We start from the raw sequence: 72,089 nt of genomic DNA on the forward strand, positions 1-72,089 counted from the left end.
CTACTGGCCTCATGCTTTCTCAACGGAAGTATATTTTTTATTTGCTCAGAAAGATGAACATGCTTAACTGTAAGCCAGTCAGCAGCCCTATGTCCTCGTCCACAAAGTTATCTGCCTTTGACCCCACTCCTATAACTGATTCTACGTTATAACATAGTGTAGTGGGCAGTCTGCAATACTTACTCTTCACCGAGCCAAACCTTACTTTCTCTGTCATTCGTGTTTGTCAATACATGCATTCTCAATGTTTATCTCATTGGCATCGTGTTAAGCACATTTTACACTATTTAAAGCATACCCTTCATTATAGCTTACTTCTGCAACCTTCTACCACTTCATCTCTAGCTGCCTACACTGATGCCGACTGAGCAGGGTGTCAAGATGACAAAAAGTCAACTAGCGGTTATTGTGTCTTTTATGGAATCAACTTAGTGTCATGGAGCTCAAAGAAGCAATCTACTATAGCCAGATCAAGTACAGAGGCAGAGTACAAGGCTCTTGCTTATGCAAATTGTGAGTTACTGTGGTTACAATCTCTCTTATCTAAATTGGGCATTTTCTTATCCACACCTCCAACTCTTTATTGTGATAATTTTGGAGCAACTTACCTATCTATGAATCCAGTGATGCATTCTCGCACCAAACATGTCAATGTTGACTATCATTTTGTACGCGATCGAATTCAGACCAAAGCTCTTCAGCTGATATTTTCACAAAATCATTATCAACTTCCAGATTTGCCTCTCTCCGATCGAGCCTACCATTCTTTCAGGCCTGTTTGGCTCGCAGGGACCTATCAGCAATACTCAACCACATGCTGAAGAATAATTTTCTGTTAAAAGAATATTTTCTGTTTTTCTCCCCTTCTGTTATTTTGTTACGAAAGAATAATTTTTGCTCCCTGCTCTCTGTATATATACTGTGCTGTGCAGTGGCTGTAAATCACAGGAGAAATTTACAACAGTTCTTTGATTCATTTTCAGTCTCTGTTTTATTTGTTTTCTCTATTTCTATCAAGCATTGATTGGCATGGTGGAGCTTTTGGCACGTTCTCTAAATGCCCCAATAGTGCGAACTGTACCATATCTTTCAGGAGAGGGAATATATATGGTACGTACCTGTATATTTGGGCAGAGATGGTTCAACTCCAACTGCATGGCTGAGACCAAGAAGAAGAAGAAGAAGAAGAAACTGCAGATCTTGGGCAGAGCAAATATTTCCTTTCCGCCACGTGTCCAAAGACCAAAAGAGAGGATCAAAAAGGACATTCGGGGGATTAACGGTGGATGGGTTGAGTAAAAATTACAGCGAGAGATGAAGATCGACCATCTGATCTCTCTTTAAAAATTGCTAAAGGTGGGGGCATGTAGAAAGCTTTTGCAGAGTAGTACTGTTAAAGGTGGGATAATGGAATTAAAAAAAAAAAAGAAATTGTTGCATGAGGGCAGTTTATCGTTGTGTCCGAAAAGAAGAACTTGTTCTCTTTAATAATAATACAAATAACAGGTCTTTATTTTGAGTGCTTGTAGATTATGAATCTCAAATTAATTAAGCTTATGTTTAAGAGCATAAATTTTTACTTTATATTTAAAATTGAATGAAATTTAAATATATTTTTGTGCAGTTCATGTTATTTTTTATTTAAATTTACACATTTAAATTTATGATTCAAATTTCATACTCCCAACTCTACCTCTAATGCACTAATGAACTAATTTTTTTAAGACAGCCAATTCCAAGCCTAGGTAGAGAAGGGTTGCGTTAGATAGTTGGCAGTCAACGTAAAACTTGTCAGATCATTATGATATGAATCCTTACTAACTACTCACTAAGGTGTCCCCTACAAGTAACGATCACTTAAAAGTAGCAAAAAGTGATGAGGGCAAGCTAGGTCATTGCTTTATTGCCAAAAATCTTCTGTAAGTTTGATTTGAGTGCTGATTGCTCTATAGGTTTGCTCTCCTAAGTGTTGTGTTTGATTGATTCGATTTTATTTGAGATCAAAACCTTAAGTATTCTTATGGGACTTTATTAGTAAGTCTTTCCTAAGAAGACTTAGTTTGATCTTCTGAGTATTGCATATTCATTACAACATCTTGAAAAGCTCGTATTTGATTTTGATTGCAAAATCTTTTCCAAATCACTTTCAAATATCTAGTGTGTTTCATCTTGAAAAATATTTGAAAATATATTTGTTTATGTGGCGAAAATCGTTGTTGCAATATTCATTGAATTATATCATCTATTGAACACAAAGATTGAATCTCTTTTTGCAAACCAAACCTATACATTACTTGAGTTTTATATGATTGAGAAAATTTGTTGGTTGAAATATATGAAGTCTGACTGATATCTTTGTTTGAGCATTTAGATTGAATACATCTTGTGATACAAAGATTATATTGGTTTGCACTCTCACGCACTGATTACATCGATTGCAAATATATTTGAGAGTTGATATATTAAACCACATTAAACTTACTTATTATATCATTTGGTCGCGTATGTGATTGCACGTCATTGGGTACATATCTGCTTTACGTGAAAGCATAACCAATGTACTAATTTCATTGTTGTGATATTACTGAGTGTTTCCAGGCGTGGCCTAAGAGGGTGGTATTCCATCCCGGTAAAGATTGGTTGTAAAGGCTGAGGTCAGCTCTGTGTTAATTGACCTGATTTGTTTAAGTGCCGCTCCACCTGTTTAAGTGAACAAGTATAGTGGTAATCCTTGTATTTGTTAGCCAAGCCGGGGACGTAGGCAATTTTCCGAACCTCGATAACATTTCTGCTTGTCACTCTCCTTTACTACTTTCTGGTGCATGTGTTGTTAATTAAATTGATCTATTTAATTTCTGGTATATATTTACATTACTTGCACTAGATTGACCATAGGGTTGTGAATATACTACTACTAGGATACTTACCTAGGGCATAAATTTTAAAAATACCAATTCACCCCCCCTCTTGGGATCACGGTAAAGCTAACAATTGGTATCAGAGCCACATAGCATAGGCTAGTAGTTATTTTCCAAAAGATCTCTTATGGCTCATAACTCCATGACTCCTTTCCTTGAGGGACCATCTTCCACACGACCTCCGATTTTTAATGGTATTAATTACACCTTCTAGAAACAGAGGATGTACATCTACCTTCAAAATACTGATTAGAAGGTGTGGAGGATTGTCTCTAAGGGAAATTATGTTCCCATGAAAACAGAGGGTACAACTAGAGTTCCTAAAACTGAGGATGAAGATGATGGTGATGACATGAAAGATGTTAGTTTATATGCCACAACTATGAATATTTTGTACTGTAGTCTTGATGTAAATAAATTTAACAGAATTATGGCATGCTCTACTGCAAAAGAAATCTGGGATAAGTTAGAGGTCACATATAAGGGTACTAGGGATGTGAAAGATAGTAGGATACATATGTTGACTAGTGAGTATGAGGCCTTTAGGATGAACGTAGGTGAGTCCATTCAGAGCATGTACACTAGATTCACACACATCATAAATTCACTGCATGCATTAGAAAAGACCTATCCCACATATGAGATGATTATAAAGATCCTTAGAGGCTTGCCTCCTGTTTGGAAAGCCAAGACTACGATCATTACTAAGGGTAGAGACCTTAAGGCCATGACTCTAGATGAATTGATAGGTTCCCTGATCACCTATGAATTAGCTATAAATAAGAGAGTAAATGAACAGAATAAGGCAACGAAAGTGACTACATTGAAAACATCCACTAACACATCTAGTGAATGCAGTGGACCTGACACTAATGATGATATGGCTATGCTTACTAGAAAATTTAGCAAATTCTTCAGAAAGAACAGAAAGTCATACAAAAAATATAGGGAGTCTACATATGAGAAGGGAGAATCTAGCAAAAGAAAAGAAAATTCAAATGCTTCCACGTGTTACAATTGCAACAAAGTTGGGCACATCAAGTCGGACTGCCCACTACTGAAAAAGGAGGCTAAAAAAAAGAAGAAAGTCATGAAAGCAAGCACCTCATGAGACAAATTAAGTAGCAGTGACTCAGAATCAGACCACAGCGACTCAGAGGTCTCTAATCTGTGCTTGACGGCACACGGTGATGAGGTATTATCTTCCTGTTCATTATCTTCATATTATTCATCTAATAATTGTGATTCTGATTGCATGCCTATGTTTAGAGAATTACAATTTAAGTATATTCGTGTGTCTAAACTGTTGAGCAAAACGACCAAAGAAAATGATGATTTGAAAAGGAAATGTGAAAATTGGTCAAAATTGTTTGGTATTGCAAAAACCTCTCATGCTTCTATTTTGAAACAAAAAGATGTAACTATTGCTGAACTTGAGAGGAAATTGGAGCTAGCTCCAAAATCATTTTTAAATTCACTGAGGGCAAATGTAATTTTGAAAAACTACTTGGTGCCCAAAGGAATTCCTTAAGTAAAGAGGGTCTAGGTTTTAATGGTGTTAAAAATGTTAGATGACGTAATCTTTACTTAGGACATTTCACAAGTGAGTAAAAATCTCATGTCCCTCCTAAAGATCCTAAGGGTAGAATAAAATGTTTTAAATGTAAACTAATTGGTCATATTCAATTTGATTGTCCACTTAGGAATAAGCATGCTAAAATTAGGAAAGTATGGGTAGTTAAGGGTGATCCAGCTACTAACCCCAGCGAACCCAACAAAATTTATGGACCAGCATCAGTCACTTAGTTTATCTCGCAGGTATGCCTAAAATCATCCTCCTCCAAGGACAGGTGGTACCTGGATAGTGGGTGCTCACGACACATGACCGGTGACAAGGGAAAATTCGCATCAATCATTCCCAAGGATGGAGGATATGTGACATTCGGCGACAATGCAAAAGGACGCATCATCGGAGTAGGTAAGGTTGGTAAGGACTCTTCTCTTCCTATTGATGATATTTTATTGGTTGATGGACTAAAGCATAATTTACTAAGCATAAGTCAATTATGTGATAAAGGATATAAGGTATCTTTTAAAAAATGATAAATGCATAGTAGAAAATAAATTAGATCACAAAGTGCCTTTTATTACCGATCGCCATGAAAATGTTTATACTACTTCTCTTGATAACTTAGCTTCACAACTAATAACTTACTTTTCTGCTATCAATGAAGCTAGTTGGTTATGGCATAGGCACTTAGGACACGCTAGCATGGACTTGTTGTCTAAACTTGTTCAAAAAGAATTAGTAAAAGGCTTGCCTAAAATGTTATTTCTAAAAAATAATTTTTTTGATGCATGTCAAATAGGTAAGCAAACAAAATCGAGCTTTAAAAAAAAAAAAGAAATTTATATATACCATTAGACCACTTGAGATGCTTCATTTTGAATTTTTTTGGTCCTAATTCTGTGCAAAGTTTTGGTGGTAAATCATATGCTTTTGTAATTTATGATGACTCTTCTTGGTTCAAATGGAGTATTTCTTGCACACAAAAATGAGTCATGTGAATAGTTTACCAAGATTTATGGGAAAATTCAAAATGAAAAGGGATATAAGATAACTCATATAAGAAATGATAGAGGCACAGAATTTAAAAATGAGGGCATAGAAAATTATTGTGACTTAGAAGGCATATCACATAACTTTTCTGCACCTAGGACTCCTCAACAAAACGATGTGGTAGAAAGAAAGAATAGGTCATTACAAGAAATGGGTAGAACTATGCTGAATGAACATAACTTATCTAAATACTTTTGGGCTGAGGCCATAAATACTGTATATTAAGTCATGAAAAAGGTGTTGATTAGACTGTCAATTAATAAAACCCTTTATGAATTGTGGAACAACCATAAACCTAATATTTCCTATTTTCATATATTTGGTTGTAAATGTTTCGTGCTTAGGGATAATGAACACCTAGGGAAATTTGACTCTAAATCTGATGAAGGTACTTTCCTAGGTTATGCACTTAATAGTAAAGCATATAGGGTTTTCAATAAAAGAACATTGATTGTCATTGAATCTATTCATGTTGTGTTTGATAAATCAAATCCATTTTCTAAGAAAGATGATGAAGATGATATTAATATTAGAAAATGCTTAGAAAAATTATTTATTAAAAACAATACAAGTGAAAATTTAGAAGTAAATGATAAATCATCTGAAGATAATGAAAATGAAATTCAGGAGTTGCCTAGAGATTGGAAATTTATTAGAAACCATCCTATAGATCAAATTATAGGTGAATCATCCCGTGGTATAGCCACAAGATCCTCCTTGAAAAACCTAGTGAGTCATTCTGTTTTCTTGTCCCAAGAAGAACCTAAAAATGTTTTAAAAGTCATAAAAGATAAGACTTGGGTGACGTCCATGTAAGAAGAACTTAATCAATTTGAAAGAAGTGGAGTGTGGACCCTAGTTCCTAGGCCTAGTAATCATGCCATTATTGGAACTAAATGGGTATATAGAAATAAGAAAGATGAGAATGGGATAGTTACTAGAAATAAGGCTAGACTAGTTGCCCAACGTTATAATTAGTAGGAAGGGATTGACTTTGATGAAATATATGTTCATGTTGCTAGATTAGAAGCCATTCGTATGCTACTTGCTTATGCCGCTTTTAAAAATTTTAAATTATTTCAAATGGATGTTAAAAGTGCTTTTTTAAATGGCTATATAAATGAAGAAGTATACATAGAACAACCACCCGGTTTTGAAAATCACAAATGTCTAGATCATGTTTACCGGTTGTCTAAGGCCTTGTATGGATTGAAACAAGCTCCTAGAGCTTGGTATGAGAGGTTTAGTGGTTTTCTACTAGAAAATGGGTTACTCATGGCAAAATTGACACTACACTCTTCATCAAATCTAAAAATGACGATATGCTCCTTATTCAAATTTATGTGGACGACATCATTTTTGGAGCAACTAATGATGAGTTGTGTAATGAGTTTCCCAAGTGCATGCAAAGTGAATTTGAAATGAGCATGATGGGTGAACTTAGTTTCTTTTTAGGGCTACAAATTAAGCAAGCTAAATGTGGAACTTTCATATGTCAATCTAAATATATTAGGGACTTGCTAAATAAATTTAATATGGAAGAATGTAAAATTCTTGGTACATCTATGAACTCTTCCATTAAGCTTGATAAAGATGAGTACAGAATCCCTATTGACGTGAAATTGTATCGTGGCATAATTGGGAGTCTCCTATATCGCACTACTGGTAGGCCTGATATTATGTTAAGTGTGTGTATGTGTGCTAGGTTTTAGGCTGCTCCTAAGGATCTCATCTAAAAGCAGTTAAACAAATCCTTAGGTATCTAGTTGAGACTATACAGTTAGGCTTATGGTACCCCAAGCATACCGCCTTTGAGATTGTGAGTTATACTGATGTTGACTTTGCCAGTAGTAAGGTTGATAGAAAGAGTACTAGCGGCACTTGTCACTATTTAGGACAATCTCTTGTTTCTTGGTTTTCCAAGAAACAGAATTCAGCTACCTTATCCACAGCCGAAGCAGAATATATTGTGACTGGAAGTTGTTGTCTTCAAACTCTTCATATGAAATAACAACTTATGGATTTTGGATTGCATTATGATACAATACCGATTAAATATGATAATACTAGTGCAATCAACATCTCTAAAAATCCTATCTCACATTCACGAACTAAACACATTGAGATTAGACATCACTTCCTTCGTGATCATGTGCAGAAAGGGGATGTTGCACTTGAGTTTGTATGCACCAATGAGCAGTGGGCAGACATATTTACTAAACCTTTTTCCTGAAGATAGGTTCATACAAATCAGACATGAGTTAGGTCTAATGCACAGTAGAGAGGCTTCTTAGATGTTTCATAGTTGGCATAAATTTAGGGGAAGCTTTCAAGTAAAATTTACAAGTCTAACTACAATATTTAATGATTAATATTTCCTATTGGTTTAGACTTAGTAAAAATTGATCATTGCTTGTTATTTGTAATCCATACTTTTAAAATCTACAGTATGAGAATGATGGATTTTATGTTTTATTACTTTTATCATACTAGAACTGTTTGAGTAGTTGTGGATTGCTAGGATTTATAAACTCAAACAGGTCATTGTTTATACAAGATATGTTTTGGAAAGTCCTATTTTCAAACGGCACTCTGCTGAAATTTTTCAAAAATCTTCCAAAACTTATAATGTATAAATGATGTTTACCTATTACCTAGAGCTCTTATTTTTTTATGGCCTTTTTTGCTGTTGCCAAAAGAGGGAGATGAAGAGGGCAAAAATGATTGTGTTACAAATTAAGTTTTCTTTAATGCATATTGATACGGGGATCCTTCTTACGCTATACCCATATTTTTGCTTGATGTATTTGTCATCATCAAAAAGTGGGAGAATGTTAACCTTATAGGTCATGCCCGGTTTTGATAATGATAAATACCTATTATATTCAATGCACGTTTGAGGTTATGTGCAGGTATTCTAATTGGCAAATCATAATGATAGCACAAAGAGAGATTGAAGTTGAAGACCCAACACATTTGTTGTATTTTATTTCATTTTTATTCAAAGGGTCTATAATAGTAAATAAGGCTTGGTTTGTAATAATCACACACATCACCTGCATGATCTGATAAGTAAGCTCAAACCAAAAAGAACTTAGAAATGACCCTAGAACACTCACTCATGCATACATATGTTTGGACATTTGATTAGGGTGAATGAATGCTTAAAATAGGACAGAAATACACCAAGTATGCATGTTCGGTCGACCGAACTCCCATGTACACAAAGCTCCCAATCGACCGAACTGGTGTTGGGTCAACAAGTTGATCATAACTCGGTCGACCGAACTCTTATAGTTCATTTGAACCCGGTAGACCGAACTCCCCAGGAATCAATATTTTGACCACCTGGTCAACCAAGCCCATATTACATTACAACGCCCTGGTTGACCGAATTCCCACGTGTGGGAACTCAATGGTTTGGTCGATCGACAAAGGCAGTTCAAAATCTTCTCAGTCGACCAAACCTCGTAAAAAGGGAAAATCGCCCTTGGACTTACAATTCCAGTCAACCGAACTTGCCTCGGTCGACCGGTGCTCTTAGGTTGCCCCAAAAATTTACCACGGTTAACATTTTTTTTAACGGGATTTAATTAATTAAATATTATTAAAACTTTTATAATAATTCCATTTGTGTCCTTAACGGTTATAATCAGGGGGAATTCTATATATACCCTTCATTTGGAATGATTAGCAAAAAGATTAGCAAACCTGATTAGAAAATTCTCTCTCAATTCCAAAATTCATACTACTCATTTCTAAGCTCCATACACTCATTTTTACTTTGTCTTATTGCCAAAAATCCTTTGTAAGTTTGATTTGAGTGTTGATTGCTCTATAGGTTTGCTCTCCTAAGTGTTGTGCTTGATTGATTCGATTTTAGTTGAGAGTAAAACCTTAAGTATTCTTAGGGGGCTTTATTAATAAGTCTTTCCTAAGAAGACTTCTTTTGATTTTCTAAGTATTGCATATTCATTGCAACATCTTGAGAAGCTCGTATTTGATTTTGGTTGCAAAATTTTTTCCAAATCACTTTCAAATATCTAGTGTGTTTCATCTTGAAAAATATTTGAAAATATATTTTTTTATGTGACGAAAATCTTTGTTGCAATATTCATTGAGTTATATCATCTATTAAACACAAAGATTGAATCTCTTTTTGCAAACCAAACCTATACATTACTTAAGTTTTATATGATTGAGAAAATCTGTTGGTTGAAATATATGAAGTCTGACTGATATCTTTGTTTGAGCATTTAGATTGAATACATCTTGTGAAACAAAGATTATATTGGTTTGCACTCTCACGCACTGATTACATCGATTGCAAATATATTTGAGAGTAGATATATTAAACCACATTGAGCTTACTTATTATATCATTTGGTGGTGTATGTGATTGCACGTCATTGGGTACATATCTGCTTTATGTGAAAGCATAATCACTATACCAATTTCATTGTTGTGATATTACTGAGTGTTTCCAAGCGTGGCATGAGGGGGTGGTAATCTAACATGGTAAGGATTGGTTGTAAAGGTTGAGGCCAGTCCTGTGCTAATTGACCTGATTTGTTTAGGTGTCGCTCCACCCGTTTAAGTGAGCAAGTATAGTAGTAATCCTTGTGCTTGTTAGCCAAGGCGGGAACGTAGGCAATTTGCCAAACATCGATAACATTTCTGCGTGTCACTTTCCTTTACTGCTTTCTGGTGCATGTGTTGTTAATTAAATTGTTCTATTAAATTTTTGGTACAGATTTACATTGCTTGCACTAGATTAACCATAGGGTTGTGAATATACTACTATTAAGATACTTACCTAGGGCATAAATTTTAAAAATACCAATTCAGCCCCCCTCCCCCTTTCTCTTGGGATCACGGTAAAGCTAACAGGTATATATCTAGGATATGAGGTTCTATGGTGTATGTTATTTGCAGATGATACTGTCTTGATTGATGAAACTAGAGGTGGAGTAGAATTTAAGTTAGAATTATGGAGAGAAGTTTTAGAATCTAGAGGCTTTAAGATAAACAGGAATAAAACAGAATATGCAAAATGTAATTTCAACAATAATAGTAGGAATATTAGAGACAAAATTAAACTTGATAATGAAGAAATCAATACCACTAGTAGATTTCGATACCTTCGATCTATTATGCATGTTGAAATGTTGAAAGAGAAATTAAGGAAGATGTAATACATAGAATTAAAACAAAATGGGTAAAATGAAGAAGTGTTTCAATTGTGTTTTATAATCATAAAATACCCTTAAAATTAAAAAGGAAGTTTTATAAAACATCTTAAGACCAGTCATGTTATATGGATCAAAATGCTTGGCAACTAAGAAACAACATATCCAAAAATTAAAAGTTGTCGAGATGAAAACGTTTAGATGAATGAATGGTGTAATGTTAAAAAATAAATTAAAAAATGAGCATATTCGTGGTAAGTTAAGCATAACTCTTATAAAAAATAAGGGAGGGACGACTCAAATAATTTGGACACTTACGATGTAGGCCATATAATGCGCCAATGAAAAAGAATGAATTAGTTACTATGAGGGATAATAGGGGTAAGGGTAATCGTAAAATAACTTGAAATTAGATAGTAAAGATTTAGTAGCCCTAAATTAATCAAAAAAAAATTATCCATGATCACATAAATTGACCAAATATAATTCATGTAATCGATCCCATCTGGTGAGACTTAAGACTTGACTTTGTTTTTTGTTGTTTAAATTTTATACTCATATACAAAGAGCTTCTAACTAATAAATTTATGCATTAATTGAATATCTCAAGTTAACTTCCACTTCTTCTTTTTTTCTTCAATATAAATGAAGGGACACAACTTCCCATTCTTTTTTCTTTCTTTTTTTTTTTTTTTTTTCTAAATAGGACTCGAGAACAAATTTACCAACTAGCACAACAATCGTAGTCATAAGTGTCTACTTAAATACAAATCACAACTTTAAAAAAAAAAACAAAACAAAACAAAAAACAAAAAACAAATGAACCAAGACCTCAAAATAAATTGACTTGCCCTAAAGCTATCTCTTACAATTAAACTATTATCCACAAACCCTAATTCACAAATAACTCAATTATGTAGACATGGTCATTTTATCAATTCATTCTTATAATGCAATGAATTTTTTCTTCTTCTTTTTGTTTAGTTCCGTTCCAATTATCAAAATATAACAAGGCAGATAGGTATGATGGTATGAAATAAATGCTTCACATTAATTCAACCTAGAACTATCACATTGCTCGCAAAATAGAATGTTTAAAAATCATATATCTATATTGTTATTCTATAGAAAATGACCATGCGAAAATTAGTATTGTTCCTGTAACGCCCTGACCCTCTACGTGGGCTTGGAGTGCTACTAATCCATTCATTTACCTGATAATCTACATTCTAATATCATGTACGCAGCAGCGGAAAACATAATTATAATCTTCCAACAAATATAATACCAGAGTTTTCTACTCCTATCTGTACACCATAATAAACCATGCATTCACCTTTGTTCACATATATACATATCTCCAAAACATAACTTACACTTCCAGTATTCACAATCATTCATAAAATTTAGAAGACTTAAAACATAAAACATAAAATATTTATATTCCCAAAAACATCATTAAAATGTTTATACCCTTTTTCTCAAAAATGCTATAACAGCTCGAGCTCTCTAAGCTCGATCTCATAGTGGTCCTGAAAAAGATAAGTTTATATTCGGGTGAGACACATCTCAGTAAGGGAAGAAACAATATATTAAAACAGCGTATGACTAACATGATGTCCATAAATATCATTATAATAATATTTGCAAAACGTTATCATAAACACTGAAATCACTCTTTGAACCTAATCAAATACATGCAAAATATTTAACCCCACGAGATTACCTAAGGATAGGAGTGATTATCCGCCCATACAAGTAGCATCCCTCTGCTCTGATACATTTGACAACCCAAGGGTCGCTATTGAAACATACCAGGGCACTCACCTTACTCAATAAGCACTCAAGTATTAGATTAATCTCGTACTCACACAATTCGAATAAAGGTTTACTAATAAAGGCCCTAAGTATAGGAAAATCTACCCACCTATACAAGTAGGTTCCCTCTGCCCTGGTGTGTAATTCAACTACTGCTACATCTGATACAACTAGCGCACTCACCTTTCTCAGCAAGCACTCGAATGAAGAATATACCCTGCCCAATCGTAACATATTCTACTAACATAAATACTGATAGTATCATAATACATTATTTTGTCTGTCTTTATTCAACCACTTACATCTGTTCATGTTCATAGCTTTAACATTGCAACATTTCACTTTAAGTGACTTTTTCCCATTTACATCATTCACATTTCACATTCATTCCATTGTCATTTCATTGCCTTTTCATTTCATTTTCATTTCATTCATCCATACTACAGCTGCTCTTTAGCCGTCATCAGTTAATCCATATAGAAATGCGCTAAAATCTGCTAATACAACTCCTTTTAGCTGTCATTAGTTAGTCCACATAAAAATGCGCTAGAATCTGCTAACACGACTCTTTTCAACTGTCTTATATTTATATGGTTGCATTAACATACACAAGCAGCATAATTCATATCATATTTCATTCTCAATGCATTACTTTCTTAGCCTGCATTTCATACATTTAACATATATTTGTGCAGAACTTACATTTACTCATGTCACACAATTTAGCAATAAAATTCATACATATTCCTTATAAAATAAGTCAACTCACATTTAGCGTTTGAATACTGAAAATATAATTTCCATTTCTTACATAATTTTTCAAAATATACATTTCACTTTCATCAGTCCATTTTCACATATACATAGCTAAATAAGTGGTTTTAAGCTCAGAAAACATAATTTACATGATTGGTGTTTTAAAACCTATACCAAAACATGTATATAAGTATAACATAATTAATTATCTTTTATTTCATAAAACTTGATTTAATAAATAATTTCTCCTTACCTAGTTTCTTAAATTACGTCAACAAGGACCCCAAAAAATACCTACAACGCTCACCCGGACCCTAAATCAAAAATCTTAATTCCATTAAATCAATCCTAAATAAAATATTATTTTAACATTTCTTAGGCTCATAAATTTTAAATAAATAATTATACTCTCAAATATAACCAATTTAACTAACTTTCCAAATAATACTCTCACTTTGAAGTGGGACCTAAAAAACACCAATTGAAAATTAACTCTTACCAAAATGACGACGATCGCAACCAAGGTACCTTAGTGGTGCCTGATCATTGATTTAACGACAAATTTAAGGAGAAATTAAGGATTTAGAGAAAATATACATTTCCCCGGAAGTGGTACTTACGTCACTCCCACAATAAATCTGTTCTAATATAAGTATCGATAGCGAAACTAGGAACCCAACGATACCTTCTATTTTCCGATCGGCCGAATATCTGCTGAAAAATTGGAGGTGAGAGAGAGAGGGAGACGGAGGAATGAGAGAGACGTGAAGATAGTGGTTGCTGCTGAGCTTCTGTTTCTAATTGAAATAGATTCCTATTTCAATCCATAACTTACAGGTTAAGCTTTCTTTATTTATTTATTTTTTTCCCTTTACTTTTACATAACACCAAATTATATACTTATATATATATAACCACCATTTCACTTAACTTAATTAATTCAAGTTAATAATATTTAATTAATTAATTAATTATTAATAAATAATCTTAATTTAATTTAATTCCTTTTTTACTATTCCCTTTATTTGTTTATTTAATACATTAATTCAATAATATTTAACTAATTAATTAATTAATAATTTTAACTAATTAATAATATTTTTTTATATTTAATAACTCTTTTTTTTTCCCCGAATTATTACTATTTTGACGTACATAGAACCAAATAAAAATAAGCATTCTCAATAAGTTTTAGAAATAATTATCCTTTATCTGTCTTATATAATTTCACGACAGTTAAAACAACTTTTTTTGTCATTTGCTTCAATATGACACCTCTTTCATAAACTATCAAATCTCTATATAATGGCTCTTCAAATCTTTCCGCGCACACACATACCCCTGCACACGCAATGCTCCACGACTTCTTAACTACTTGTACAAAGTGTATATTTTGACGTCAAAATACACGAACCCTTGACCAAGTAAATATTTATGGCCATTCCAGCTTCATGCTTCCCTCCAGTCTTCTCCATCCTACAGAAATAATTAAGGGTGGATTTTGCATAGAAATATTTACAAATTCATTGCAAGAAAAGAGAATGCAGCTGGCTTTTTTTAACTGCTAAACAGGAGTGTTTGATTTTAAGATAATCACAGTTTACCTATCAATACAACAAAACTGAGGCGGCTTTCCCATAGCTTAAAATGAGCTTTAGGTACCTTCCTCTGCATGTGTGAGATGCATTCCACCTGGGTTCCTCAATTAGCTGCCCACCGGATGATGAGGAAAGAATGATAGCAACTCCTTCAAAATACAAATCTTTACATTGTAAATATGAGCTTCAAGTGTTGAGGGGACTCCGCTGTCCGCAAGTAACAAAAGTATTACCAAAGACCAATGTACAATTTTCGTCTGCAGCATTTCGAGTAATGTCCTTTCTGCATCCAGCAGCTTGCATAAAAATTCTTTCTATGTGAATCAACACCTGGCAATAAGATCAATAAATCTTTAAATCTTTAAAATTTGTACGAGTTAGAATCCATTTGGGAACACGTTAATTGGTTTTACTTTTCATATTTGAAAATTTGTCATGATTCTGTACTTGAAAACATGTTTTGCACCTTTTGGGAACTGAAGAAACACATGTTTCTAAACATCTTTCGTATCAACTTTTTAAAAAGTGAATGAAAATTGTAACCAGCCAAATATGTTTCCAAACACACCCTTAAAGTTTGAATCTCACGTTCTCTAACTCTGTTTAAGCGTTCAAATGTCAACAAGTTCTATGCTCCAATACATAACAGAGTAACAATTAATCTGGCATTAGGATAACTTTAATAAAGGAAAATTATCCAACTGTTCCATGCTCCAATTAATGAAAAAAAAAAAAAAAGACGACTAAAATAAAAAAAAGCAATCAACTTTTAGATCGATCTACAAATCAAATTTCAAAATCCAAACTCAAGTTCAGTAAAGAATTAAATTTACAAAACTAAAGTGGTGTTTGATTTGCAATTACATAATAAGTCAACAATCATATGACAATAATGATATTATGTTTTTTATTATACAATAGCATTTTATTATACTCATATATTTATTATATTATAATTTATTTTTTAAAATGCATTATTATTTTTATTACATATTAATAATACTATTAATACTATTATTATCATCATTATATATTTATTTATATATTTATTGATATATTCACAGATAATATATATTATAAATTTATGCTGTAGTGGGATTATATATTCTACTATAATATGTGTAAAAAATTTATCAGATTGTTTATGCATGTGTATATACATACGTAAACACAGGTTTGCTTGCTTGTATATGCAAGTGTATGGATATGTTGTACATATGCATGCATAGATGTATTTATGTTACAAGCATGAGTGTAAATGCATGCATGTTTGAGTTATGTGTATATATATGTGTCTGTCTGTCTGTCAGTGTGCGCACATTTATGCTACGGTGAGGAGAAAATTGAATAACTTGTCACATAATACTGACCAGAATCAACATTCAATTTCAAGCTGGAAGGTTATAATCAAAACATGGAAATCAGAATGGAATTCTCACAAGCCAAGTATTAGTGAGTCCTGCTGATTTCCTATTACCAAAAACCAAAGTTGATTTGGAAAAGATAACATAACGACAACCCATCACTGACGTCAAAATATAAATGAGATCAATGAACCCAAACAGGATATAAAGTGGCTTACATGTCAACTCTTGCAAGCTCCTTTACAATTACCAATAATAAATAAAACCTTCTCCTCCAGCTTCTTGATGGTCTGCAAGAATTGAATTAAGGAATAGTCATTAAATGACAAGCCTCATAAACTGCCTGTCAATAGCTGAAATTTTAACATTACTTACCAAGCTAGAGATCTTTGCCCATCTTTGAGCAGAGGCAGCAGCATTTTTTAGGTGCAAACAAGGTGAAAGATCATAACTCAAGAAATAGGTTGAATTTTCTGTTGCTTCTGCTACCCACAAATGATTTGTTTGGTCCTTCGCTCTCTTGATGAGATTACAAAAGCCAACCTGCAAAAATTTTTTAGTTTAATTTTTACGTCTAATTTTACTTTTCTTTTAGCGAAAGGAGGTGGATGTTGATATTCGCATACAGAATTATAATTTAATAGATTATGCTCATAGACAATTACAAGCACATTCCATGGAGCCTTTTATCAAAATAGTCATGAAATCCACCAAGCCTATGAAGAAAACCAACTTCCAATTGATATACAAGCAGGTCCCTCATTAATAACATTTTTGGTGGAAAGAAAATTTACTAAATATAAGCAAATGTTCTATAAGCATTCTAATTTAGAGAGCCTTTTTTCTTGATGCCAGACAATAGGGGGACACAATCGATGAGAGAAAAATGAGGAGAAAGAGTAAAAGATAGGTTCATAGGAGAAAGGAGCTGTTCGTCACTGGGGAGAGGAAAACAAAAGAAAATCCTGATGAATTCCAATTGTAAAGCCGCCTCCATCGCCTACAACTATCAAGTACATATACAGTAATTGCACAATAAAACCCTAATACCTAAACATATAGAAGAGAGTTTTCAACAACTTTAACACAAGAATCCTAACATCCTAATTCTGCGCCAAAATAAGCGCGTTGAATACAGCCGAAATTGCAGTGACTGCCATCCATCATATTCACCCAGTTGAATAGAACTTGACTCAGGACAGTGTCACTACAAATACCAATCTAACAGCTTGTAACACTCTCACAAACATCGTCCTCAGCAACCCATGTAGCATCTGAAGCACGGCAGCCTCTCCACTGAACTGAATATCACCGAAAAGAAAAACATCAAGGAGAATACACAAATTTATCATCCAGAATAGCCTCAATTGTATTACGTGGTAAGAAATGTGAGCAGCCTGATGGAATGCAAATCATGCATAAGCACTGGAAGAAAAGGGAGGAGGCTCAAAGGTGCCTTGATGAAGGTGTCAAGTCCTCCACATTGAAAATATGACTAATTTTTACATGAGCAGGCAAATCAAGCAAACATTCATTAGGTTCAAGTTTCCTAAAGTGGAAAATGGACCAATGACATGGGCATGGAGCTTATTGCAGGAGCTTATAGGGGATCGTTCCCACTCTAATGCAGGTAATGACACTATCACCCACACCAAATCCCCAAGTATATGATTCATATTACTCACTGCAAGTCTACACCTGAACTGGATGCAAGTATGCAACCTGTGTATGACGAACAAAAGACCACACAGGCTAAGGAATACAAACATCATATGATAAAGGAACAAGATGAATCGGTGCTCACTTTTTGAAGCCAAAGACACAAAAAGACTCTTATCTATGAATCTATTCATTGAATTGTTATAAGCAAAGTACTCCAGATTGCCCTATTTTTGTCCCATGACACATCTAAAAAGATCACCCAAACAATCTAGTTTAGATAATAAACTGAAGAAAACACCAAATTAGTGCCACATATCCTAGGTGCCTTCCAAAAGTAACTATGTCCCTATGAACTTTCACAAGCCATATAATTTGACATCCTTGAAGGACAACTTAACTACATGTTATGCATTGGAGGTCTTCCTATAAAGGATAAAATGTGCCCTTTTTTTTAGCAAAAGAAGAATGTATTAATAGATTAAGAATTTACAACCAAGAGAATAAGAGACGTCTCCTTAGCAAAGTCTGGGGGAAAACTCAACATAAAATAAAAAAATAAAAAAAATCTTCCAGAGCCAGCTATCCAACAAATAACTCCAATCGTGCTGAATGTCCGCAAATCTCACCCTCCCCCCCCCCCCCCCCCCCCCCTCTCTTCAAACTCCCACAACCCACACACCAAAGAGAAGCAAAATAATGAACTTTCTCTCAATCCAGCAAATATGACTTCTTTCCCGAAAGGATACGCGCATTGTGCTCCATCCACAACCCCCAAAATACTGCAAAAAAAAAAAAAAGCACATTTCCAGACCACTGCCCTTTCCTTTTTCATACCAAAACCGACAAAGAAACTTCCAAAAATTCCTTAACTGCATCTAGACATACCCAGCATTCACCGAAAAAACCAAGTAACTTATTCCATACACTCAAAAAGATGCAGATTCTGAACAGTTAAAAAAAATATACAAACATGTCTGGAGGGAAAACCTTCAAAGGTCTCCCAATATGCAACAGGTTATTGGTATTAATTCTATCTACTGCAACCAACCACATGAAAGCCTTGATATTAGAGGGGGCTTGGCCTTCCAACTGGATTTATGGAGAGAAAAAGAAGAATTAAAGCTATTCATAAATTCACAAAAAGATTTGCAAGACTAAACCCCCGAAGGATCCAAAGACCAAGATCAACTATTGTCCTCCAAAGAAACCCGATTGTTATTCAACAAGACTAGCTAAGAAGATAACTCTACCATCTCCCCGTCATTCAACAACTAACGAAAGTGAAAATCACCAAGGTAAAGGATTACTTGGATCAACAACAAAATAAGAAACAGAGCCGTCCTGCCCTATGCTCAATAGAAAGATGCAAGGAGAAGAGGTGGGCAAAACTAGATTCCCCAACCAAAGATCTCTCTAGAAAGGGACCCTACCGGACAAGAATTTTAGTATGGGAAATGAAAAGGGGATAAATCAGAGAGAGAGAGAGCTTTCCACAGACTTTCCAAATAACATCTAGATCCCAAATTAGTAAACCTCGCATTCTCATCTAATCCATACTTAACTTTTTACAACTCTATGGCACAAGGAAGAATTCTCTAATGGGAACCGCCAAATCCATTTAGCTAAGAGAATAGTGTTTTCAGATACCAAATTCCCAAGACCCAAACGACCCTCCATTTTTTAGAACCAATCAAGTACACAAAGATGGAATCGTTTGCTCAAATTGTTTCAGAGTCCCAAGAACAAAATCCGTACCCAAGTCTCTCAAAAGGCATGTGTGGTAAAGGAAAAGAGGTGTTTACAAACAAGTAAAATTGTTTTAAAACCAGTGTTTTATTTCCTAAATTTAGCTAGCAAAAAAGTATGACATTCAAAAGCCATCCAAATTACATCCATCTTCAAAAAAAACAAATGGAACCTTTCCTGAACTAAACTAAGACAATGGTCTTACCTCTACTAAATCACTAGCACACAATTCCCAAATTAGAAAACCTTAAGAGAAGTGTAGTGAATGCATAAGCTAGTGTCCTTGAGCAAATAACCCTCATGGATAAGAAAGTCTATGAGTCCTCTACAATTACACTCCCTAGCATCCTCGAAAAAAAAAGGAAAAATAGAATACTCCCTTCAACAATCGCTTGAATACATATGACCTCAGCACTCGATGATATGAAGATCAACTACAACCAACTAAATTCATTGACTTCTCAACACAAAAACAACGTTTGACAACAAAAGCGTACTCATTAAGGAATTCCACTCAACATACTCAGCACTCAGCTTTTTCCAAGCAAAACATTGCAAAAGGTGGTTAGAAAATAATACAAACTCCTAGAGTAAAAGATAATATCTCCAAAGGTGGAGGAATCTTACCCCAGCATGAAATTCTTTGTCATATGTATTGTATTTTTTACAGTTCTCACTGGAAAATGCTATAGGATGTCCCCCCTAGCTCAAAATTTCACCTATACCTACCTTAAGAGGCATTGCAAGCAACCTCAGACTTTGCTTAAGTCTAGATGCTTAAGTACATATCCTGTTTTGTTTAATACCTCCAAAAACTTTAGCAAAGTGGGTTCATAAAGCTCCCCCTTTCTTAAGACAGTCGATGATGGGAGCCATAACAGTGTCGATACCCCTAATGAATCACCTATAAAAGTAGCTGCAAACCTAAAAAATGAGCTCAAACCATTCCCCAAAGGTTCTTGTTCTATCAAGATCAACAACTATACCTTGCACAAAAGCCATGAAACCAAAAAAGAGCAGACCAGGCAGGAGAAAACTACACATCTTGATATTCGCATACAACATAGCTTCTCTTAGAATGACAAAAACTAAACGTACCAAATGCTCACCAGTCCTATAGACTGGTATATCATCAAAATAGACCATAAGGAGTTCCCATATGAACGGATGCAAGCCATAAGTAATAACCCTCATAACAGTGTCAGAAGCATTAGCGAACCCAAAGGGAATGACTAACCACTCAAATAAACCAACCTTGGTCTTAAACACAATGTTCCCCTAATCACTTAATCTAATTCTAGAGTATCAACTAGAGCCAGCTAACATGTCATGCATGTGCTCAAGTCTATGCACTAATAAACTATACTTGATGGAAATCTTAAAACTCTACTATCTATGTACATCCTCCAAAATTCAACTTTTTCGGAGTCAAATGGGCTGGCACAGCACAAGGGCTAAGGCTAGCCTCACAAAACCCTTACCTAAAAGGTCTCCTACCTACCTATTCTATTCAACAAGCTCTTGTGGGTTCAATTGACAGTGGGAAAAAAAAATTAGGCAACTGGGATCTCTCATAAGCAGCTAAATATCTCTAATAGTCATAGGTCGCAACTAACAAGGCCACTCATCTATTTAATCAACAAATCTCCTACAGCATGAGACAAATCGCAAGCAGAATTACCAACCTCCAAAGTGGTCTTCTTCACAACAACTATCCATACTCACTCTTCAGACTCCCTTTTCAAATATCTTATGGTCTAGGAGATGGATTCCATTAGCTAACGAGGACCTTAGGGGCTGAATTCTTGTTCCAAAACTCCTCAGGTGTGGCTCGGTGGGGTTAAGAATTAATCTCTCTCCCTTGTACCAAAACACATTAACCTTGCATTTGGGAGCATCAATTTCAGGCCTTGGATTAGGATTTGTGTGGATTTGGACAGAATGTTGTAGATAATTGTATTGTTTTCTTCCAAATCCACAATCCAAACCCAAGGCCTGAAATCCATGCTTACAAATTCCACCTTAAAGTGTTTTTCCTGCTAAGGTTTGTAACATCAAACTAAATACAAAAATGAGTATCTCGTCTGCATCCTCAGGAATTCTATAGTGCAAAAACTCTTTGTCCGCAGACATGGAAGGGGACTAAAGTATCATTGGCTCTCTCTCATGTCAATGGGAAAATTTTAAGAACTTGATTTTTGAAGTTTTTACCTTCCCAAATATTCCTTTTTCAACTTATATGAATTCTATTTTACATGTTTAAACATTTATATCAGTTTTTATCAGTTGCATTTCACAGGTTTAATGATTCAATTCACTTCATGCGTGTTACACTCACCAATTTCATTATCTGGTCTTTCCACAGCATCTCTATTATACATATTGATTCAATAGTTTTAAGCTATTTATCATCTTCTTTTTTTTTTCAGTTTCAAAGTTATTCTCCAAGAAGTCTGCATTAATATAAAGAAATTTACTTTGTATTGAAATGTATTAGTAATTTATTTTCCATGAATATTTATGGAATCAAAATGTTAAACTAATGAAACGTGATCGCTTTATGAAAGGTCAGGGTTGCTCAAGAAAGTCAAATAAGGGTTATTATGCAGTTGTTCTGGCAATGTAAACTAACATTATTACATGCCCTAATATACTCACAACAGATCCTGCAAGATTATGGTTGATTGGTGCAAATGAATCATTGTCTACACAAGGTGAGCAAAAACTTATGGCAAGCAAAGAGCTTGAAAATTCTTCTTGCTGCAACTCAGACACAGAGCCATCTGTCACAAACACCCACTGCTTCTTTTGATGAACGACTGTATAAACCTCTCCCACGTATACAACCAAAGCAGCAATATCAAACTCACTGAAATGGACCCAAACGATTAACATGAATTAGTACACAAATTTCCTTATGAACTCAAGCTAAAAGCATTAGTGAAGGGTGAGTGAAAGGTTCACCTGGACAGTGGAACTCCACCCAAACTTGATAATAAGACAGATTGGCGAGGATTGAAAAATGGCCTACAAGAGACAACTAAGCTTGATTCTGTTTTATTGATAAAAATGGAAAGAAAAAGGAAACTTACCAAAAATTTTTAATTGTGGAGGGAGATAAAGGCTGCCATCTGCTGGTAGATCCTCTAGCTTGTAAGTAAAGGGTATCTGAATCAGAGTTTAGAGGTACAAGCCCTGCAACAGCATATGCTTGCCCCTCGACCAGCTCAAATTTCTGTCATTGTGATATGTAAATCAACTTTTTGTTTGAACAAAAGCTTCAAAAGAATTTTGAATAGGGATAACATTGTCATTTCATCATATAGGCACATATACAGATTGTTCAAATGAACAAGCAGACTAGAATAATGAAAGGGTCAATAGCAGTTCAAAACACTCACCTGCTTATCTGTCGGGTTCCAGATCGTAATCAAACCATCCCTCTGGTAGCCGTTTCCCTTATTACTTTTACTAGTTAAACCAACCACTCTCACCCTCATAAATGGTGTGATTTCTCTCATACTTAGGCCAGCATCTTCAAGTGCTTTCTCAATTGATTTCTGCATCTCTAACTGCCTGATTCCCTAAAGAACATCTGCATAGTCAACAATCTATCTGGATTGAAACACATTTATCTAGGCAATGCAATCTGAAACCAACCTCTATTTTTGATTGATAGGTAGCAAAGGAAGTTAGTTGTTCTGAGCTCATTTCAGCCATCAAAACTTCAGGTTCAGCAGCTACTTCAAGAATCTTTGAAATTTTTGCACCTTCTTCACTATCACTGTCATGATTACAGTGGGAATCCTTCATGCCCTTTTCGGACTCAGAAATAATGCCTTCTATAATAGTAGAGCACCTGCAGCCAAGCAAGAAAACAAGCACTAAAGGAAAACTTTTGATTGAAATGTTTTATATAAATGAGCTTTTAAGAAAATGATCATTGATGCTATCATTAGAGTCACATTAGAGTCTAAAGAGTTTATGATAAGTAGGAATAAGACAGAATATATGAAATGTAATTTCAGTAATGTAAGGAGTAGCAATGAAAAGAAGATTAAACTTGATAATCAAAAGATTAATAGCACTAATAGATTTAGATATCTTGGATCTATTATGCAAGTTAAAGGGGAAATTGAAGAAAATGTAGTACATAGAATTCAAACAAGTTGGGTAAAATGGAGGAGTGTGGAAGGATTTAATTGTCCTTAGTCTAATAAAGGAAAACACTCTCGATCAGGTGAACTTGCGGAAAAGGATTCATGTAGCCAACCCTACCTATTGGGACTTACGGTTTGTTGTTTTTGTTGTATCATTGATGCTATCATGATAAAAACTTTTAGCAAACTATATTTGAATGAACACAATAGGGGGCTATTCTATCAGTAACCTAATTACAACAATTTTTCCTTCTAAAAAGCTAACCAGTTTTGAACTTGGATAAACCAAATTAAAAAAGAAGTTAGTTTTAATGTGCTGTTATTACAGCACCCACATAAAAATGTATGGGTTTATTATTCAGTAATGGCTGCCACATACCAAACTTTCCTTGTTGTCATTGCTGTTCTCTACACTATAATTTATATCTGAAGCAACAAAGATAACAAGAATCTGTACACCAAAATTTCCACAAACTATATCAAATATTTCCCAATCAACCTATAAGATATCTAAGAGTCGAGACAGGTTACATTTTACTAGATGGGGGTATTTTTGTCATGCAAAATATTATAATAAAATGCACAATTAGTGTGAGATTGTGGCATCGCATCAGAGCAGGTTATAATTTGCAATCAGTGTTCATAGTTCCCATTCATCGTCACTGTTTCATCTCAACCATTGACGTTAGTGTTTTTCGCGGATTTTCACGTCACCATTCATCACCAGTACTACTGTTTACTGTTGCTTCTTCCTTCTCTTATCTGTCTACCCTAATCAATTATTGGATCAACATTGTCTTTTTCATTAGAGAATCCTTTAGTGCTCCCTTGTTTCTTGATGGCTTTCTTTTAAGACAGTGAAAGGTGTATTTGATTGAGAAAGCGAAGTTACAATCTAAGGGGACAAGAGGTCCACCTGAAAAAATAAAAACAGAAACAAAACAAAAAATAATAATGAAAATTTAAAAATAATAATAATAATAATAATAATAAATAACGGAATGTTACTCCTAACCAAGAAAAACTCTTTTCAATCCTTTTTTGTCTTAATTCACTAAGTACTTTAAATTTGCAAGCTCTCTTTAACCCTTCTTTGTTTCATACTTACTCCCATCAAAGCGCACTTCGATTCCATCAAAATCACACATTTTTAAATCCAATTTATGAATTATATCTTGGGCTTCTACGTCATTCCTAGAAATCACCTCCACTATGTAGGTAAAATTCCATCACTGTACTACAATTTATTATCCAACCCATTGTTCTCAAATATAGGAACCCTCACAAATCCATTCCATGGGGAAGGATGAACATATGATAGGTCCCCGAGAACATCACAGGAATCAGAAACATATCCATATTGCTGTTAGGTTTCCCTCCTATGTGAAGGATAGCCCGCATTGGTCCACTTGAATATCTTGGTCCACTTGGATATCTTGGCCAATGCCCAAGTGGAATCCATGCCTAAGTGGAAGAATAAGACTTTTGTGGTTTGGAATAGTCCACTTAGGTGTCATGAAATGACTAATAAATAATTAATTGTGATTTTCTTGGAGGATGATTGATCATCTTTGAGAAATTAAAGGCAGCAAATTAAGGAGAGTTATGGCTGAGAGTTACTGCATTTTTCGTGCCTATTGATCATCTTTGGAGAAATTAAAGGCAGTAAATTAAGGAGAGTTATATGGCTGAAAGTTACTGCATTTTTCTTGCATTATTGTGACAGCCAAGAAGGGAGAAAGATAAGAGAAAAATAAGAGAAGAGAACTTGATGAAATTTGGGGTTAGAGCTGTCTGTGTAGTCAAATTGGTTGCTACGATTTAAAGGTGATTTTTTCCGTCGGATCGAGCTGAATTTTTTACACCATGTTTGTGACTTGTCTTTCTTCAATATAGTCAGTTTGATCGTCATTTGGAGATCATTTGCATTGGTTTTTGTGGCTGAACAGCAGTCTCTGTTTTTGGTGAGACCTCTCCATTTTTATTATAGTTTGATTCCACCTTTTGTTGGTGATGACTCATGTTAATTTGTTTACCAAGAATTTCTTGTTCTTGATGAATTCAGTTGATGTATGCCTCTAGTTTTAACTGGAGAAGACATATTGTGACCTACTATTTGACATAGTAGAAGATTGGAAGTGGACTTCACTCCCTTGGTTTTTCCCTTCACAATGAAAGGTTTTCCACATAAATTTAGTGCTCCCTTTGTGATTGTGTGGTTGGTTTGTATTTTTTTGGCTGCTGATTATTTTAGATTATTGGCTAATTAATTATTTTACTGAGTGTTAATTGGACTGGAGGAAGGTTTGTCTTGGGATTTTGTGCTTTGGCTATCGCCTCCATATCTCCCTTCCCCATCAGTCATATCAAAGCTTTGACGGTGTATAATCATGGAGGTGAACACTAGCAGAATGATTAGTTTAAACAGAAGTAATTATCATATTTGGAAAGGAAAAATGAAGGATCTACTTTATTGCCAAAATTATCAAGCTTCTATTCTTGGTGAGTCAGCCAAACCTAGTGATAAAACTGATGATGATTGGAACTTGCTAAATAGACATGTGGTTACATTTGGCAATGGGTTGATGATAATGTCCATAACCATGTGGCTAATGAAATTGATGCACATTCACTTTGTGCAAAGTTGGATGAGCCTAATGCTAGAAAAATAGGGGAAATAATTTGTATATGATAAAAAAGCTTATGAATTTGAAGTACAAGGATGGTACTCGTATTACTGATCATTTGAATGAAATACAAGGAATCATAAATCGATTGGCCTCTATGAAAATTTCCCTTGATGATGAGGTGCAAGATTTACGGCTTCTTGGTTCTTTACCAAATAGTTAGGACACTGAGGGTATCTATCACAAACTCAGCCCCTGAAGGAGTTGTCTATGAGTTTGGCGAAAAGTAGTATACTAAATGAAGATAGAAGAAGAAAAACTACAGGTTCTTCATCCTTTCAACTAGAAGCTCTTATCATAGAAAACAGAGGGAGAAGCAAAAGCAGAGGTCCTAGATACTGTAATAAAATTAGATGCAAGTCCCTATCAAGGAAAGATATTGAATGTTTTGCTTGTGGTAAAAGAGGACATATAAAGAAGTATTGTTGGAAGTGGACGAAGGAACAAGTAAAAGAAAAAAAAAATGATAAGACGGATGAAGATAAGGACATGGTTGCTACTAGATCTGATGGTTTTGTTATTGTTAATGATAATTGTCATATTTCTAGGGAATAAATTAGGAAATTCTATTTTTTAAAATCTGAAATTACTATTAGTTTCTAGTAGTTTCAGTTTCCTGTTTTCTAGCCTAGAGATATGCTGATTTGATTTGCTGATTTTGTGGCCTTCCTAATTTGGTGGCCTTCCTCTACTATTTATCTTGTAATCGTCTCTTGAAATTCAATAAGAATGGTTATTCTTCTTCTAAAAAATCCTTCATGGTATCAGAGCCCCGTGCTCTTTTCTTTTGATGATGTTGTATAAGTAGGCGATGACCGGCACCCAAAGAAATCCCACCGGTTCTTCCAGTACTTCCGAAACCATTCCACCCAATCCTCCCAAGTATGCATCTGCTGATTACTATTCCCAGAATTCAGCCTTTCATCTCACCGTTACAAAACTCAATGGGTATAAGAAACCATGGTGCGAGCATTGCAAAAAACCGTGGCATACGAAGGAGACGTGTTGGAAGCTTCATGGAAAACCAGCAAATTGGAAGCCAAAATCCAAAAGTGACAATCATGCCTACCAAGCCACTACTGAAGAGACTCAAGAGCCTTCTACAAACTCAGATGCAGTCCTTTTTACCAAGAAGCAATTAGAGCACCTATACAAATTGTTTCAATCTCCAAAACTGTCCTTAACTCCGTTTTGTTCTTCGGTACAGAAGGGTAACATCTTAAAGCAGTTTATCGGATTCTTAGATACTTGAAAAGTACACCAGGCAAGGGTTTACTCTTCCAGAAAACCACACAACAGAATATAGAGGCATACACTGATGCAGATTGGGTAGGCTCAGTTATTGACAAGAAATCCACGTCAGGATATTGTACTTATGCCTAGGGAAATATGGTCACATGGCGAAGCAAGAAACCAGAATGTGGTTGCAAGGAGCAGTGCCAAGGCAGAATATAGGGCTATGGCTAACGGAGTTTGTGAGATGCTATGGCTGAAGAGAATTCTCGAAGAGCTGCGAATGCCGGTGAACATGATGACAAAGCTGCCATAAGTATTGCTCAAAATCCAGTACAACATGACCACACGAAGCATGTAGAGATTGACAGACATTTCATTAAAGAGAAGATTGATAGTGGAGCTGCTTGCATGCCTTTTGTTCCTACTACTCAACAAATAGCCGATATCTTCACCAAAGGACTTTTCAAACCTAGTTTTGAGCTCTTTGTAAGCAAGTTGGGCATGATAGATTACTACGCTCCAACTTGAGGTGGGGTTTCAAATTTCGAGGGAATAAATTAGGAAATTCTATTTTTTAAAATCTGAAATTACTATTTAAGTTTCTTGTAGTTTCAGTTTCCTGTTTTCTAGCCTAGAGATCTGCTGATTTGATTTGCTGATTTTGTGGTGATTTGATTTGCTGATTTTGTAGCCTTCCTAATTTGGTGGCCTTCCTCTACTATTTATCTTGTAATCGTGTCTCTTGAAATTTATAAGAATGGTCATTCTTCTTCTAAAAAATTCTTCAATAATATTGAAATTAATTTTGTATTTCTTCTTATCATACAAACCTGGTGATTTTGGTGTTGTGAAGATGAGGAATGATGGTTTATCCATAGTTGTTGGCATAAGAGATGTATGCTTGCAAACTAACAATGGCAACATGTTAATTCTTAGCGATGTGAGGCATATTCAGACATTAGACTGAATTTAGTCACTATAGGAAAGCTTGATGGTGAGGGATACTATAACACCTTTAGTGATGGATAGCAGAAGCTCACTAAAAGTTCTATGGTTATTGCTAGAAGGAAAAAGTGTTCTACACTTTACTTGATGCAGGCAAAGCTCTCCAAGAGCATGGTTAATACATTAGAGAATGATTCAATTTTGAAGTTGTGGCACAAGAGACTTGGGTACACGAGTTAGAAGGGGGCTTGAATTTCTAGCCGAAAAAAAAACACTTCTTCAAAAAATGAAAGGTACGTCTCTAAAGTCTTGTGAACATTGTTTATTTGGGGAGCAAAACAAGTTTCCTTTAAAAGTGCTTTTTCATTTAGAAAATTTAATGTTTTAGATTTGGTGCATTCAGATTTTTGTGGTCCTATAAAACTAGAACACTAGGTGGTGCATTGTACTTTGTTACTTTTATTACTTTTATTGATGATCATTCCAAGAAAGTATGGGTGTACACCTTGAAAGCCAAAGACCAAGTGTTTGTACGTAAGCAATTTCAAGCTAGTGTCAAAAAAGAGACACCAAAAAATTGAAGTGCATCCTATCAGATAACAATGGTGAATATTTTGGGCCATTTGATGAGTATTGCAAATCTCAAGGCATTCGACATCAGAAAACTCCTCCAAAAACTTCTCATTTGAATAGTTGGGCAGAAAGGATGAATAGGGCTTGGGCAGAGAGAGTGAGATACATGTCATCGCATGCTAATTTGCCCAAAATTTTTTGGGGTAAGGCACTGAGTATAGCAAATCCATTTGATAAATCTCTTTCCATGCATTCTTTTACGATATGACATACCAAAAAGAGTTTGGAGTGAGAAAGATGTTTCCTTCAGTCACTTGAAAGTGTTTGATGCAAAAATGAAGCCATGTATCTTTCTAGGATATGGGCTTGACATTTTTGGGTATAGGTTATATGATTTATTTAAGAATAAATTGATCAGAAGCAAGGGTGTTTGTTTGTTGAAAACCAGACCATTGAAGACATTGAAAAGGTTGTTGACAAATTGTGGTGACTTGGTTGATTTAGATCCCAATTCCTCCTAGTACGAGTTTAGATTAGGTTGGTGATGTTGCATATGATGATCGAGGTAATCCATGTGATGTGGATCCACTTGCAGCCAATGATGAGGTAATTGAACCAGATGACCGCCAACCCTCAAGCAAGTATTCCCCACATGAATACATCTTGCTCACTATTGAAGGAGAACCAAAGTGTTACAATGAGACTATAACACATGAGCAAAAAGAAGAGAGGTTGAAGGAAATGCAAGAAGAGTTGAAATCTCTATATGAAAATCATACATTTGAGTTGATAAAGTTGCCCAAGGGCAAAAGAGCTTTAAAGAATAAATGGGTACACAAATTGAAGATTTATGTACAAGGTTGTGAAAAGTTTCAACCAAAAACATGGAATTAACTTCAATGATATTTTTTCTCCACTTGTAAAGATGTCATCCATCAAAATGATGCTTGATTTAGCAGCTAGTATGGATTTGGAGATAGAGCAGATGGATGTGAAGACTGTTTTTCTCCATGGTGACTTGAAAGAAGAGTTCTATATGGAGCAACTAGAGGGTTTTCAAGTGAAAGGAAAGGAAAATCTAGTTTGTAGGTTAAAGAGTTTGTATGGCTTGAAGCAAGCACTAAAGCAATGGTGTAGGAAGTTTGAATTAGTCAAGGAGCAGCATGGTCATAGGAAAACTACTTCTAACCATTGTTTTTTATTAGAAGATATTCTAATGTGATTTTCTTCTTTTATTGCTCTATGTTGATGATATGCTAGTTGTTGTCGTGATATATCTAAGATTGACAAATTTTAAAGAATGATTTAAGTCTTTTTCCATGAACAACTTGGTGCCAGCAAAGAAAATCCTTGGCATCAAAATCACTCGTCACAGGAAAAACAAGAACGTGTGGTTATGACAGGAAAAGTACATTGAGAAAGTACTCAGAAGATTCAACATGAATAGAGCTAAGACGGTTTGCTCTCCTCTTGCTAATCACATCAAAATGAGTTCTAAGCAATATCCATCCACTAAGAAAAACAGGGAAGAGATGAGAAGAGTTCCATATGCTTTTGCAGTTGGAAGTTTGATGCATACAATGTTTTGTACACGGCCAAACATAGCTTATGCAATTGGTATTGTTAGTAGATTTCTCTCCAATCCTGGTAAAAGCATTGGAATGTTGTGAAAATAATTCTCAAGTATCTCCTAGGTACCTCCTTATGTGTTTGCTTTAGGAATGGAAACCATTATTGGTTGTTATACAGATGCAAACATGGCTTGAGATGTTGATACTAGAAAGTCTACATCAGGGTACTTGATTACTTTCACCAAGGGGAGCCATGGCTTGATAGTCAAAGTTAAAAATATGTGTTGCCCTTTCTACTACTGAAGCAAAATTATTTGCAGCTATTGAAGCTTGCAAAGAAGTGTTGTTGATGAAAAGATTTCTATAGGAGCTCAAATTCAAGCAAGAAGGTATGTTTTGCATTGTGATAGTTAGAGTACAATTCATCTTTGCAAGAACCACACTTTTCATTCACGATCTAAACATATTGATGCGAAATACCATCTGATTAAAGATGCATTGGATTTTAATTTATTAGAAATTGAAAAGACTCACACCAATGACAATGGTTTAGACATGATGACAAAATCCCTATCAAGGTAAAAAACGTAAAACTTGTTGCATGATTGCCAGTATAATGAATTCCTCCACATCGTCAGGAGGAAGAGATTTGTTGGGTTTCCCTCCTATGTGGAGGATGGCCTGTATGTGTGATTGGTCCACTTGGATGTCTTGATTAATGTCCAAGTGGAATCCATACCTAAGTTGAAGAAGATTTGTATGGTTTGGAATAGCCCACTTAGGTGTCATGAAATGATTGATCATTAAATAATTAATTGTGATTTGCTTGTGATCCATCTTGGGAGACATTAAAGGCAGCAAATTAAAGAGAATTATGGCAGAGAGTTACTGCATTCTTCGTGCAACATTGTGACAACCAAGAAGGGAGAAAGATGAGAGGAAAAGAAGAGAAGAAAACTTCATGAAAGTTGGGGTTAGAGATGTCTACACAGTCAGATTTATCGTTATGATCAGATGGTGATTTATCATCCGATCAAGCTGAATTTTTTATATCATGTTCATGACTTGTCTTTCTTCAATCTGGTTGGTTGATCGTCATTTGGAGGTCATTTGCATTGATTTTCATGGCTTGGACAGCAGCCTCAATTTTTAGTGAGACCTCTCCATTTTTCTTAAAGTTTGATTCCACCTTTTGTTGGTGATAACTCATGTTGATTTTTGTGCCAGGAATTTATTGTTCTTGATGAATTTAGTTGATGTATGCCTCTAGTTTTAATTGTAGAAGACCTACTGTAACCTACTAGTTGACATGATGAAAGATTGGAAGCTAACTTCGATCTCGTGATTTTTCCCTTCACACCAAAGAGCTTTCCACGTAAATTTAGTGTTCACTTTGTGATTGTGTGATTGTTTTGTATTTTTTGGTCTGCTAATTATTTCAGATTATTGAGTAATTAATTCTTTTACCTAGTGTTAATTGGACTAGGGGAAGGTTTGTCTTGGGATTTTGTGCACACATGATCATCACCTCCATATCTCCCCTTCCCAAACAATTGCTCCTAAATCTCATCCAACAGCAAAGCACCATCACAGTCAAACTCACTAACGTCATCACTATCGTTATCTAAAATATCTCCCCATTTCTTAGTTTCCTTTCCTTTGCTAACTCCATCACTTGCTATATCCTTAATTTTAGCAAGTGTATCTTCCACAATGCTCAACTCTCCTTCAAAATATCTCCTTATAATCATTGGCCTTATCTCACTAGAATGCTCTCTCTTTTCTTCATATAATTTCCTCATTTCCGCACCCATCATAGCAACCTCCCAACAAGCATACACCTTAAGACCCCTAGATTTTTCATAATTACATCCTGAAACACTTGATTTCCTACACAAACTAGCTTCTCCTTTTTTATCAAATCGTGGCGACACTAGCCTCCTCTAATGCCTCTACAAAAGCAGAATCAATAGCGAATTTGACACTTATATTATTATCATCATTTCACAAACTGCTTTCAAAACCAAATTAAAATCATCCTAATCATCCTTTGAATGTTGATCCATTCTACTTATTTTGGAGAGATGGAGAGAGATTTTGTGTTTCGTAAACATCTTGTTGAGTACCCACCTTCCCAAAAGTACATTTTGGCTAGGAAATTGGGCTTGTTCAGAAATAAGGTCATGCAAAGGAAGGGCTTGATCACCCATATCTTTGCACTGGGCCTTTTTAGGTACGAAGCCCATCTGTGAAAGCCACAATTTATAAAAGCTTTCTTTTGAATCCAGAGAAAGGCCCATAGCATTCTTGTTAAAACACTGGGCATGTTTTCTTAAATGGCCCAACTTTGTTAAAAAAGAAGCACCACCTTTCTCACAAACCTAGCCTAAATCCAAGATGAGTACCAGACGACTAGGCCAAGACTTCATAAGTAGTTGGATCCTTGCAACTGGTAATAAGAGCATAAGACGCCAGATTATCAAATCCATACCTGGGCGATGGCCTGATAGTGCATTTGGATCTGCGTATAGGAACACTATCAACTTGCTGGTTTCCCGAGTTAGAACTCCCTGCAATATGAGGATTGTCATCATTGCCTCGAGTCTCTAACTCCACCTGCACAACGTGCTCATCTCTGCTCCAGTTTTCTAGCTTCTATTTCTCTTCATCTTCCTCTTGAATATGCTTCACTATGACTTTTTCATTGAAAACCACATCTCTACTGATCCCCACCTTGTTTGCCATTGGACCCATAGCTTGAACCATTTCACACCATTCTGATACCCCAGAAAAATGTAGCATCTAGACTTTGCATCAAGCTTAGATCTCTCCTTACTAGAAATGTGCACATAGGCTGGACAACCAAATACCCTCAAACCAAAGTAGTCTACCACATTACCTGTCCATACCTCCTCTGCAACTTTCCCCTTTAATGATGCCCTTAGCGATCAGTTTACCAAGAAACATGCCATGCTAAATGCCTCGGCCCAGAAGTTCTTCGCTAGCCCTGCATTCAACCTGAGACACCAAGCTTTCTCTGCCAGAGTTTGGTTCATCATTTCTGCCACACCATTTTGTTGTGGTGTCTGACGAACTGTGAAATGTCTCCTTATGCCATGCTACTCACAGAACTCCATAAACCTCGAATCAGCGTACTCAGTCCCATGTCTAACTTGAGGCATTCAATTCTCTTCCTAGCCTGGTTTTCCACCTTAGCTTTCCACAATTTAAATCTTGAAAATGTCTCTGACTTGTGCCACATGAAGTACACCCAGACCTTCTATGAGTAATCATCAATGAAACTCACAAAATACATATGTTCGTCCCGTGATGCTACTCTCACAGGCTCCCAAACATCCGAATGAATGTGGTCAAGAATACCTTCCATCTTGTAAGTGGTTGTTTTGAACTGCACCCTGTTCTGCTTCTCAAGAACACAAAACTTGCAAAAAATCAGCTTGCATTTTTTTATACCCTTCAAAGGATTCCTCTTATGAATTTCCTTCATCCTATGCTCACCCATATGCCCTAAAAACATATGCCACAAAACGGTGTCATCTAACTCAAAATCTATGACTGCAGCTCCACCTACAACTATAGTGCCTAGCAGTGTTTGCTAACTTCTGCCCTTTCATCACCATTAGAACGCCTTTACACACCTTCATAACCCCACTTTCGGACTTGTAACTAAATCCGTTACAATCCAAAGTGCCCAATGAAATTAAACTCTTTCATAGATCCGATATGTGTCTTACATCACATAGTGTTCTCACAACACCATCAAACATCTTAACTTTGACATTTCCTATTCCAATTATTTTGCATGAAACATAATGACCCATCATAATGGAACCAGAATTAACTGACCTGTAGATGATGAACCATTCATGTGATAAAAGCATGCCGAATCTAGGACCCAAGAGTCCGTGAGGCAATCCGACCCCATTGAAATTGAAAGCATATCACCATCACTGCTTTATAAGTTTCCTTCCTCTACTACATTCGCTGATTTTGAAGTACCCTCTTGTTTTTCAGCATTCCCCTTCTTCCATTCTAGACACTCCAATTTTATATGCCCCTTTTTCTTGCACTTAAACACTAAATATCCTTCTTCTTCTTGGACTAAGATCAAGACTTATTATAATTCGATCCATTCTCGAATTTTCCTCTCCCATGTTCATGGTTACCCTTCACCACAAGCCCTTCACCATGTGAAATTTCATCATTGACCTTCTTTCTTTGATGAAATCCCAGCAATGTGCTTGTTACTTCTCTCGAATTCAGGGTTTCTTTACCCCATGTTAGAGTTGTAACCAAGTTTTCATGTGTGAAACGCAGGTAGGGAATTCAATAACATTAGCGCCTTGTCATCTTCCTTGAATTTCACATCAATCTGCATTAAATCACTTATAATTTGATTGAATGCATTGATGTGTTGGTTCAAATCTGAACCTTCCACCATCTTAAGCCAATACAACTTTTTCTTAAGAAATAATTTATTTGTAAGAGACTTAGACATATACCGGCTTTCAAGTTTCTGCCAAACAACGGCAGGAGAATCCTCTTCCATGACATGATACAACACATCATCAGCCAAACAAAGTCTAATAGTCACCATAGCCTTTGCTTCCAATTCCTTCTAATTTGTTTCATCCATGTCTTTTGGTTGAACTCCATATAAAGCATTCACCATACCTTGCTGCACTAATAGATCCTTAACCCTTCTCTTCCATAAACCGAAGCTTCCCGTTCCATCGAATTTAATGACATCGAACTTTGCAGAAGAAGTTCCAGAAGCCATTACAACAATGCTTTGATACCAATTTATTGTGAAAAACAAATGCACAGCGGAATAATTTGATCTTACAACGCAGCACTCAACGGTGAAAAATACAGAATAACAATCACGCAGATTATAATGAAAGCAATAACAAAGACACAAAGAATTACGTGGTTCGACAATGCCTACATCCACGGGAGCAATCGGCAATGTGATTTTCACTATCTTTTGTCCAAAGACCATTTGTTACATAGTACAACATGTATTTATAAAGTTCTCGGAGGCTCTCCCTCTAAAACACAACCAACCTAACGTCCCAATTCAAAATTTGAAAAACCAGCGCTGGTAACCGAGCCAAACCATCAACGGTTTGCAGAGATACCGTCGATAGTTAGATACCGAGAGCAAACAATCGAAGTAACAGGTTCAGAACCGTCGACAATTTCACTGCACCTGGGCCAAACTGCCGATGGTTACAGGGAAACTGTCGACGGTGTACATTTGTTCCATATGAGCCACATATCACAATAGTAATCTTACTATTAGTAAAAGATTGAAAGAGAATTTCAGAATACATAAAACCAAAGGAAAAGAAATATAGGGAGTTGGATTCACAATCCCTGTCCCCATAATAGCAGTTGTGAACCCATCAACAAGAATAACACGAGGTAAGTTTTCAGCATACTAGATGGTAAGAAGAAATTAGGTGTACCTGTGATATGATTAGTGGCAACTAAATCTATAGCCTAAAGGCCAGGACAAGAAGTCTTGGAGGAAAGGCAAGGTATAGGGTGACTTGTTTGAGCAAGAAATACAACGCAAAGGAAGCTTGTTGGGATGCTTGATACTGCTAGAATTTGAAATACTTCTCCTCTTATATAGATACTGTATGCTACTCCCCCTGTGGGATCTATGGTGACTACATTGGGGACACCAGGAGATTTACTGTGGAGATCCCAACACTACTCCGTATTATGACCTCGTCCACAATGAGTGAATTTGCAAGGAGGGCCTCTACCTTATCCATCTCTTCCACCACAGCCACTTGAACCACCTCGAGAACTTCTATGGCTACTTGGTTGAAAATTAGAATCACCTTGCGTAATGAAAGCAATCCTCTCAAAACCAAGGGATGAAACACTAAATGCAAGCAATGGGGAATGTGTGCTGGACGAAGCACAAAGTATGCGAGAATAAACATCAACGAACGATGGCATCTCTACATTACCAAGAATTTGGGACCAGACCACCTCAAACTTGGGTTTCAAACCCGCTAGACCCCGAAGAACTATCATATGCTCCCTCTACTTTTGCATCTCATTAACGTCAACAGTTATGGGTTGCACAATGTTAAGCTCCTCATGGATATGCACCATATCTGCAAAGTACTCAATGACACTCCTATCTCCCTATTGTGCAAAGTACTCTGACACCCATACATCCCTGTTGTAATTGAAAGTACTCTAAGGATAGACCATACATATGTGTAATGGTACTAGAATATAAGAGCTTGACATAATCCCAAATCTCCTTGCATCCATGATCCGTCCAGATGCAAGCATACTCATGCAATCTAGGGTCCCATTGAGTTCCATAATAAGGAGACAATCAATGCATCATCTTGAACCCACACTTCTTTCTTTTTTGTCGTGGCTAGGCCTGGATTAGGACAAGTTCTCTAATTTGCTTAGGCCTACCAAATAGATTTTGATAGGCTTAGACCATTGTATATAATTCTTTCCATCTAGCTTCAAGAGATCATTATTTGCACAATGATGAAGGAAACATACTCTTGGGATTCAAGGACTCCATCTCAACACTGACAAACTTAAACCAACAACAACAAAGTTAGGCCAAAACAAACAAAACAACCATGGACAAGGTCACCAACACGAATGAATCACAAATCAACTAGCATAAGACTACCACAACACCAAAAAGTGAACACCTATTGCCAAGAAACCAACACACAGCCCTAACATTATCAAACAACCACTAACAAGGTGCTAGGGCAAACAATCGAAAAAGGGAAAAATTGTAACCAAAATACATGATCAATACCTTCATATTATGATATATGAGAGTATTTTAGGGCATTGTAGAAGAAATCAGAGCAAAAATATTGCTCAGACAACTCTTATGCACTAGCGCATGGAGTCAGTGCTATCAGATTCTAGCCATCACATAGGAAGCTCTCCATCACTGAAATTTTGCAGACAAGTAGATCAGCTTGTGGAGAGTTATGTGGTTGTTTTTTGTGCAAAATATGAAGTATTTCTTTGAGTTTCTAAAAGGACAGCAGCATCCAATTTTTTTTCCAGCAATGGCTGTGTTATTTTCAACAACTCCTGGACTTTCTTCTGGTCTTTGGTGGTGCATATGATCTTCTACAACAGCAGATTTGAGGTTTAGGGTTTGATTTTGGTGGTGGGTTTGAGGTTTAGAGTTTGTTTTGGCAGTGACCATGAGGCTTAGGGTTTTGGTTGGATCTTGCTCTCATACCCAGTCCAAGTATTTGGTGAAGCAAGACCTAAACACAATGATAGGTCTGTCCTTCTATTTATAATATATGCCAAGTACGTGCCAATGATCGTAATACCCTTACTAACATAACACTAACAAACAAATAACAGTTAAAAGCAAATATAACCAATAACAAAAACAATAAAAGAAAAGGAGGATAAGACATTCACTTAATCCCAAAAGAAATAAGAAAGAGAATGGGAAACAAAGAATCCAACAAATATCTCCAATCACGATGAATATCAATTAAGTGCATTCCTTCAAAGATTTTGATGTGAACTCTTAGTTCTCAAAGATATATGAACAAAAATCGAAATGGAACAATTCAGATATTAATGCTTGATCATATAGGCCTTATTTACAGTTTGCTCATAGGTACAAACTTTATCAAAGGATTCCATTAGACTGAAATTTTGATTCGTAGCTAGAAAATGGTCAGAAAAACAATACCTTGGAAATTTATTTTAACCTCACAGTATCAAGGGAAGTGCAACAAAACATGTAAGTACATTGCAGAACATTTTCAAATCATAAAACAATTCATAGCCAGCTTAATGTGGGAGAAAAAGGAGTTACCTCTGATTGTACAATTGCCTCATTCTAGTTTCCATCCTCTCTGACCTCACAATATATCCCCCATTACTTAACCTAAAAGAGAAGAACATGTGCATATACTATCGCACCAAAAAATTGCTACAAATCAAAAGTAAAACAGGCAATATTCAAATTACCTCTCCTTGAAGAGAACAGGGTATATTCGTTTGACTCCAACTAAAGTTTGGGGAACTGGACCCCCAGCACTTTTGATGCATCTGAGTGCCAAAGGAGCACCAACACCCTTACCTATCAATAAAGATTTCAGACAACGCAAGATGCACAACTGCATTTGAGCTTCATTCAAAGGAAAATGAGAAGAGTACAAAAAATTTACTTAAAATAATTGGTACTTAAGCACTTACATAATCCCAGTCGATCAGCCCAGTGGGCTCTGTATGTACCATTCATGTGCAGAAATAAACTAGCAGCCTTTGGCACCTGAAAAATTGAAAGTACCTGAGAAAAGCCTACAGGGAAACAGATATGAGAACTCTATTATTTCCAGCCTAACCAAAACTAATGTCAGGAAGAACCTCAAGAGGTGAAACAGGTCCAACCCAGCCACCACACAATCCTGCTCCCCAGATCTTTGTAAGACAGCAGAAATTGTAAACAAGAAGTCAATCATCTAACCAAAATGTGGTCAATAAATCAGGCAGATCTTCAGCACAAAAAGCAATTTGAGTACCCGAAGTTTCTGTCCAATATAAAGTTTTCCAGAAACCAGTTGCTTTGAGAGCAATGTGTCCAAAAGAGCATCAATTGAATACCTGTGAGAAAATAAAAGATTTAAAAAATATCTCATGCCAATTAAGTGCAAGTGTAGAAATTGGCAATTTCGTACCACCCATCAGTTAGTTCCACTTTTGCAGCATCAGTCTTTTGAGCCCCATTTAATGCCCCAGGGACAGTCTCAAATGACCCACAGACAGTCTCAATCTTCAGATCACAAGAATGAATAGCAGATATGCATAGCACCATCATTGAAGAAGGTGACGCATCTCCTTCCAGGATTCTCTTGATTGCAGAATTATGGCCATGATTTACTTCTCTCTCATATCTATGCAAATGTATCTAAAACATGTTATCATGGCCATCTCAAGAAACCCAAAGGCAAAGAGATAACCCGGTATGATTCAGTACCTATATTTTAATTCCTCAAGCACATTGGATACTTTCAGAAATTTTCCCATTGATTTAGTTGGGTAGCATCTCTCATAACATGCAAGTTTCCAAACAATCCATTTGTAGTGGTTTGCAACCCACCTACAGAGATAAATGCGGATAAGTACAGACAATGGAACCATACTATGATTTGCGAACAAAAGGCCTAAAAATTAATGGCAACACAAATCTTAATGCCTGAACTACTTCAATTTCTAAAATATCCAGTATATATTAAATGGCATTGGAATTTTAGGTTGTCCACGAGCAATTCACATTACCAAGCAATTACATATTCGATGTACTGATGTCACATGACTCAACTAATGTGACCTAATATACAACACTATTCCAATAGCTTACATTGCCACTAACTTATACAAAGGTTAATACAGCAAAGCTGAAAACCAGATCCTTCAAAGGAAAGCTTATGGCAAACCCCTTTATTTGGTGAGCTGCAAAAAGTTATTTGTTGCAATTTAAAAGCTTCACAGAAAATCAAGGATATAGAAGTTCTACTCTTTGGAGACATATTGCATAGAGGCCCCAGATTGAACCAAGAGCTGGTAAAAAGCTTCAACTCCAATGCAATCTAAACCAGATTCATCATGAAACAAATACTTCTCTGCATTATCTGGAGTCATCCTTCTTATCTTGTCTGGAAGCTTCTCCAACTAGATCCACTCAATATAGTAAGAAGGGTGTCATTAGCACAAAACATAAACATTCTAAACACAAAAAATAATAGCTCTTATGGTGCATGTACCATGTCCCACTGGGATGGAGGCACTTCAAAATATTCCTTAACATACATTCTTGGGAGCAGGACTGGGTATCTAGTAGAAACCCTTCTTCTGCAGCAAGAATCTTCAGGTGCTAAAGTGGATAAACCTAACAAATTAAATGCCTTAATAAGAGACCATAAACTATTATAACAAAAAACAAGATTAAGTTACAAGCTTTAATAACATGAATTTACCATTAGGCACAAAAGCAACGCTACTATTTAAAGGGGTACAAAATCTGGAGTTGCGGGGTCTTTTGAATGGAGAGACTGAACTTCTCCTTCCAAGTCTCCTCTTTTCAATTATAGTTTCTTTCTTATTAGCAGAAGCTCTGCAAATGGTATTTGAGATGTCGGCCAGTGGCCTGTCTGACAACATTCCTGGAGAATTAGTTGTGCTCGAATCAATGCCACATTCCAAGGAATTCTCTGTTAAGGTGTGAGGTGCACAGTGTATCATCTTTGAAGGTTTCTGCAGTGAAGGAATCTTACAGGTTGGCCTACTAACATTCTCATGGTCATTAGCATCAAAATTCTTGATCAAGTTTTCTGCAGAATGCATATACCCTGACATGATTGATGACCCCAATTTGTTAGAAGCAGAGTGCAAAGGAGATGCAAAGCTTCTTGTCATCTGTTTTCTCTTAGCAGTTTCTTGGTAGGTAAAAGAAGCGTTCGGATCATTTTCATTCTTAAAAGAATTATCTTCTATCATTCCAACTTTAATAGATGAAAATTTTGGATATTCTGCATTCCCTTCCTCTAAGAATGTTCCTAGTTCTGGGTCACCAAGAAGGCTCCTTGCACGTCGCAATGCATCACTTGAAACTGATATAGATCTTCCACCTGCGGTATGGAACTTTATTGGAGGTGGTTTAAGAGCAGAATCACACATTCTTGGTTGCATGGGATTTGGAATGACATTTATTTTCAAATCACTTCCTAATAGAACAGTTTTAGAACTAAATAAAGGTGTTGAAGTGGACGTAGCATCCATAGTCCCCATATTATTGATACCAATTCTCCTCTCTAAATTAGATAAATTTGGTATCCTGCTTGATTCACTGTCATTGGATTGCTTCTTGATATGATAAGTGTCACTTTCTTCCAATTCCAACAATGTTTTGGCTCTGACAAGACCTGCAGAAGATATGTTTACCATTTTCCCTGTGCCTGTGTGAAAAAGAGAATTGGGGAAACCATATCTATCTTCCCCAGCATGCACTTGTCCTGCAAAACACATTAGGGCCCCATTCAAAACTCAAAATATGTTAGAAAAAGAAAGGAAAATACAAAGGAATCTACATTTTCATGTTTGTTTATCAAGGAAAGTGAGAAAGAAAATAAATATATATATATATATATATACACATATATATATACCAAATACATAAACAAAATTTTGATATTACCCATCATTAATATTTGATTTTTCCTAATTTTTAGTTATATGAAAACAAACTTTCAGTTTTAATAGTATTTAATATAAAAAGGAAAATACAATGCAAAATGAGTTTCCTCTTTATTTTCCTTTCCTTTTCTTTCCACAAGCAAAATCGTTGATCCAAATGGACCCTAGAGGTTGAACATCATATATATCAAAGTAAAATCATACATGAGTTTAAAAATACATCAGTAGCTATTAAGCAAAATTAGTGCTGAATTCAGCCATCCAAAGCAATAAAATTACTTCCTAAATGCTAACCAAATCATAGCTAAATCTAGGATTGCTCGCCTCAAATTCAAAAATTCTGGATGACTGCTATATTAACTACCAAGCATAAATAATACAATCAATTGAAATATTACTGACAAAAGCATATCCAAATGATTCCTCCAGCAAATTTTAATCCAAAACAGATGAGAAACTCAATTTCAAATGTCGCCATTTGCCAAAGAAGTACATTTTTTATTTATATTTCTTTGTGTCAATACATCTGTCCAAAGTTGAGGATTAATGAGTTGAATGTTCATATAAAAATAAAATTTAGAAAGAAAAAAAAGCGTACGAGCAAAGAAAGAAATTGGTACCAGTATCAGTACAATCGTCATCCCCAAGAACAGATAGTGCTTTCGCAATTGAAGACTGTTTCACCGCCACCGATTTTCCTAATCCGGTTCGAAACATCGGAGCACTCCCAGTTCCAGTAGCGCGATTCTCTGGAAGCTTCGAACAACCTGCGCCAAATAAATCAAAAATCACACTTCAATACGCACGAGAGAGAGAGAGAGAGAGAGAGCAACCTTGAAAGAAGAGATCTGCCATGGAGGGGAGACGAGCAGTGGAGCTGTCGAGTTGAATAAAAGCACTCTGTTCTTGTGGTCTTGCCTTTTCCAGGGATTTGGTGTTGAGCTCCGGACGGGAGGTCTCCCACCGGAAACCGTTTCCATCATCGGTGAAGATATGCCACGTCGACATTCCCGACGTTTGCTGTATCCGTCTCGCCGCTAAGGTCTTCCGAGAGGAGACAGTCTCCGACTCGTGCCACTATGAATACTTTCAGTGCTACATTTTTTCATCTTTTGTTTTTTTGGCGGGAAGTTGAAAGTGATTTGAGGTGTGCCTCGGATGATTGGGCAATTTGGGCAGTCCCTCCATCCTTTCGAATAGGAAAATATTGCCATAAATTAATCATAGCTGGACAACTTACTAGAACTCTTTCTAAGTAAAACTATGTCTAGATACCAAAATGGATAATTATGAAAGGAAAAGAGTAAAGAAATGTACCTTTTTTTAACTTTTGAAGTCTTCTCTAGATTCTTTTTGGACGATGCCTTCCTCATTCAGGCTTAAGCGATAACAGGACTTCAACCCGTAAAAAAGAAATTCACACAAGAAAGAGATTTAAAAAACAAGTGTGTATTTAATTGAATTCTCTCAATTGCTCTCTTCGAACAAGAGGGTTGGAGCTCCCTTAACTAGGCAAACTATTAGAAGGATAAGCACAACTTGCTTCCTCATCCAACATATGCCGACTTGAAAATGACATAAAGTAATAAAACAAATAACTTAAAGGAGAGGACAACACATATCTTGCTGACTCATCTCTTACTTTTATACATGAAGTAATGTCTCTTTACTTTTACAAAAGAAATATGGATACTTTTTATATATACGACAAGTGATACTCTACTTTATTTTAAAAAGAATATATGCTTGATATAACCGAATCAATTAGTTCGCTTCATCCAGTCTGGGATATGATACTTTTCTGGACTAGTATCTGACAGCTAGTTTGATTTTTGATTGTGAAATCTTCACTTTTCAAAAATACTTGAGTGCTCCAGTCCTTCAAGCGCTCCAATAATTTCATCACTGTTGTCTTAGACTTTGGCTAACTCTGTCAATACTTGCTTCAGTTCATTATGAACTACTTTAACCGATGGTAGATGGGAGTTCTAATTTCTAATCTCACTGAGCATCTTACATGCTTTAATTGCGTAATCTGCTAATTTGGGGTCTTCCGAGAATTGTAGGAACGTTCCTTCAATTGCTACCAATGTTTCAAAATCAGCAAATGACATAGTTTGAAGCTGCTCTTGCTTCTAATAAATAAATTCCCCAAATAATTTGAATAATTTCATAATTTTTTTTGTGTTTATAAAGATTATTCCAATCAACTTCATATGGTTCTTCTTCCACAATGGTTGAAACGGTGTCGTCTCTCCAGCTTTCTGGAAAGAGATTCCAAAACAAGATTTTGCCAGTTCTTAACTGGATTGGTTCAATGTAACCTAACTACCATAATTTTCCTAGATCTACAAAAGTCAAAATATTTCGCACTAAGGGTGGTAACCGATTAAAAAATTGTCCGATCTTTCTAAACCCAAAGAACTCTACTTCTCCTGTTCTTAAGGCTCTCTGAGCTACCAAAAAGAATTCTGGTTGAAGACTGCTAGGAATATGAAATTTAGGGATTCTGAGTTCAGTTTTTCTCCGATACTTCTCAAGTTCTCGAAATTCTTCTGCTTCTCTAGATCTAGAGATAAACAAACTATTTTCTAGATTGTCTACTACAATTACTCTAACCATTATCTACTGATGAATGATCTTAGCAAATTTTTCTATGTCAAATTCTTTATGGGCTTCTAAAATGGCTTCTAATTCTTCTAACATTTCAACTACTCCTTTAAGGCAAATAGAAACAGGTGCATTTGCTGGTATTGCTGGATTAACTATTATTCCTTTTAGCAATTTCCTTTTTCTCTTGGAGATCTCTGGACTCCTTCCTAGAAAGTCTTCAAGAACTAGATCTTTAAGTTAGTTTCTCCTTCCTAGAGATTTGAACTATCCTTATTAGATTCTCTTTCTAAGTCACAATTCATTTTCTCCACTGTCTCGTTACTAATTTCCTTAGCCTTCTTGACCCTTGGATTCTGCGGACATTAGGTACTGTAATGACCATATTGGCTACATACAAAGCATTGAATATGATTTTTGTCTTTTGCCTCTGAAAGCTTACTGCTCTCGTGAAGCTTACTACCTCTGGCATCTGTAGATTGGACTTCCGTCGTTCTGATTATCTGAGTCCTTTTTTTGTCTTTGATTGTTGTTAAAGGAATTTTTGTTAAAGGAATTTCTCCCTTCTCCTCCTCTCCTGAAAGTTGAGGCTGGTTCCTTCAAATATTTCTTTTCCTCTATGAACTTTACAATGGGGCATACTGCCGCTTTGTGTTGTTCATTGCACAGAGGACATTTCTGGCTATTGCTGTTGCTGGCCATCTTTCCTACATGTAATTAGATATCTGATTAAAGCATCTACAACAATATTATCTCTACCTTTAATATGTTCTATAGAAAAGGAGTAATGCTGAAGCTCATTTCTCCATCTAACTAATCTAGCTTGCATAAATCGTCTTAATTTTAATCCCATGAAATTCTTCACATAGGAACTATCAGTTCTGACGATAAATGCTTTTTCCTAAAAACAACTCATTGGTGTGAATACCTATCACTACAACAAGAAGTTCTTTCTCATGTACTAGGTAGTTTTTTTCAACACCATTTAAGCATCCGCTCCAATATCTGCTAAGGTGTTCTGTTTTATCAAATTTTCTAATTTTTAAAACACATTCCCAGGCTATATTAGAAGCATTAGTTTCTAGGATAATTTATGATTCAGTCCCATATGGATATTCTAATCTAGGTAGATTATGAATATCATCCTTAAGGATCCTAATTACTTTAGTATCTTGTTCTTCCCAGTTCCACGGATTCTTACTAGAAACCTTCCTTTGGATTGGTTGGGTTTTATCCGCAAGGTTTCAGATAAATTTTCTGGCATAATTTAGAATTCCTAGAAAGCTTTGACACTGCTTTCTCTCTAGAAGTTCATCTGGAAACTGTAATAGTTTTTCCGCTGTGTGGTTGGAACTCCTCTCCATTTCCATAAATTCTTAATCCAAGGAATTCTATTTCTAGTTTTGCCCATATGGTTTTTCTCTCTAAAAGTACCATTCCTTCACATATAAACACTTGAGCTACTTGCTTTAAATGTTTATAGTGATCATCCATATTCCCAATGAATATCAAGACATCATCAATATATATGGCCACAAACTGTGACATACCACTAAATGCCTTGTCCATTCTTCTTTGGAATATTCCTGGGGGAATTCTTTAAACCAAATGGCATTACTAATCATTCATAAAGGCCTAGGGGCGTCATGAATGAAGTAAGGTTTATTGCATTCTCTTTGATCTTAATTTGCCAAAATCCTAACTTAAGATCAAATTTAGAATACACTATCAGATTTTCTCTCCTAATCCTATTCCTTAGTGACTCCTGATTAGGGAGATTATAGTGATTATCCTTTGTGGCTTTTTTTAGTTCTCTATAGTCAATTACCTTCCTCGCCTTGCCTCTCACTTGCTCAACGTGGTTCATGACCATGAAAGCAACACTCCTATGATGGCTTTGATTGTGCCTAATTAATCCCATTTTTAATAACTCCGGATTCTATTTCTCAAATTCCTCTATCAATAATTTAGGATAGGCAATTCTTTTACTGCAAATGATCATATTTGGATCTTTCAGAGCGATTTCAGCCTCAGGCATGACCTTCTGCCATAATGCTTGAGGGTTATCTGACCAGTTTTTTTAGAGTAAAGCCTTAACTTCTTCTATCTGGCCATTACTTTCTATTGTATGATTTACTTTTAAGATTTCTCCTCCAACAAAAATTTTCCATTCATCAAGTTTCTCTTGATAAACTCATAGTTCTTTTTTCTCCCATTTCTCTATCATTATTGGCTCCTGCCCTTTTTGATAGCTAACGAAGTGGGAATAAAATGATTGTCTAATATAATCCCTTCTGAAAATACTATGAACGACTGGTATCTTTTAAGGATTAAATTTCCTAGGAGAAAATCGTCAGGTAATTTTGGAATTAAGCAAATTATTTGTTCCTCAAATACCCTTCCATTTAGAGTTATCTGAACATTTCTTGTTATCTCTCCAATCTGCACTGTTACTTAATATAACTTGAAGATTAGCTGATTCCCAGTTTACTTTTGGAAATCTAATATGTGTGCATGACCAGATACATCCAGTATCAATTAAGGCTATACATTCAATCCTACTGATTGATATGCTTACAAGTGTTGCCTATTCTTCAATTTTAGTACTTAAAATGGATGTTCTCATGTATGCTACTTGGGATTGATCTACATGCTCCTGATACACAAATGTATCCATTGTGTTTCTTTTTGGAAGAATAGAATATATATTAAAGTTTGAAGCAATTCAAGATTCAAATACAGAAATCATCTAAATGAGGAAATAAATTAAAGTTATTATATTTAATGAAGCTCTCCAACTCTGATATTTTAAGAGCACACTCAACAAGATAGTGAGTTAAGTCATATAATGTTCCTTGAGATAAAAAATAAAGAATAATCATTAAAAATAGATGAAAGACGCATTATCATGAAGGATAGCTAAAGAATCCCATGTTAGAAAGCTCCTACAAATAATATGGGTCCACTACTTTCTTTACATTCAATCGAATATAAACAAAAGATAACTTTTTAATTGGAAGCATGTTCAACTGCTTCTCGAATTGTTGTGGCTTCAGCTTAAAATGAATAGAAGGCTTTGAATTTAACCCCTTTTAGCTAACGAACCTCCTTTGAACTGGATCGAAGAACTAAGCCAACCAAGGTAAAGTCTAATCTTCCCCAAGAAGCATCACAAGAGATGATCTAATTAAGATTAGAATGATAAAAAAAATCATGCAATGAACCTAAATAACACCGGGGCTAATTAGAACCCCCCTCCTTTTTGTTCAACAAACCGCAATCCTATGAAAGACAAGAACAAAGTTCATTTATGATTTTAAAGGATTCAAATCAATGTTATCAAAATAAAATTATTTCTTCACCTCTAGATGAGCCAAGCAAAGGTTGCAATGTTGGCAAGGAAAACCAAAATACCATCATTGGCCCATCAAGTTGGTTAGTAAAATTTAAAACATACTACCTAAATTTCAAAACCAAACATTCTTGTTTGAATCAGTGAGGCAAACCAAATACATTGTATCATAGGGCATTGGAGAAATAAATAGTTAACAAATTCAACATGGAAGTCACAAAAAGGACACCAAATATCATCACGCTCTATAAGTTCATGCTTCAAGTTCAACCTTTGTTGACCTTATAGGTCACACCCGATTTTGATAATGACAAATACTCTAGTATTTGATAGCCTTCAAGTTTGTGTGCAGGTTTATATTTGCAAATCAATTGATGGCTCCTGAAGACCCTAAAGATTATTTCTTGTTGTAATTTATATTATTTGGGTCTGTAATAATTTATATCGGTCTGTAATAATCTCCACATGTCATGTATGTAGGTTTTTGTAAGCTCAAAATGACCGTAGATTGACTATAGGGACCGAATGACCTTAGGGCACCCTTCGGTCGACCGAAGGTCAACCGATGTTAGGTTTTTGGGCGTACTTGAAAAGACCTTAGGTCCCAACACATATGCACTATTAAGTCCCCATCATCATTCATAATTTGGGGAATTAATTGAAGTGAAATTGGGCTAAATTGCAAAAATTGAGAGAGGTTGGGCGACTGAACCCTAAGTGAACAAATCACCTCGGGCGCCCGAATTGTTGAGAAGTCAATAGTTGACCAAGCTCTCGAGAGACCGAACCTGTTTTAAACATATCTTCCCCGAGTGCCTAAACCCTCTGAAAGGAACCCCTCACCAACTCGGGCTGCCGAGGAAATCAGTTCAAAATAGGCCCGGGCAATCGAACCTCTGAGTTCAGGCTACTAACCCGCTGATTGAGCACCCGAATGTACGAACAAATGTTATTAACTTTTGTTCGGGCTATCGTACCAAGACTCGGGCTACCAAACTATTTTAAATATTTTTTTAAAGTGAGTCTATTCGGGCGATCGAACCTTAGATCAGCCACCCGAACCTTCTCGGGTTAAAAGTATTTTACCCAAGGTAAACATGGGTTAATTTGGGTTAATATTTCTTTAGCATTTTAGAACTTTTCTAACAATACCCTGAAGGTTCCAAATGGTTATATTTTTTACCTTGTCTATAAATATAGGCTCATTTGTGTGGATTAAGTAGAGATTAAGACAAATCATTAGCCAAAATTCTCTCAAACTCAAAATTCCATTTTTCCTATAATACTTCTAAACACTCTCAGACCTTCATTTCATTGATTAATCTTAGCTTTGTGAGAGTTCTTGCTTAGATTATTGCTTAGTATTATTGCTCATACTCCCATTAATTTGCTTGGTTGATTGGTATTGATTTTGGGGAGTTAAGCAAGGTTTTTCCCATAAATTTTATTTAATAAATCTTGTGTTGGGAAAAACATAGTAGATTGAGGATCTTCACATTGTCATTGCAAGATTCCTATAACTTGATTTTGTTGTGCAAAATATTTTCTACAAGCTATAATATTTTCAAACTACTCTTGTGCGTATTTCATTGAAGGAAAATATTTTGAGTTAGTTTGAATATTTGATTAACATCTTTGAAACCCTGATTTGCTATTGAGATTTGATATAATTTGTTACAAAGATATAGCTTGTTTAGAACACTCTTGAGCATACTTGTTATCACATCTTGTTGAGTGTTGCTTGCATAAAGATACACATCACTGAACTTACAATTTCGTATATTGTTGATGTGTGGTTGATAGAGTATACTGTGTGTATTATATTACATACCTTCTTAGTTAAGAAGCACATTTCCATGTACGTAAATTCAAATTGATTGTATTCCAAGCGTGGGGCCAGAAGAGGGAGACTAGCCCTATTAAATAGTCCTAGAATGGCTTAAACTTGGTTAGGAAAGCTAGGTGCGCCATCCCGATAAGGTGTGTTGGTTGAGGTCAGCCCCTTGAATTGACCTAGTTGTAACTGGTGCATCTCCACCCATTAAGTGATCTTTAGTGAAATCCTTGGGCTTGCGAGCTAGAGGCGAGGACTTAGGCGCAGTTGGCCGAACCCCGATAACATTTCTTGTGCGTGCTTTTAATTTCCACATTTTAAATTCCAACACATGAATGTTTATATTTTACTATTGTGAATGATTGGGTTTATAATTGTATAGACAGACCCTAGGTTGAGTAATACTGTTGATTTGGATAAACTTAAGTAGGACAAAATTTTAAATACCCAATTCACCCCCCTCTTGGGAATACACCAAAGCTAACAACCTTGTAGGCAACTAATTGAACAACAAGTTCCAAAAAAATAGTTTGATCTTTGGCCTACAATTGATCTTCCAGATCCACCTTTATCATGTTAATTTGGATTGATCTATTGCAAAAAAAGTTGGAGAATCAAAACCCCATCCATTTTTGGAAAATAAAAAGTGATAAGCCAACTTAACTAAAAACAAACCATTCTCAACTAGTAACCAAATCCACTTATTGCCCATAGTGGTCTTTAGAATAGGTAGTTTCGCAATAATACAACAAATGTGTGGGCCAAAATGACAAGCTAGGAGGGTTTGAATTGGGTTTAATAAAAATTAGGGCAAAAAGCACTCGCCTCCCTCGAGGTTTGGCAAAAATACAAATACCTCCTATGAGATTTCAAAAATAACATAAACATCTCCTAAGGTTTCAAAAATGTCACAAACTTCCCTTGAGGTTTGCCAAAAATATATTTACTTCCCCTAAAAAAACTTATCTTTTTTTTGTAAAATACAAGGGAAAGTTTGTGTCTTTTTGACAAACCTCGGGGTCATTGGAATTCTTGAAACCTCAAGGGAGGTACTTGGAATTTTTTAAACCTTAGGGGAGGTCATTGTTCTTTTACCAAACTTTAGGGGAAGTTAGTGTCTTTTGTCCTAAAAGTTAATTGTTTGATATCAAACTCAAAGTAGATAAAACAAATAAAGCATATACATAAAATATAAAGCAATCAAATAAAAAAGAGTAAAAAAGAGAGATATGCAATGCTTTATAATTGTTCAGTTATCCCTATCAACGTCCACTCTCTCAAAGCCAACCACCTTTAGGTTTCACTAAACCTCTTGTTTAAACGATGATAAGGACACCAATACACCCTTTACTTTCACGGAGGCAAATGATTACCCAAAAAAAAAAATTCCTTACAAGGAAAGATATGCAAAGTTAAAGTATAACAAAACAACTCTCAAAGAATATATGCAAAAGATGTCACAAGAGGTTTTAGGAAAAGTGAATAAGTTGAGTTACAAAAAGAGAATAAGATAGAAGAGAGTTTAAACACTTGAGAATTCAATATAGAAAGCTTCTCTTCACTCCTTAGGCTTAAAAGGAAATATTTATAAAGCTCTCAATCAAACTAGCCATTGTTTACTTGTTAGAATAAGTCTACTATTTAGATTGGTCAAGCGGTCTTACAAGTCAGTCAACAAGGAACTATTTAGAGTACAAAATTAACCATTGGAGTATGCTTCTTTTTTTTTTTATGGGTTGATCGACCGCTTAAGCTTTCTGCTTACGACAGTTGATCTACCATAAATGGGTGGTGGACCACTTGCACATTTTTCTAAAGCTAGTCGACCACCCCTCCTTGACTAGCCCTCTTGGGCAATCGACTGCCCCTATTAGTAGCCTAGAACAATCTCTCAGTTTTGTTTGCATTTTTTCAATTTAAGTGCTTGTGCCATAACCTTCATATTCTTAGAGATATACAATTTATAATTCAAGACAATTTGAGATAACTAAATACAATGTACAATAAATAAGTTCTTCAAGTCTTCTATCAAATCTTCAACTCTAATAGCTTAATCTTGTTAAACATAACTAAAACATACAGTCATTAGTACAAAATAGTTGGTTATCATCAAAACTAGAATGAAAAGTAGGGTTTAAGAAACGTTTGTTAGAAAATATAATAAAAGCTCACCCTATGCCAAAAATGATTTTAAATTCCACAAACATACTTTTAAGAAATGCTCAAAATTATCTCTTGGAATAAAAGAGAAAGAGAGGAATGCCTAGAATCCAAAGAACGCCCTAACGTAAGAATTGTCATCTAACAAAAAAACATGCAAGGTTTTTTTTCCCAATGTATGAATTTCTTTGAAATAATTTCAAACCTTAAGAAGCTATGCTTGGAAATTTAGCACTCTAAATATGAAAATGAGGAAATAGAAAGCCTTGCATATTTTAGCCCAAAAAGACTTTGGTTTATCCAATGCGCTATACCTATTTTAAATGAGAGCCCTATTTAACAAATTAAAATTCTTGAAACCAAGACCACTCAACGAAGAAGGAGCACATAGGTTTTTCCACTTGATATGGTGAGGTTTAAAAAAATTACCCTTAGAGCCCATGGCTCCCACAAGAAATCTCTAATTTGGTTATTCTAATTCCTTACACATAGGGGTAGGAATTTTCCAAATACTCATATCACAAGTAGGTAAACCATCTGTAACTAAATTAACAAGAACACCCCTTCGTGCATAAGGTAGAAGTTTGCCCTCCCAAGACTCCCTTATACTCTCCACTAGCCTATTGTACACTCCTAATTTTAATTGGACCTTAAATATAACAAGATTTTTATTAACATTTATAACAAATACAGGGAAATACACCCTAATTCAAGGAAATACAAGGGAATACACCATAATTCATGGAAATACAAAGACATACACCAAATATAGGAAATAAGGAAAATAAATACATAATACATGGGGGACAAACAAAAAGTAAGAAGTTGCAGAGAATATCCCAAGGATCTTCGCGAGTACCTACATCCAAATTCAGTAAGAAATCAAATAGTCAACGGAGAATATATGAATGATTTCATAAAATAATGAGAGAATTTGCAAGATTGATACATTTCCCAATCCTAATATTTGGCTAAGAATCCATATGGAAAGAAAATCAATCAATCGCAATAGGGAAGAGAATTTTGCTATAGGAAGGAAAGCACGCACATTAGAGGTTCAAAACAAGGAAAGGGTTGAAAAGGGAAGGTTGGAGTGTTACCAATGCTGGCTAAGGGTCCAACCCTATAAATAAGGGACATTTGCAGAGGGTAGAGGGAAGTAAAAAAAAAAAAAAAGAGATCTAAGAAAAGAGAGAAGTGGCGTATTGGTGAGGGCTCGAGGGTGTGAAACCCTAATGAAAAAAAAAAAAAGAAAAAAAAGAAGAAAAGAAACCAAAGCGCAACGTTATACCCTTCTCAGAGAAGAGAGTCACAAAACCCATTGCTCTAGGGCTCCTAACGTCCTACCACTTGAAAGGTACCCAAAAACAAGAGGGAACAAAGGCTAAGACCAAAAGATGTCCCAAACATTGGAGAAGGAGCACAAAAGAAGGAGAAAGCAGGGATAAGAAGACCCAAAGGAGCAAAAGACCCAAGGATAGTTGGATAACATTGCTTTCACTTCCTTAATCATGCTACACTACAGGTATTCAATCGAAAAGGAGTATCTCCCATGCAAACAAGAACATAGAGTCCACAGTCTAACCTAAGCCTATAAAGCCTACCATCTCAATCCAACTGCCCATTGTCCAACTTAAACCCCCAAGTCCAATATTTGGACAACACAAGCCTTATGTCCAAACCCACGAAGGTCCTGAGCTAAACCTAAGCCCCAGTCCCATTTTTCATAAGCCACAGATCCATATTTTCAAAAAAGACTAGAGGCTTGGGCCTAAACAAGTTTTAAAACTCTAGACCCAATTTTAGAAGCCTATTTTTTTTTTTCTAGAACCCACATGGGGCTCGGGGCCCAATTATTATTATTTTTTTTAAAATCCCATTTTTAAACCCAAAGGGATATAGGCCCATTTTTAAACCAAAAGGGCCTTGGGCCTATTTTTTTAAAAGAACCAACCCATTTTTATAAAAACTAGCCCACTTTTAAACCCAAAGGGCCGTGGGCTTATTTTTAAAAGAACAAACCCATTTTTAAACTAAAAGGGCCCTTGGCCCATTTTTAAAAGAATTAGCCCATTTTTAAACCTAAAGGGCCCTGAGACCCATTTTAAAAAAGAACCAGCCCACATTTTTAAACCCAAAGGGACTTGGGACCATTTTTAAAAAGAACTGGCCTATACTTTTTTTAAAACCTTGGGCCTAATTTTTTATTTTAAAAAATAAAATAAAAAATCAGGGCCCATTCTTAAAATCAAAAGAAGGGGCCCAACATTTTTAATATATATATATAAATAATCCCCAGTCCAACTCAGTGGGTTGAATCACCATCGAGTCAACCCAAACCCAACACAGTGGGTCAACTAGCTTGGTGAGCTAACTCACCCACAACTCAGACCAAAGCACGAAACACAGATTAAGGAGATCTGTGTGATTCAAATCTAGACCAAGAAGAATGAAACGGGAGGTGAGGGAAGAACTTATCTTGCTCCGAGGCTTTAGAACCCCCCCCCCAAACCATTTTTTTCGAGCTTGCAAAAAAAAAAAAAAAACACTAGATCAAAGATCAAATAAATACATAGAGCACAAAGGGAGAGAGAGAGAGAGAGAGAGAGAGAGAGAGAGAGAGAGAGAGAGAGAGTCTCACAGATCTAAGAGCATAATAGAGAAGGAGAGAGAGCCTCGTAGAACTGATAGCAGAATTTAGAGAGGGAAACATAGAGAGGAAAGAGGGAGAGAAGCGAATGGAGAAGGGAAAAGAGAGAGAAATGAGCGATAAAATGCATGGAGAAGTAGGGGAAAGGAAGAAAAATCAGTTTTATTTGAAAGATTTAATGGCCACGTGTCACCCCCGCATGGTGACATGTGGCGGGTTCTGGTCCGTATGTTTAAATGGGCGACATGGTCGTTTCAGGACTGTCCGATCTGTGTTTTCTTTAGATGGTTCAGATTGTGCCATGTCAGTGATCTTGGTTCATTGGTCAGGGCCACTTACAATGTGTCATGTGACAGACAAAAAATCAAAATAATATAAAAATAAAATGGATACATGTCACTAACCAGACGGTGACACGTGTCATAGCTTTCAGCTATTAGATCTGTGTTTCTTTATACGGTCCATATTGTACCACGTCATCAATCCCTGACATCCTCCTAGAGGCACTCAGTGGCTGCCATGAGGCAAGGTGACATCACGTTGACGTCACCCTCTAGCAAAAATTAAAAAAAAAAAGGGAATAAAAAATTACTACCATGTGTCACCACTCAGGGTTGACATGTGGCCCCCACTTCTGAATTGGACCACACAAGTTCAGGCCGGTTTATTTTTGAATCGCTTTTTTTGTTATTTATTTATTTATTTTAATTTTTAATTAGTTTTCTAATTTGGAAAAATCATAAACAAATAGGAAAATTTTGAAATAAAAAATAAAAAATATTTTGAAGGTCAAGAAAAGTTTTTTAAAAAAATTGGGATGTTTTGAGCCAAAATAATTGAGGAAAAGTCTTTAAAAAATCCAAAAAAAGATTTTTTTAAAAAAAATTTGGAAAATTTCTACAAAAAATTTGAAAAATCTGGAGTTATTTTAAATATTTTTTTGCTTCTAATTTGATATTTTCCCCAGTTTTTGTTTGTATGTGTCCCTATGATTTTAAAAAGGGCAATGAGGTATTTTACACCTCACCTGTATTAGCTTTAAAGGGGGTTTATCTAATAAGATCCCCTCATTTGGAGGTCTTATGAGACATTCCTAAATCACACCAAGATTTTTAATCTTCTTTTAATTTGTTCATTTATTTATTTACTTTTTTTTTTTTGGTTTTAAAAGGAGTAAATTAAAGATTATTAAATTCAATTTAGGGATAATTCATAATTAATTAGGTATTGTTTGTCAAATGGGCGTGTAAGGGGTATGAATAGTTTCCCCACATATAACTGTACTCCTGATCCCAACTCTGGTATAAGTAGACCAAGACTATTGGTTCCTTGGCCTAGATTTAGTCTAGTGATCAATCAAATGAGTAGTAATTAGATGTTCTAACTGCACCTAGAAAAATAGGTTGGTGGCAAATCCAATTCAAAATTTTCAAAAATTATATTATTATCACCTCGCCTCCTCAGGGCTTGCGCTCCCGAGACGTCGCGACAGCTTGACAACTCTACTGGGGATTTTAGAGAGTCGAACCATTAATTAATTAGGACTTATCCGAAACGTGAATTTAATAAGTCTTTTAATTAGTCCATGATATTTCTTGAATATTATTTGTATAATTGTGAATATTTGCTTGTATATATGTTTAAATAAGCATGTGTAAAGATGGATGACATGTGAGGGTTTAGGGGAATAAGCTAAGCATGTGAACTCACACACTTCCACGAGCCTCCTACTCGGGCTTTGTAATGCCCTGACCCCCTACGAAGGCCCGGAGTGCTACTAATCCACTCAGTTACCTCATAATCCACATTCTAATATCATTCATGTGTGGAAAACATAACTACAATCTTTCAACAAATATAATACTAGAGTTTTCTAAATATATCTATATTCTAACATAAATCATACATCCACTTGTATTCGCATATATACATATCTCCAAAAAATAATCCCTAAATACCAGTATGTTTCACAACCATCCATTACTCAAAAGACTTAAAACATAAAACATAAAATATCTACATCCCAAAATATTATCAAAATTATACCCTTTTCCTCAAAAGTGCTATCACAGCTCGAGCTCTCTAAGCTCGATCTCTTGGAGGTCCTGAAAAAGATTAGTTCATATTTGAGTGAGACACATCTCAGTAAAGGAAGAAACAATATACTAAAATAGTGTGTGGCCAATATGAGTTCATATAACACATAATATTTAACATTTAAAAATTGTTGACATAATTTCTGAAATCATTTTCTGATCCTATTCAAACACATGCAAGATATTTTACTCACGAGATTACCTAAGGATAGTGGTGATTACTTGCCCATACAAGTAGCATCCCTCTACTATGATACATTAGGCAATCCAAAGGTCACAACAGAAGCATAACAGGGTACTCACCTTAGTTAGTAAGCTCTCAAGTGATAAATTAATCTCATACTCACATAGTTCATACAAAAGTTTACTGGCGAAAGCTCCCAAGAATAGGGAAATCTACCTACCCATGCAAGTAGTTTCCCTCTACCCTAGCACGTTATGTAGCCTACTTCTACACTTGATACAACTAGGGCACTCGCCTTTCTCAGCAAGCCCTCGGCAGAAGAGTTTGCCCCGCCCAAACGTAACATGTTTTACTAGAATAAATACTAATAATACCATAACACATTATTTTGTTTGCCATTATTCTGCATCTCTCAACAGTTCGTGTTTTCACCTTTTACTTCATTTCATTTCACTTTACGTGGCTCTTCCCCATTTTATATTGTTCATATTTCACATTTAATTTTCTTTATATTTATTTCCATTTTCATTTCATTTCATTTCGTACCCAGCATCTTTCGGCTGTTTTACCCAGCATTTTTCAACTGTCATACATTTATCCAGTATCTTTCAGTTGTTTTACCCAACATTTTTTAACTGTTATACATTTACCCAGCATCTTTTAGCCTTTTTGCCCAACATCTTTCAGTTGTTTTACCCCGGCATTTTTAGCTGTTTTACCCAACATCTTTCAGCTGTTTTACCCAACATTTTTCAGCTGTTTTACATGGTTACATTAAAATACACAATTAGTATGGTTCATATCATATTTCATTCTTAACTCTTTACTTACTTAGCCTGCATCTCATACATTTAACATATATTTACACAAAACTTACATTTACTCATGCCACACAATTTAGCAATAAAATTCATACATTGCCTATAAAATAAGCCAACCAACATTTAACATTCACATACTAGAAAAATATCTTTAATTTCTTACATAATTATCCTGAAAATATTTTCCACTTGCATCAGTTCATTTTCGCATATATGTATCTAATAAACAACCCTAAACTCGAAAAAAAATAATTTAAATGGTTGGCATTTTAAACCCATACCGAAACATGTACATGTATATATAACAAAATTCATTTTTCATTAAATTCATAAAATTCTGGTTTAATATATATATTTTTCCCTTATTTGCTTTCTTGAACTATGCCAACAGACCCTGAAAAATACCTGCGGCGCTCACCCGAATCCTGAAATTAAAATCCTAGTTCCATTAAATGAACCCTAAATAAAATATTATTTTAATATTTCTTAGGCTTATAAATTCTAAATCAATAATTATATCCTCAAATATAGCCAATTTACTCATTTTCCCAAATCTCACTCTCGCTTTGGAGTGGGGCCTAGAAAACCCCAATTGGAAATTTACTCTAGGCAAAATGACAACGATCGTGACTAGGACACTGTGGTGGTGCCCGATCGTCGATTTAACGACAGATTTAAAGCGAAATTGAGAAATTAGGAAAAAATTGCCTTACTCTAGGAATAGTGCTTAAGCTGCTTCCACGACAAATCCGCTCTAGTTGAAATGTCGGCAATGGAACCAAGAATCCAACGGTACCTTCCGTTTCCTGATCTGTTGCAAATCCGTCAAGAAATTGAGAGAGAGAGAGAGAGAGAGAGAGAGAAACGGACGCGCAGGAAATTTTCACAGGGGGGGCGTGAGTCTTTACAGAAACCAAATCCATCTCCTGAAGCTTCTAAGCTTCAGGAGAGTTACCCTTCCTTATATATATATAATATTATAATAATATATTATATTATATTAATATATTATGTTATATAATTTAATTAATGATTATCATTATTTAATTTAGCTAATTATTTAATTCAATTTAATTTAATTTTAAATTTAAATTATATATATTTACTTTTTTTATTTTATTTTTTTCCTTGGATCACTACAAGCTTTTCCTTCTAGGATTAGATAGGAGTGTAGTACTGTTAGCTCTCATTAGACAATGTCTTTGGGAGTGCGTAAACCACTCCGCTCAGTTTGTACTTTGTCCAAGCCCATTGGGTAAGGATAGGGGACATACTAGGAACTTTTTACCTATAAAGGATTCACTTGTCTATAGTTTTCCCTTCCTTAAGATAAATTCTTGTTGAAAACCTCAAGTGATTCATCCACCTGGGGATGGGATAGGAGCTCCATCCTTCTTGGTGACTTGGTTTAATCTTTGTTATGCTTAGATAATATCCTTAATGATTTATCTCACATTCATTGCATACATGTTAGGCATATCACTACATTGCCAAAATTATGAGATAGCTCGAAATTATGCCATAGAGAGTTTAGTAGTGGTTCACAAGGAAGAGAAGGCTGCCATCCATTCGTATTCCAAGTTCCAGAAAAGTCGTCATGGGAATAGTTTGAATAAAAAGCTCAATATAGTATTACTAGAATGGGTTAATCTGGATAGTAGAATAAACTCTCTGAAAGAATTGAAGAATATATGAACAAGTTGGACAGTTAAAAGACGCCTTAGATTTTCTCGGCTATATGATCACATTGGGTTTTTGCTGCACGTGGTAGTGAAGTTCGAAGTAATAAATGTCTTGGTAGAATTTTGGAATCCCTCTTGTTATTGCTTTACTCTTGAGGGGGTAGACATGGCTCCTGCCATTGAATTCATACGTCTTTGCTACACCTACCAAAGACTTATGGGGCATATGGACACAATTTCGCTGTAACTTTCAGGGGGGAACTATGCAAGGTAATCGAGACCAAAACTCAAAAGATAAACGGACAAATCAAAAAAGAAGCTAAGGGCATTACTTGGGAAGTTTGAAAATTCTGGTAGAAGGGGAATAAAAAGAGGAGATTCATATGAATATGCTAGCCCTTGTGTTGACTTTGGTGCAATCCCAAGAGGGGGGTGAATTGGAGATTTAAAAAATTTTCCTAGGTTTATCTAAGCCAGAAATAGTAATGCACAACCTAGAGGTAGTCTAAATATGTATGAAATTGCAGAGATGATAAATCAATCTATTTTCAGCACATGCAGCATCTCTCAATCAAGCAAATTACGTGTCAACTAGATATGCAATATATTCAGCAAAGAGATTGAATCAAGCAAGAAGCTGAATATAAAACAGGTAAAGTAAAGGTAACACCGAATATGTTATCGGGATTCGACAAATGTGCCTACTTCCCTACCTCAACTCGCAAGCCCGAGGATTACACTACAACTCACTTAACAGGTGAAACAGCACCGATTACAACCAGGTTAAATTTACTAGGGCCGACCTCAACCTTTATACACTCTCTTTATGGGACGAAGAATTCATATCCCATCAATTTCAAGGTGGTAGAGGAAAATACATCTGAACTCCTCATCTTTTTAAGCACTGCGTAAGTAGTTCTAGTGACTCTCTCTCTTACGAACATCCTATTTAAGATACCCCCGTATGGCAGGATGATTCTTTTCCCAGCAGTTTTAACAAGCATCCATTTCATAATTAATTTTGGCAGATCCAATTTTTTCTTCTTGAAGAGGCACCACATCACAAAGTAGTTGAGGTAGGATACATGATCTCTGGATCTAGACTTTGGCAGAATATTATATGTAATCAAGTGGTGAACAACTTTCGCCTCAAGTTTTAAAGATCTATAGTTGGGGGTATGGTTTAGATCAACCATAGGATTTGTCATAACAAGATTAAAAAATATCTCCATAGAAAATTCTTGCTTGATTATCTAAGAGGATACAACATCTGGGCAATCAAACTCTCCTCTCTGAATATCAAAAATCTCATCTAGATATTCATCATCAAATTAGTTGTCAGTCTCAAAAAACCTAGAGTAGTATCCCTGATCATCCTATCCTAAATTAGCATAGAATTATCTTATAGGAATGAGATACATCCCTTTAGCCTGATAGCTAATAAAATCACACCAACCCTGATATTTAAACATTTCCAAGACATTATCAAAATGATTTTGCATAAACTCAATGTCAAGAATCTTACTTAGGTTTGGCTCCTTAAGCCTAAAGGTCCTTTCGTACTTGATCCTTCGATCCATTGAAATGAACCATTCGTTGAGAGCGGTGCCGAATTCAACGCTTCTTGGGTCTCTAGACATGGTAGGATGATGATTTTTGAGTGAAATAAGGGTAATAGAAGGACTGGAAAAAAGGAATCCTTGAGTTGCTTTGAAAGAGACAGGAGAAATGAAGCATTTTTTGCGCTGGTTCTATATATAGACCATGGGTTTGGTTGCCCGGATAAGTGTTTGGTTGACCGATCCACATTAAATGTGGTAGACACTGAGTCTATTTGGTTGGCTAAATTTGAGGTCGGTTGGCTGACTTTTCATTTTCTTATCATCGGTCGTTCAAATATAACAGTTCAAATTGAGTTCGGGTGACCAAACTAATGTGACGTTTCATATTCCAAACTTTGGTTGCCTGAGGTTCAGCTCTAGTCTGCCGAACCACATGTTTAGTAGCCTGAACCTCTTTTCAACTAGAAATTTCGGCCTGAGGTGGTCAATTATGGTCAACATACATGTTCGATCGACTGATGGATTTAGGTTAAGCTGAGTTCAGCCGACCGAACCTAGTCAACCTACCCTTTTGACCTTTACTTGGAAAGGCTAATCCATATGATTGATCAGCTTTAAAAGGAATGATTTTAGGTATGAATGATATATAACAAGACATATTTCCTAAAGCTCAACCAGCCTTCTACCAATATTTTCACATTTTATTCAGTCACACTTGATATATGTCTGCTAAGGTCCGATAACGTATATAACCAAAGAACTACAGGAGAGTAATGTGATTATGTAATTTTCACTAGAGTTCGTTCTTCCTTCGGTCCTAAGGAGTTTCCCCTTTTGACAACCCATGCCATTTTTTCTATTTTTAAGTCTCGATGGGTTAGGACTAGGAGGTTCTTTGATTCTCCAGACCTATTTGGGTTTCACACCTTTCCTCTTAAATGAGCAATCAAATTTTATGTGCCCTTCTTTTTGCACAAGATGCAGGTGGTGTGAGTATATGAACTGGAGGAGGTACAAGCATAATCTTTGGACTCTCTTACAAAATACCCTATGTATAGGTTCTTTCTTTTCCTATTTTCAATTCCATTATAACCTATACCCTTTTTATCTAAAGTCATATTTTGTGAACCTGGCAACTTATTAAAGTTGTCTTTTCCTCTAGTAAAAGTGTAGATGATCTTAGCTTGGTCTTCTATTTTCTTTTCTAAGCCTAACATTTTCAAATCTTTTAGACCTTTGCAAACAGCTTGTAATTTTACAAATTCTTTAGTCATATTGTTTGCTCTATTTCCAAGTTTAGAAATATGAAGATCCTTTTCATTTTCAATTAAAGGTTGGGATCTCACATTATTAAGCTTTGTTTGCAGCATTGCATTCTTGTTATCCAATTTCATTATTTTCAAATCCTTTTCTTTATTAACAAGAATTTGTGATTCAAGCTCTTTGAGAGATACAACATGTTTGTTTTTCAAGAGCATATATTGTTTGTTAATTCTAACAAGAGACTTATGAGTTCTAATATATTCAATTTGCAGTTCTTCATAAGTAGGCATGGTTTCACTGCCAAAACTATCATATGATTCAGTATTAGATGTATCACAAGATATATTGCGTGAATCATTACAAGGATTATTTGATGAAGTAGAAGGGGATGGATTTACCTCCTCATTGGTTAAGGTTATAAAGCACACTTATGAGTTCTAATATATTCAATTTGCAGTTCTTCATAAGTAGGCATGCTTTCACTGCCAAAACTATCATATGATTCAATATTAGATGTATCACAAGAAATATTGCGTGAATCATTACAAGGATTATTTGATGAAGTAAAAGGGGATGGATTTACCTCCTAATCGGTTAAAGTTATAAAGCACTAAATTTCTCCTTCATGATCTTTTGAGATTAAATCACATGGAGTGATAGCCTATTCTTCCTTAGTCACTCCATACTTCTTATCGAGATCCTCCTAAATTTCCTTAATGTTTTGACATGCCATGACTTCATGAAAAATATTAGTATCTAAAGCATAAAATAGAATATTCATGGCATTGAAATTAATTTGCAATAATATTATATCATTCTTATTCAGCTTAAATTCAGATTTGGGAATTTCAACATTATTAACAGTTTTCATAGACATGATATTCCCCTGAGCAATAACTCTCCAAGTCCTCCAATTCAATGATTTTACAAAAATAGTCATTTTAAGTTTCTAATCGGAAAAATTTTCACCAGAGAACCTTAGAGGGCTTGCAAAGAATTTTCCCTTACAGAATGGGAATGCACCAGCGTGAGCCATTGCAATCTTTTTGCAAAAACATTTAAGTCAATGCAACGAAGCTTTGATACCAATTGTTGACTTTGGTACAATCCTAAGAGGGGGGGGGTGAATTGGAGATTTTAAAAATTCTTCCTAGGTTTATCTAAGTCAGCAATAGTAATGCACAACCTAGGGGTAGTCTAAATATGTATGAAGTTGCAAAGATGATAAATCAATCTATTTTCAACACATGCAACACAGTTCCAGTATCTCTCAATCAAGCACAATTACGTGTCAACCAAATATGGAGTATATTCAGCAAAGAGATTGAATCAAGCAAGAAGCAGAATATAAAATAGGTAAAGTAAAAGTAACACCAAATATGTTATTGGGGTTCGACAAACGTACTTACGTCCCCGCCTCAGCTCGCAAGGCTGAAGATTACACTACAACTCACTTAACGAGTGGAGTGACACCGATTACAATCAGGTCAAATTTGTTAGGGCGGACCTTAACCTTTACACACTCTCCTTATAGGGTGGAGAATTCCCACTACAGGTAATGCCTAGATTACAATCAAATGAACTTTTTCGTACAAGTGAAGGTGCTTTTAAACACAAGCAAATTTGTACAACAATATAATCCAAATATGTGCACTCACAGATATATGTAAACTCTCTAAGATGTGTGAGTGTATGTATATATGAGAGTTCAACCTTTGTTTCAACATATGATTTTCAATAAACAAATAATCAAAGGAAGTTAAACACAATCCAAATCAAATATCTCAAAAAATTTATAAATGTAAAGCACACTAGATATTTGGATTTAGACTTGCAAAATCAATATCAAAGTTTGTATGGAAGCTTTCAAATCTTGCAATATGAGTGCCAAGACTAGCAAGAAAAAATCAAGATCTTCCCAATCAAATATTTATAAATGAAATAATATGGGAAAGATCAATTAAGCAAGAACACACAAAAATATATTTTCAAATATGTATGAGTATGTGAGAGCATTTGCCGAGGGAATGATTTGTAAGGGTATAAACAATGACCTCAATCAACTCCCTTGAATCTTGAACTTGATTTGCAATAGATGGGAGCAAATCAAATATACTCTATTGGAATTGGTGTGATCCCAAGAGGGGGGGGGGGGGGAATTGGGTTTTAAAAATTTTTTGGCTAATTTAAACAATTCGCCAATTCACCACAGTATCATATCCCATTCAACATGTATACGTGTATGTAAAGCGAGTTTAACAATAAAAGCAAACATACACGTGTGCAGTATCTTATTTAAATCAAATGTGTGCATGAGAATAATTTCAACATTAAATAAACATTCATACACATGCTAAAATTAAAGTGCAGGAATTTAAATAAGATAGAAAGAGCGACACCAGATTTGTTATCGAGGTTCGGCCAAACCAGCCTACATCCCTGCCTTGGGCTTACCCCCAAGGATTCCACTATACTTGCTCACTTAACCGAGCAGAGCAAAAGCCTTTTACATCCTCTCCTTACAGGGCGAGGAAAATCCCAGTTCAATTTTCGGGCTGAATTAAACCAGTCTCACTTACGGGGCTGAGACTCCCCAGTTCAATTCCGGGCTGAACCGAACTGGTCTCATTTATAGGGCTGAGACTCCCCAGTTCAATTAATGAGTTGAACCCAACCGTTACAATAAAACATTTTTGTACATATGAAAAAGCTTCTAAATACAAGCATGGATGTACACATTAAAGCTCTAGGATGTATGCACTCTTTTATGATATGATTTGAGATTAGTAGAGTAAAGGGTGTGTTTCTAAATAATCAGTGCACAAATATGTGTATGAAAATATGAGTATTATGTTCTCCAACATAGATTTATGCAAATGTGAAAAGCTTGGAGAATCTAGGAGTTAAGCTCAATAAAATGTTTATGCAATAAATAACTTCTCCCAAAATATATTTATCAAAGAATTAATCTGGGAGAACACCTAAGCAATATTCTCAGAAATGTTTTTCAAATATTTAATGCCTATTGAGAATATGTGCAAATGAAATGCCCTAAATAAAATACTCTCCTCAAAGAAGATTTTGAAATAAATACATGAAAGAGAGTTGGAGAGATTTGAATAAAAAATATTTGACCTCAAAAGAGTGATTTAGACAATAAAAAGCATTTTGGGGGAACTTTGATTAACTAAGGATTAGAGAGAAATTTAGAGTTAATTAAAGTTGCTAATCTGGAGTAATAAAGGGGTATTTATAGAGTTTGTGAAAAATATGATCATTGGGGACATGCTCAGTATTTTGGAAAAGTTTAATTAAGTTGTAATGACATTTTAAACCTTTTAAAAAATTCCAACCCGAGAGCACCGGTTGACCAGAAGACTTTCGGTCGACCGAAGTTCATATGGCTCGGTCAATCGGGCCAATTTTGAACTTCAGGGTCGGTCGACCAGGAAGGGCGATTTTTCCAAATTAGCGCGGTTCGATTGACTAGGGTGAAAATGAACTAAAAGTTCGGTCGATCGGAAGAGGCGATTTTTCAAAACAGCGAGGTTCGGTCGACCGAAACATTTTGAACTGGGAAGTTCAGTCGACCAGGTTGTTGGGGCATTTCCCAAGGACCCTCGGTCGACCAGAGCGTTGGAGCACATTTTGGGCTCGGTCGACTAGGTGGTCAAAAAATTGTATTCCTAGGAGGTTCAGTCGATCGGGGCCATTTGAACTACAAGAGTTTGGTCGACCAGGACATGGTCAACTGTTGACCTGGACCGAGTTTGGTCGATCGGGCTACAAATGAACTATGAGGGTCGGTCAACCGAAAGTGCAAAACTTGTGCATTTCGGTCCTATTTGAGTCAAAGATCACCCTATTTTAAATGACCAAGTATGGGTATGCATAAGCGAGTGTCCTAAGGTCATTTCTAGGTCCTTTTTGAAAACATCAAAAAAATTTGGTGTCGGTCGACCTTCGGTCGATTGAAGTTTTCGTAAACTTCATTTTAGCCCCGATTTTGACCCTAAATCTATTCCAAAAACTTTGTATGATTTTAGTCTATGTAGAAGAAGGTTTTTGGTGAGATGTGCTGGTCCCTAGGGTCTATTTATGGTCATTCTGAGCATTCAAACACATCATGCAGATGCATGCAATATTATAGACCAAAGATAAAAAATAAATGCATATACAAAATTAAAAAAAAATGTCTTCGTCTTTTTTCTCTTCTGACTTCACAGAATGCGCTTGATCGTATAGTCTTTAAGTCCTGCAAGCTTCCATCGCCGTTGCCTTATGTGTGTGTTAAATTAATGGACCTGTTCACATGCTAAGTACACATATAAGAAACATGTGCATTGTCAACATCAAAACAGGGATCACACTCAAAAAGTCAACATACTCTCTATTTTAAAAAGATGTTTGCTAGTGAATATCTAAGAGAGATTTTAAAATATATGCTTGGAATGTAGTAAATATAGCAAAAGGGTATGAAAGATTTGAGAGAGAATTTCTTAATCACTTTTTGCTAATCACACTATAATTTGGTCAAATGAAATGATATATATATAGGATACCTTTGATTTTTGACCATTGGGGACCTATCTAGAATTTTAGAAAATGTTTAATGACCTTTAAACCAAATTTAACCCTAATTACTGCAATTAAAATTAAGGCAACCCAAGAGTTTCAATCGCTCGATCCATAGGGTTGGTTGCCCGAACACTCATATATAGAAAAGCTTATTTTTAGGTTTGGGTGCCTGGGGTTAAGTTCGGGTGGCTGAGGTCAAGGCGATTATCCAAAATGCTTGAGGTTCGGTCACCTAACACTAAGTTCAATCTGCCGAACTTGCCATTTTGGTCGCCCGGGGTGTAAATGAACATGAAGTTCGGGCGCCCGAGGAAGGTAAAAAAGTCTTTATTTAGGGTTCAGTTAACTGTGAACGTTCAGCTCATTTCGATTCAGTCGCCCGACCTAAGTCAAAATTTTGACCAGTCAACTATTTGGTCGACCGACGCATTTTTAACATGCCTAGTTCGATCACTCAAATCCCTTTCAAACCTAAAATTTAGGTCCTTTTTGAGTTTAAAGTTATATGTAGAGACCTAGGGTCTTTTTAGGATTACTTCAGTATTTAGTCCTATCATGCAAGTGATGTAGATATTACAAACCATATATCAGAAACCCGAATGAATAATGTAGAATACAAATACAGATGAAAACACCCTAGGGCTTCATTTTCTTTGAGTCTCCATATGACATTGCCCAATTCATGCTAAATTAATCCTGCACATAGACTTAAGGAAAACGTTAAATACAAAGGTATTTGTCATTATCAAAATGGGTTATGATCTACAAGGTCGCCACCTTGCCATCTATGGGTTGGTAAATTTTTCGAAGGAAATGGGGGTCATTGACCAAGGACCAACTTCTTTCTTGGCTCAGGTTTAGGATAAGGTTAACTCGGTACCCGGTATTCTGGCAGAAACATTTCAATCTCTCAATCACTATAGAATCAAAGGAAACGACCAATTAAAATGCTGCATTCCAATGCTCAATACCTGGTTCATGAGTCATATGCCATGCAAAAAGGGTCGTTTTCATCTGATATTCTCGAATCTTTGCATCCCTTTGGCGGACTTTGAAAAATCTCTATGGGAATAACACTTGAATAGGAACAAATGGGTTGAAAGGATGCCTAATTGGGAAACAAAAGTCTTTATATGGCAAGTGCCGTGGATGGGATACCCCGATATGCTATACTGATGTGAGTTCTTTCCATGGGTCCCATTACTAGGCCTACGGGGTGGAATAGCTTATGCTTATCTTATGTTTAGAAGGTAGGTAGGATCTTATCAGTTCATACTTATGATGCACAGATTGAAAAATTTAGAATTTTCCTATGAGCAAGAAGGAGTCCAGAAGCAAATTAGAAAGTTTCTGACAACATGGAAGATTGTCCATTTGATAGATCCAGGTAGGCATTTGATCAGGATCTAAGGAGATTGTTACAAGTAGACTACCAGCTGGATTAATCCTCTAATCGCGGATTTCCTGATAAATAGAGTCCAGAAAGTTCTAAACCAATTAGCAGCACTCATATTAGCTAATAAATCTCAGAAGAAAGAAGAAGATGACAAAATAGACATGGAGGAGGAAATTCATTCAATTTAAGAGAGGATTATGGAAGCCGAATAGAGTGCAAGGCTGGCCAAACAAAGAGAACATAGAATAATCCTCCAATGCCAAAGAAATGTGAAACAGAAGAAAGATAAATGCATACAAGATGAAGAGGAAATAATGGCCTTGAAAAGAAAACTTCAAACAAAGGTCAAGCTCAAGAAAACATTACTGAAAGTCGTTGGAGCCAAAAGTGAAAGAAACTATTGAGCCCTTTGGGAAATGGAAGCTTGGGTGCAAGAGAACCAAGCAGTTGCAAGTCCAAGGAAATGTAGCTTGAACACCGAACCTGAGAAATCACTTATCTAGCGTAGCCAAAGCAGAATGTGTTGTAATAAGTTGGGTGTAATTAAATCAACTAATGAAAGTGGTCTTGTGTAACCATATTTGTTTCCTTGCACTAATGAGGGTTATTTCAATAATTTTGGAAAAGTAGTCATTTAATTTGCATTGCATAAACATCCATACATTTTGCATATATTCATGCATATAGACTAATGAAAAATGGGTTGTTTATAGAAACAAGGGGGCCCAGCTAACAGAATTTAGAAAGGGAACATTGAGTCCACCGTGCATCCCTACAATACTAGAAGAAAGACCAAAATCATGAGTGAACACTTGGAAAGCCGTATTATGGGCCTAGAACAAGGCCATGAAGAGATGAGTAATGATGTCTGAGATGTCAAAGAACAAATGAATAAAATTATGGAATTGATGGTCACCGCAAATAAAGAGAAGGCCGTACAAATTTTGGAACCCAGGACAGAACTAGAACCTCTATAATCGCTAAGGTTCAGTCTAGTTCATGGGCAACCCTCTTCCCAGCCCACTAACATGGCTAATGGCCCGAGTTTGAGTGCATAGCTGTTTATACCCACTATGTCAGCTCAGGGATTCCCGACTGCAGGGACACCTCTAGTTGCTTTCCAAGATCTAGGAATGGCTAAGGATCATACTCTTAGGTTAGAAGTAGAGTGAAAGTATAAGGTACTAGAGGAGCGCTTACGGACGATAGAGGGGACAAATTTGTTTGGATTAGTTGATGCTTTTGACTTATGCCTGATCCCAAGGGTGACATTATCACCCAAATTTAAAGTCTTGGAGCTTGAAAAATTTGATGGGTCCAAATGCCCATTAACTCACCTTAGAATGTACTACCAAAGTATGGCAGCCTATTTAGATGAAGACAAGCTAATGATTCATTGTTTCCTGGATAGCTTGTTTGGAGCAGCAATACGGTGGTATATTCAACTTGACCGAGCCAAAATATACACCTGGAAGGATTTGGATCATGCCTTTATCACCTAGTATCGTCATGTGGTTAAGATGACACAAGATTGGCTAGAAAAACATGGAAAAGAAGACCAATGAGACCTTTAAAGAGTATGCTTACTGGTGGAGGGAAGTTGTAGCCCAGGTGTATGCTCTCGTGGAAGATGGAGAGGCTATCTCTTGATTCATGAACACGCTGAGGGACCTGTATTTATGTCACCTTATCGGTAGTACTCCACAAAGCTTCATAGATTTAATGATCATCGGGGAAAGAATTGAAAGTGCATTTAAGACAGGAAAAATGAGAGGTGTGAGTTCTGAGCCTGACCCAATTAAAAAATAGGCCAATAAGAAGAAGAAAAGGGAAACAAAAATGATCTAGAGGCACCCACACCAAGAGCGTCGAGCCCGATGGGTAAGTAAGAACCTAACCTTTGGGCCAATGGTCAATCATGTAGCACAACTGCATGCATGACCACAAATGATTTCCCCCAAGCCTTCACTCGTCTAGAGACATCAAAACCCCCAAATACCATAGAGAGCATTCTCTAAAGAAACCAGGAAGATCGAGCCAATTCCTATGGCTTATTCAGAACTATTTCCATAATTAATTGAGCAACAACTTATCGCTCCCATCCCAGGGATACCTATACATCCATCCTTCCCAAAATGGCACAATATCAACGTTCGATTCGAATGCCACGTGCATGCTCCCAAGCATATCATCGAACGAAGTTGGTTGTTCAAACACATGGTCAAAGTATTGAGGGATGCATGATGGTTAGCATTCGACACCAAGGAACCCAACATCCAAGGCAATCCACTGCCCAATCACGGGGGAGGTGTCGTGAATGCTATAGAGGAGGAGGTGGATAGAAAGGAAAAGTTGGAGCAAGTTTGTTTCCCACTAAATCAAGTTTATGAAGAACTGGTCCTAGTGGGAATGCTCATAAAAGAATCTGTTTGTTCTAAAAGGAAGTTATGCGAGTTTTAAAACGAAGTCAGTCTGTCATTATAGAACTACTAGACGTTTCAGCAGTTTATACATGATCTCATGAAGTTCGGTTGGATAGAAGTATGCACTAGAAGAAAACATAAGGAGATACAGGTGGTAAGGAAAGAAGATGGTAAGTACGCACAACACCAGTATATGAACAAGTCATTCATTCGTACAAATTCTCTGAAAAATTCCTTAATTCTAGAGGAAGCAAACAAAGCGCTAGCTAGGTTGGTTATATCAGTTCCAAGACCATTTCCATATAAGAGTAATTAGGCAGTACCTTGGAAATTCGGGTATGAAACCAACAACGGTAATGTTGTGAACAATGTTGTTGGGGTCAGTGGGATAACCCGAAGCAGAAGAGTTTACATCCTTGAGCATTTGGAAAAAAGTGAGAAAGCAAAAACCAAGAGAAACCAACAAGGTAATCAAGGAGCCCATTTCCTAAAATGATGCTAATAAATTTTTGAAAATAATCAAGCAAAGTGAGTATAGTGTGGTGGATCAGCTCAGTAAGCTCCCAACTCATATATCAGTGCTTTCACTACTCTTGAATTCAGAAATACATTGGGAAGCCCTTTTGAAAGTCCTCAACCAAGTTTAAATTCTGCAGAACATTAGTGTAGACAATTTCAATCATATAATTGAGAGTCTCACGACAACCAATTGTATAACTTTTATTGATAAGGAGATTCTGTCAAAAGGACAAGGGCATATCAAGGCACTCCACATCTCCACTAAATGTAGGGATTATATGGTAGCCAGAGTCTTAATTGACAACGAATCATCCCTAAATGTCATGCCTATGTCTACACTTTAGAAATTACCAATTAACATCTCCTACATGCAGCAAAATAATGTGATCATGAGGGCCTTCGATGAAACCCGTAGAGAGTCCATAGGAACTATCGAGATATTGATACAAATTGGCCCGATAACCTTCGATATTATATTCCAGTTAACGACGATAGCACCTTCGTACAGTTGCCTTTTGGGAAGGCCATTGATCCATATAGCCAAAGTGGTACCCTCTTCTTTACAACAAAGGGTAAAGTTTGTGATCAACAAAAGAATGACTTTCATAGACAAGGAAACATACTTGATGGTTACCAAACCTTCCGCAACCCCATATGAGGAGGCAGTAGAGGAATACTGGATGATTCTTTCCGGTCATTTGTAATAGTGAATGCAACTTACGTAAACGATGGATCTTCAATCCCTCAACCTCGGGTTTTAGCTACCACCCGAGATAGTAGCAGAGATGATTAGGTCCAGATTCCTCATAGGAAAAGGTCTAGGCATCCCAACTCTGTTAAAACTAAAGATGTAATCC

At 35.8% G+C, this 72,089-nt stretch overlaps 1 protein-coding gene across 5 annotated transcripts; it reads right to left on the bottom strand.

Moving 5' to 3' along the window:
• Positions 1-12,043: 12,043 nt before the first annotated feature.
• Positions 12,044-43,261, bottom strand: LOC131168068 (protein BREAST CANCER SUSCEPTIBILITY 2 homolog B-like). Of its 5 annotated transcripts, none has more exons than XR_009140218.1 (22): positions 42,936-43,261; positions 42,723-42,869; positions 40,887-41,921; positions 40,674-40,798; positions 40,427-40,581; positions 39,887-40,009; positions 39,588-39,803; positions 39,432-39,513; positions 39,277-39,330; positions 39,106-39,181; positions 38,878-38,989; positions 38,723-38,794; positions 23,332-23,530; positions 23,073-23,255; positions 22,764-22,906; positions 22,636-22,698; positions 22,330-22,540; positions 16,639-16,806; positions 16,482-16,553; positions 15,133-15,229; positions 14,964-15,048; positions 12,044-12,259 (listed from the first exon to the last, which is right to left on the bottom strand). XR_009140218.1 is itself a non-coding variant. In XM_058127258.1 (20 exons), the coding sequence occupies exons 1-19, from the start codon at positions 43,108-43,110 to the stop codon at positions 16,485-16,487; spliced, it is 3,408 nt and encodes a 1,135-aa protein (XP_057983241.1). In that variant the 5' UTR covers positions 43,111-43,261; the 3' UTR covers positions 14,470-15,229; positions 16,482-16,484. The 5 variants fall into 5 exon arrangements, 1 of the variants encoding a protein (XP_057983241.1); XR_009140216.1 differs by lacking the exon at positions 12,044-12,259 and adding an exon at positions 14,470-14,777 and having other exon boundaries at positions 14,906-15,048; XR_009140217.1 differs by having other exon boundaries at positions 12,197-12,259; positions 14,964-15,229.
• Between the last annotated feature and the right edge of the window lie 28,828 nt (positions 43,262-72,089).

This window comes from Malania oleifera, chromosome 11, assembly GCF_029873635.1.
Source record: "Malania oleifera isolate guangnan ecotype guangnan chromosome 11, ASM2987363v1, whole genome shotgun sequence".
In the NCBI taxonomy this organism is placed as follows: Eukaryota; Viridiplantae; Streptophyta; class Magnoliopsida; order Santalales; family Ximeniaceae; genus Malania; species Malania oleifera.

Excerpts from the sequence above, each read along its gene's own strand:
- LOC131168068 (XM_058127258.1), bottom strand. The coding sequence starts at position 43,110 with ATGTCGACGTGGCATATCTTCACCGATGATGGAAACGGTTTCCGGTGG. Across the intron at positions 41,922-42,722 it reads TGACGATTGTACTGATACTG|GACAAGTGCATGCTGGGGAA; the intron begins GTACCAATTTCT and ends TGTGTTTTGCAG. Across the intron at positions 39,514-39,587 it reads GTGGAACTAACTGATGGGTG|GTATTCAATTGATGCTCTTT; the intron begins GTACGAAATTGC and ends ATTTTCTCACAG.